Genomic DNA, 72089 nt, shown 5'->3' with positions numbered 1-72089 from the left:
ACTTGGAAATCATAAACTAAAGCATGAATTCAAAACAAGTTACTAAGTGTAAAAGCGAGTTACTAAGTGCTTGTCAATTGGTAAAAGCTAGTACTAATTGTTGAGGATTGGTAGTCGATTAACTTAGTTTTTTCTTTCTTTCTTTCCTCCCGGTCTTTATCCCTGAATCAGGTCTGTTTGGTTAGGCAAATTGATGTCTTTCTTGATTTTCTATCTTGTACCTGTTTATAGTTTGAGGTTTTCGTTCTGATAACTGGTTTGGCTGAATTGGCTGTACATGTTATACTAATCTGTTCACATATACTTTAAAATCTGTGGTAATCTACTCTACTATTTGCCAATGCGTATTATTTGCTAGTACATTCTTGGAGATAAGATTCATAAAAATTAATGTATATATGCATACATGTCTATGAGTGTTAATTTGCAATTTTGTCATTTGGAAGTTGATATAAAAGATAGAGTTTGTGACCTTTGCTGATTTATATTGTTGGTGCAGGTGTTTTTTTGGGCTGATCCTGCATTTCCAAGTTCAAGACTACCAAGGTCAGGTTAGAACCTCTACATTGGGAATATTTAGATATAAAACAAATCTTGAAGAGCTTTAGTTGAGTAATAATAACATCTCGGGTTCGATTCCATCTGTCCTTTTGAATGCTCAAAACCTCTTACAGTTGTGAGGTTCAATACCGAAAGAGAGCTTGCATAAATAGTTCATTGTGAAAAGGTCCTGTTTTTTTGAGTTTGACATAGATGCTGGTATGCTGCTGGTGGAATAAATATAGACATCACCATAGTTGGTCCTGCTTCAAATTGCGAATTTCATTTGGTAGTTGAGGCATAACTTGTATCTTAATCTTTTTTATATTGCAGTCCCTTAGGGATTTGTAATGTCTTGGGCCATAGATTGAAATTCTTGGGCCATTTCAGTTCTAGTGAGTAAACTTTCATTTTCAAAACTAGAATGGATGCATTACCAGATTTGAAAACTTAACAGAGCATAGTTTAGGAACTTTATCCTGTCAAGTCTTGGCAAAATCATTTAACTTTTTGGTTAGAACTTGAACATGTATATATATTGAAGTATTCTTCTTTAATTGATTCAGGTTCGGTAAGCTAGTTGCTTCATTAATTTAAGCCAAGTAATGCAATTTGGATAGGCTGGGTTGTACTGTCGACTCCTTCCTTGTCCTTCCACTATTAATTTTGCTTCCTATGAAGGAAAGGTAATTTTCTCCGATCCTTGCTTTCTCCTTTCTATTTATATGCGTTTGACTTTGAGATGAGCTCAATGCTGGAATTAGGGATTTGGAATGGGTAATTTTGTCTAATAGGTATTTAATTCAATCAGATGAAAGGGATAAAACATGATTCATACCCCTTTTAGGAGTGTCATTTTATCTTCAGAACCACCAATTTCAATGTAAACCTTTCCTTTGGATGAATAAATGTTAGATTAAATAGTAATTGGTTTGCAGCTAGATTCTGAAGCTGGGTTTGAGATAGAAAGGAAGGTCCTTGAGAGAACAGGTGAACCAATGAAGAGTTTAGTTGCAGTAGAAGCAGAGGCACTGATCACCGTAGGGCTATTTGCTATATTATAGAGCTCCATTCAATCCAAATTATTATTTTTTTATTTTTTTAAATGACATTTGCATCGGCCGTTTAAAAGGGCCGATGCAAATGAGACTGCATTTGCATCGGCCCTTTAAAAAATGTGATGCAAATACTACATCATTTGCATCGGCCCTTTTAAAGGGCCGACGCAAATGCTACAACCATTTGCATCGGCCAACGGCCTATGCAAATGTGATGCAAACACATTTGTATCGAGGGCTTTTACATCGGCCACTGACCAATGCAAATGGCCCTAAATGGCCGATGCAAATGGCCATTTTTCCACTAGTGTTGGAGAAGTTGAGGGGATTTGGAAGTGGAATTGTGTTAAAGAGAATATTGGTAGGAGAAAATTTGGTAAGAGAAAGTATGGATGGGGATGAGGGAAATTTGCAAAGAGAAGCAGCGAATAGGAATGAAGATAATCAAGATGCTGAAGGAGGCAATAGGAAGGAATGTGGAGAAGCTTCTTCTAGTGGACAAGCATAAATTTTTGTACGTTATTACAACTTTGCCTTTGTTTTTAAATTTTAGAACATTCTTATTAAATTTTAGAATATGCTTATTAAATTTTAGAACATGTTTACTATTATTTATAACTTGCCCTGTTTTTTATTATGGATTTGTATATGCAGGAATTTCTTACTAAGTTCCAATCATTAGCTAAAGAACTGAGTTCTAAAGTTAATGAAATGTACTGTATGTTGAGAGAAGCTAATGTTGTTTTTGGTGAAGATGGTACAAGCGTTGAGATGGGTAATGTGATCAAGAGTTTGTGGAGTAAATATACTCGAGGCAATGAAGATCCAGTTACTCAAAGTGAAGGAGGGAAAGAAGAAGTTGTTAATGAGAACAAAGCTGAAAGTAAAAAAGATACAGGAATGACTGGAGATTTTGAATGTGATTTGTCTAGTCAAGATAGTCATCCTTATCTTAATTCTGAATTTTTTGATGAGATAGATGCTTTAGTTGAAAGAATAAAAAGAGAGAAGAAAGATCAGAGAGAAAGTGAAACTCCAATGAAGAAATCTGAAGAAAAATATTCTTGCGCAAATTTTAATTTGTTGAGTCAAGAGCTGCATGATTTTGTTGGAGCTGAAGGTGGATCTACACAAGAAAAATTTTTGTTGAGAAAGTGGATGTTGCAGATGTGAAGAATAATTCTGATCCTGAAGTAATGTATGTGATAAGAATTATTTTATATTTTGTTTATGTTTTTTAATGTTTGTTATATTTTAGAACATATGCCTTATTGTTTAGGACATAGGTTTTATGTTTCTGATTATCTTATTTCTTTTTTATGTTTTAAGGTGGTTTGTTTTGTCAACAGGTTTGTTGTTGATGATGAAGTTGATAATGTGGAGATAAAAGATGCGGTGGATGTAGATTTGCAAGCTTTGCCTATAAATATTCCAGATAAGTTACAGAGTCTGTGCAAATGGGCTAATTCGGAGTTGATGAAAGGCAATTTTGTTAGCTATGTTGTTGGTGAAGAATTGTTTGGACATGCTGCTAAAGCATTATTGTTGAGGCAAGATATATATTCTATGGTTCATATGGAAGAGATAACTTGCAACGTTATAATTTTCTATATGAGGTATTTTGTTTTTGAAATATTATAGTTTTATTTATATTAGTTGTAGTTGATTCTTAATATGTACTTTTGTGTTTTTATGTAGCTACTTGTTTAATTTGTTGAAGAAAAGAGGAATGGACAAATTGTTTTATTTTGTTGATCCTCATTACACTTATTCAATTGGAAGTTCTAAAACAGTAAGCCATCGGTCATATGAGTTGATGAATCGATTGAAGATGTCCACGATGGATAAGTCTATCTTTTTGTGTCCATATAATACAGGGTATGAATATTTTAGTTATTTTATTTAATATTTTTGTAAGTAATTTTCTTTATTTTGAAATAATAATAGTATTATTTTCAGTGGACACTGGACGTTTTCAGTTATCGATTTGATAAATTTTAGAGCTTATTGGTTGGATCCGTTGAGAAGGCGTTTACCAAAGGCAGATGTATGGATGGATGTTGTGAACAACGCTATTCTATTATACTCTAAGAATGATCAAATTAAAGTAAAATGGACTGCACTTTTGGTAACTCTTAACTTGTATATTGGTTTTGTACATGTGTGAAATTGTTTAGAACGTAAAGTTTAGATTGATGTACATGATTTAATGTTGTGCTTGTTGTGTTGTAGGGTGTGTCAGAGCAGAAAGATCATAAAACATGTGGTTTTTTTGTAATGCGGTACATGAGAGATACTGTGATGGACAATGATTTGAAGTTTGCTGAAAAGGTATAGTGCACTTATAATAAAGGTTTTGTTGCATTATTTTGAAATTATAGTTTGTTTTATGGTTTTAATTTTTTTATATTTTGTAGTGGAAAAGTAAGTGTGGTATGCAATATACTCAATTTGATTTGGATGAAGTTCGGAAAGAGTTTGTGGAAGAAGTGATAAGAGTAGGAGTTACTGGACTTGATGACTGCTTTGCTGATGATGTTTCTGATAGTAATGCAATGTAAGTGATATTTAAGAATTTTTGTAATTTAGATCATGTGTATGTGTTTTTGGAACATATGGTTTATATTTTAGAACATGAGAATAGAATTTAAGAGTATGTGGTTTCTGTTTTGGAACATGGTTAATTTTTTCCCCTTTTGTTATTTTTTTTATGTTGTTAATAGGAGAGTAGACAAAGATGTAGTTGAGAAAGCGCAAGAAGGTGGTGTTGGAAATCGTGGAAAAAGGATTTGAAAGTTGCCTGTATATCTACAGTCTCCATTTTTGGTTGAGTCTGAGCATTTACTAAAGAATATGCTTGGTTCGAGGAGAATGTTGGTGGAATATGCTTTCTGTACTGGAGACCCACAGTAAGATCTTAATTGAATGTTGTTTGTGTTAATTTGAATTTTCTTTAAGATATACTTATTGTTTTTATTTTATTCTGTTTGCTTTTTTTTGAAGTGAGTTGTTGTATAATGATTGTTTGTCCACAATCAATAGAGAGGAGATTATGACATTGTCAGGAAAGAATCAGTTGGTTTGTAATGTTGTTGATGCGTGGTCTCGAATATTGAATTGTGAAAGGAAGAGCAGGGGTCAAACTGTGCATAGATTCTTCTTCTCTACTGTACCATTTGTATGTGTGTTTTACTTTTTGATTTTTTTTGTTAAAAAGAAATTGGATTATATTAATATGAATGTTGTATTTTTGTATAGGCGTTACTATGTACTGATAATGGAGTTCCTGGAACTACTAAGTACAGTGAAAGACACAATGCTTTTTTTGAGAGGATTAATTATGAACTTCGTGAGGCTAAAGTAGATAGTTTACAGAGTTATCAGTTGGTGATTATATTAAAAGTAAATTGTGTTTTACTGTAATTTTTGTTTGAAATTATTATGATTGCTAATGGTTTATCTTTTTAGGTGTTCTTTCTGGTTGTTTATGCTGCACATTTCTATCTTTTTGTTATCAACCATTTTACTGGAAAGATAGACGTTATTGATAACAAGGCTCTTGAGAAAGGTGTACAACCTTCTAGTAAATATAAGGGGTTTCCAAAGGCTTTGGTAATATTACTCAGCTGTTTTTTAGTTTTGTTATTGTGTTCTATATATTTATTGTCATGTTCGCAAAAACTAACTGTATGTTCTGAATAGTTGATGATATGTTTTAATATTGATAAGATGTTGTTTTATGTTTTCCAGGTGAAAGCATATTCACTTTATATTAAAAGAGAAAACCCTGAGTGTTTGAATGATATCAATGCTTATAGTGCAAGACATTTGAAGTTGAAGTGGAAAGACACAACCAACAATGATGATTGTGGTGTTTTCCTTATGAAGCATATGGAATCATATTTTGGACAAGATGATAATAAATGAGATATTGGAGTTGGAGATAACATTGTGAGTTTTTTTTAAATCTTTTTTATGATAGGCTGATGTTATTATTTTGAGAATGTTAGTAATATTGATTTTGTAATATTGCAGGTTGATCAGTTGAAGAATTTTAGAGTTGAGTACTGTTGGAGGATTTTGTCAGATTCTGGAAACAAAGAAATTGCTGATGTTAATGAGAAGGCATTAAAATGGAAGAATGAACAAATAAAATAATTTTATATTATGTAATTGCTGTAAATATTTCTAGCCTTGTATTTTGGAATTTTAGAATATTTTTTGTACAAGTATTATTAGTTCAATTAGTTATAATTTGTAATTTATATGAGATAGTTATTGTAATTTTTGTAAAATATATTGTAGAAGTTTCTGTTGACAAAGTTTGTGTTTTATTTTTTAGCATGTTATATATGTTAGAACATAAGACATATTATTTGGAACATAAAACATATTTTTTGGAACATACACGATTTTGATAACAGCAATGAAGTGTAGATTGGATATATTTGTTTAGGGTGGAAATGTGTGCAACTTAGAGGATTGTTTAACAAAATGTGTAATCATATGGAAATTCATCAGAATAGCATGAGAAGCTTGAAGTTAAATTTTACTGCTATACATGTTTATATCCACTATAAACATGTTAGATTCATTTTGTCATCAAGATTTATGATACATGTCATAATGATCATATTTATAATACTTAAAATATGATAATTATGGCACACGTCATAAATTGGATGGAATATAGCTAAAAAGATAGAGGAACATCACTTTCTTAAGATTTGGGCTCAACTGTCTTGAGCATATTCAAGAGCTCTTTTATAGAGGTCTTTAAGTTATTCATTTTACAGTTCATGATGAACTTATGAATAAATCTCCAAGAGGGATCGAGAACTAAGTCGACACTTAATTCATTATCCATTACAAAGCTAATACTAGAAAGCTTTGGTGATGTAGTCAATCATCTTGACACAAAGTGTCATAACTGCAAGTATGATATATCCTGTACGTTCGTTATTTGATTGGTGCTTCTGGTAAACATCAATCTTCTTGACAGGAGCATTATCAACAAGGACATTGGGTATCGGCGTATCTTAATACATACCCAATCTTTTCGAACTTCAAAACAATTTTGACGATGGGTATCAGTGTATTTTAATACATACCCAATCATTTCGAAACCTCAAAACAATTTTGAGTTTGCCAAATAGATGGTGGATTTTGAACTATTCAATTTGTTATCGGTTAAATATTACGTAGATCCATTTTAGATATGATGATTCAGAGTATTTACTTGAGAGTGAGATAGAGTGACGGATGTTATTCATTTGCTTAATTTATTTACAATTTAAATACGTTGGACTTTTATGTTTTTAAACCGCTCCCACTATTTTACCAAATTAATAACCCTCTATATTAATTCGAAGGATATTCACAATTCCTTTAGTGAGCTAGAATCCTAACTCCTGAAATTTCATCTTGAGTTTACTCAACAAGCTAGTTTCATTCATTAGGTAGATTCATGTAATCAATCACATCAAAACATGTGATTTCTAGGTTGTTGGGTTACTAACCACATTAGTAACTGATATGTGTCGTCTATCAATCCCAATCATATTGCCCATTAGGTTAGAACAACATGAGTTTACTCATCCAATTATTCTATCCTAATTTAAGCATTACCCCATATTCGTGAAAACGATTTTTCGATAATTCAGGTGTTACCATAAGACCCCGAGCTTGAGTTTACTCAACAATCCAAAGGCCCCCAGTACTGTCTGCTGAATTATAATATTAGGGAGGGGCAACCGATTTTAATAACTTACTTATTTACTTAACTTTTAATTAGCGAGAGATTTTTATTTTAAGTCTCATAATCTAACCTAGTCTTGATTTGTTTTAGCATACATCAGACAAATACAATTTACATTGGTAGTTATGGACATATTATCTAAATTATTCCGTTGAGCCAGAAACGGAATAAAAGGTCAAACCTAGGGAAATACTAACTATTACATATTTCTCATTGGGTCCTCCGTCTTTTCCTTGGCGCCTTGAAATTACATCAACATCAATTTCTATACTACTAAAGAATACTTCAACTAATTTGAAGGGACTTAGATGAGAAGAGAAATTACAATAGAGAGTAGATAAGGCAGGACACACATGTCCTATTTTCCAAAAATACCAAAAAGACTAATAACTATTATAGAGGGTCCAAATATGTCCATAACTCTAAACATGCAAAGACTCAATTAAATAAATTTAATTGGTTGATTACATAAACCCTTTATGTAATATTTAAGTTAATCAAATTAGTCCTTTAGATTAATTACATTTTCAATTTAGTCCTTTAATTAACTTTACTATCTAATTAACCTTTAATTAATTTTGTATCATCTATATTTTATCTTAATTAAAGTATATCAAATATAAACTTAATTTGACAATTCAAAATACAACTATACAAAATATTAATTATTTGTGTTCAATTATTTTACCGAGATTATTTAACGTGTTTAATTCAACCGTATCACATACAAATAATTAAACTTTGTAAAATCAATTCCAGAACACAAAACTTTTAAGATGAGAGATTATACAATCATTTTACCAAAACCATTTAACGTGATTAACTAATATAGCAAGTATATTTATTAAGTACAAACGGTTCGCAAAAAGACATACTATTACCATATCCTTTTATTAACAATTAATAAGTTCATATGGACTGATTCGTTGTTTCTAAATTTTAAAATAGACAACGATCAAAATCAAATGGATTAATTAATTTTATATATATTAATTTCAGTTTTCTGAAAAACCATAATATTTAAAAATTCGAAAATCAAAATAAACGTGATGGGGACGAAAACCGGGTTCATCCCCATCGCGGATCGCATCCGCGACACTAGGGGGTATTGCTGCCAAAAAGCAGCATTACCGCCCAGCGCAAGAGTTGGAATTCTGTCCAACTAGATAGATGTCAACTAATAATAAACTAATTTATATTTATATATATAACCTATTCCAAATATATATCGATAATTAATCGATTCTAACCGTTTCGTTTAAATCGTTAACAAAATCAAAATTTTCAAAGATTAATCGAATTAACTCTTTTAATGATTCAAACGGTTAAACCCTTAATCCACAAAACACGTATATCTTAATCTCATCTTAACTATTTATCTTTAGATTAATTAAAGAAATCAAATTTATTAATTAACATAATAATAAATCTATTCAATCCGATTGGAAAACCCTTTTATTTACATATATGAAATAACATATTAACATAGGCTCTGATACCAATGAAGGAAAATAGACAAGCCTAGGCATAGCGGAATAATAAAATTTTATCTATTTCCTTTTTCCAAAATCTGTTAATTGTTATTTCATATAAAATAAGGGATAGTATGAAATACCTTTTCTGAAGAAGTATCTACAGTTGCAAACGAAGTGCCCACAACTCTTATTCCGTGTATCACGAACAACAAAAGAAACAACACACAAAAGATAGACGATTAGTAATCAACCTTAATAAATAGCAATCGCAATGATTGCCTCTAACAGAAATCGATACGAGATCAAAGAGGGAGTAAGAAATAATGTAGATTAGCCGAGACGACGACGGAACAATTCCTTCCTCTTCTGAATAGGGTTGGCCGAAATCTGGGGTTAGGGAGTCTATTTATAGACTTCTCAAAACCCTAATCCCAATTGTGTTATGAATTTAATTAATTGGAATCTTATTCTGAATAGGATTCCTAATTAGATAATTAAATAAACACTTTAATATTATCTAAACAATAACTAATTATATTTAGATAATTATTATTAATCAAATTAATAATTAATTAATGTTAGGGATAATTAGTTAGAGTTTTAATTGCATAAAACATCCAATTAATATCATCGGATAATTCTTTAGTTTAATTTATAATCATAATCTAATTACAATTATTAAACTAAATTAATATCCCTAACTAATATATAAATTTCGGCCCATGTGTGTATGTCCCGCTAATTACGTCTTCGTCCTCCGATTCCAAGTCCCATATGCGACCCATTAGGTTCTTTATTGCCACTAGTCGTATATATCCTTTGAAATTATTCATCACGATTAATTCCAACATGTATATAACGGAATACCGTCGCGAGCTGTTACTGGCAGAACCTATGATATTCCCCCAGAGCAAGTAAGAAGTCAGGTTGATAACTGACGTTAACCTTTCTGTATTAGGTACAGTATAATACGATCCTTCATCAACTATATCCTGTCGGTCAATTCCTTATAACCATGGAACGTGCCAAGGTTACATATAACGAAGAGTCCGGTTTTACTTGTACAGGTTGAATTCACTCTGAAAAGATAAGTTAAGTGAAATGTTCATTTCTACTCTTAACTGTATCACCTTGTAAGGATTTCAGTCAATTCACCACAAGCGGCCCTTTGGATATATCTCCCATTTATCGGGAGTGACAGATGCTCAATCTGACATTAATTATTATGTAACTACTTCGCATGATACCCAACCCTGCTCTCACACACCCTAGGCTCTCACCTATTGGATCGTGCTCTCACAGAATCAAAGTATCAGACTCCGCAATCCAGAATTACTAATTAATGAATGTTTGAGTATGAGGATTAGTTATACCTACTAATACCGATGAGATGAACAGTTGACACATTAGATAAATCATTCCATTCTGTTATCTCAAGTCGGGTCCCAATCCTAATGAACTCATTCATAAGATCCATGTAACTGTCTAGATATCAGAATATCTAAAGCTTGTGAGATCAGCTTTTTGTCTCGACAGAAAACACTGTTACATGCAAGTCTCAACAGTAATATGCCAATCCCTATAACATAATATTGACTTGGGTTTACTTTAAGTCTATCAGTCTATTATAAAGTATTGTCTCACTTCATGCTTGTATGAACACTTTATAACTACTTAAATAAACTTAGGATTACTTCCTTTGCGAAAGATTTGTGCCTTTATATATAGTTATATATTAATGCTATATATCTGATTAAACAAATGACTAAATAAACAATTTATTCATTAATATTTATATCCTAAAACAATTGTCTATAGGACATAAACCCCAATAGGATCTAGGTTCATTAACATGCGTGATAGAAATATACATATGAGTGGACAATATATGTATATAAAAGGTTATTTATAATCTCAAATTTCAATCAGAGTTGCTTGAATGGAAACTTCAGTCTAAGATAGCCGAAGGTAGTGCTATAATGAGATAAACTAAAGTTAGATGGTATGGCACATCAAAATTGAAACCTTCGTATGGTGTTTTTTTGAGCATAGACATGCGCTTTCTTCAGATGGAAGGATTAGAACATCATATCACATGCTTTTCATACCATGTGTGCTTTGTGACCAAGAGATGGAAAAAGGACAATCTCACTTTTTCCTAGCATGGGACTCTCTACGTGGAAAACAAGTTTTTTCTCGAAACGTTATCCTTGATACCCTTAACTAGTTCAAGAAGTGTAATTCATTTTGGCTACTTTGGAAGGATGCCCTTAAGATCTAGGTACTAATTCAACTCGGATAGGGGCCAACTGGGCAAGTAAAATGAATTATTATGGAAGGAACATAGTAAAAGGGAAAGACTTTATCAAGTTCACATCTAGTAGTCCTATATTTTGCAAATCTGGATAGTTGTGTGTATGTGCATGCTTGTGAATATAGATGAACTATTGAGATAATGATAACTACAGTGGATGTGCTATAAAGTCTAGGATAAAGAACACCATTTTTTAATTACACACGTAATTCGAGAGCTTGTATATCTCCAACGATATACAACATTTGAGTTCTCGATTGTATGTCGGTTGCACGAACTATTTACGAGTATGAACTAGACAAAGTGATGGAATATGTTTCCGTTACGTGCGAGTGGGAGATGTAGGGATAAATGGAATAAACGGGCTTTGGCCCATTTATGGTTCGTCCGTAACCTAGTTTGATTAGGATTAGGGTTTGGGTCAGGTTTTAACCTATCTATAAATAGATAGCTAGGAAGGCTAAAACCCAAAAATACAATTAAGACAACATAATAGAAAAGAGACTCTCTCTTTATCTTTTTACTATATGCCCCCTCTCTCTCCTTTGTCTTTGAGTTTCGTTCTTAGTTTGTGAATCAAGAGTGATTACTCATTTGGTGTGGGAACATCCTAGATCGGTGATATGGAGTCAATGTCAATTACTTTCACTACTATTCAACGGATCTGCGTTACAAGAGGTAAGCTTAAATCTGTTGATTTACTTATTGATTAGATCCGAGTTCATTACCCATCCCTTAGAGGTTAGAGAAATCCATTAGGCTTCTCCATTGAAGGCTTGAGAAACTTTTAATTCCTTTATTTTTCCCTAGTATTAAACCAATTAAAACAATAGATATTGACATATATGATATTTTAATTTTCACTTGATTTTCACTATGCCATTTTTCCTTTCACATGACACAATATACATGACAGAGATTTGTTTTCGTGTCGTCTGATTATTTTTCATGACAATATATTAAAATTTTGTCATCTTAAAGTGTAAGTTTAAATCAACTCAATTTCGTTATGGCCTTCCGATGACACAAGTCTGTCATCTATAAAAAGCGCGCGTTTAAATCAAAATTTACTTAATCATTAGATGACAGTCGTTATAAATAACTGTCATTGTTTGCAGAAAACAAAAAAAAATGCGGCAATGAAATTTTCACTTACGCGGCCAACAAAAACTTATCGCGCTCAATGTGTTTGACTGAAATTTCAGCTCATATATAAACCCCTCTCTCATTCCAAATCCCTAACTAGGTTTCACGTAGCTCGTCTTCATCTCTCCCACCCCTCTCCTTAGCTATCTCCGGCCGGTTTCTTTCTCACTAGGTCGAAACAAGGTAATGGTAAACCATAATTACTTCGTTCCTGGATGTATTAGAGTTTCATTGTTCCTTACAATTCCTATTCCTCGTCCGATTTACTCATGTGTATGTTGATTTCAGCAGTTGGAAACGATATCTATTATATCGTTGAAAAGGTTAGATCTCTGGTCTTTATCTTTTTTAACCTAGGGCAATATATACTTCGTGATGTTGACATAGGTAAATATTGCTCTTTTTATTTGTAGGGATAGTACGCAAGAGTGCTGAAGTATATAGGACGGTTGATGGAAGCGATGGTTTCGTGCCTACAACATATGAGAAGATTTCTTTAACTTGTTGAGTACATATAATGTTATGTTGGTTGTATGTATGATGTGGTTGTATGCCTTAGTTAGACATGAGTATGTGATAAAGGGTTGTGTATAGGAATTTCCATGTACTGAATTCGTTTGTATATACAATAGTCAGACATGAGTATGTGATAAACTATAGTTGTGTATGTGTATTGCTATGAAGCTTATGGTTGATGTTCTATTTAGGGAGCTAAAACTGACTATGAGTATGTTGTTTATGAACATGCTTAGTGCTACTTGTATATGACTTGAGTACAGTGAAGCATAGTCATATGGTCATCTAAATCTCCATCACTATGTATCGTGTCACTTGGCTTGGTATGCTTATGGAAAAGCATTCAGCATGGTGTTGTTTATGTGTATTACTATGAAGCTTATGATTGATGTTCTGTTTAAGGAGCTATAGAACTGCCTCTGAGTATGTTTAGTGCTACTTGTATATAACTTAATCAGTGAAGTATGGTGATATAGTCAACTGTTGCTATCTGTGTCACTTGAATATACATATACAACATGTTTTGTGTCAATTAAGTATTGTGCTTGGCATAGTCATATGGTTAACTAAATCTCCATACTATGTATCTTGTCAATTGGCTTGGTATGCTTAGAAAAGCATTCAACATCGTTGTTTATGTGTATTTCTATGAAGCTTATGGTTGATGTTCTATTTAGGGAGCTATAGAACTGACTCTGAGTATGTGTATGAACATGCTTAGTGCTAGTTGTATGTAACTTAATCAGTGAAGTATGGTGATATAGTCAACTATTGCTATCTATGTCACTTGAATATACATATACATCATGTTTTGTGTCAATTGAGTACAGTGAAGCATAGTCATATGATCATACTCTAATGCTATGAATGTTCATGCCTACAACCTATGGGTTGTGTATAGGAATTGCCATGTACTGAATTCGTTTATATATACAATAGTCAGACATGAGTATGCGATAAAATATGGTTGTGTATGTGTATTGCTATGAAACTTATGGTTGATGTTCTGTTTAAGGAGCTATAGAACTGACTCTGAGTATGTGTGTGAACATGCTTAGTGCTACTTGTATATAACTTAGTCAGACATGAGTATGTGATAAACTATGGTTGTGTATGTGTATTGTTATGAAGCTTGCATGTATGAAGCATAGTCACCAAGTGAAGCATAGTCATATGGTCAACTAAATCTCCATCACTATGTATCGTGTCACTTGGCTTGGTATGCTTATGGAAAAGTACTTAACATGGTGATGAAGTTGTATGATTCTAACAACACAAGTTTATGACTAAGCTTATGGTGACAGTATCATACACTTCATCACCGTGCTCACTTCATCATGAACTGTACAATCCAAGTGGAAGGTATATAGTAAGGAGCTTTCAAGTATCATATAGCATGTTCTGTGTCCTTTGTATATATTGTGCTTGGCCATACTCTTATGATATGAATGTTCATTGAGTGAAATAATGAAGTATATGGGACGACTGATGGAAGAGATGGTTTCATCCCTACAACATATGGGAATACTTTTATGCTATGAATGTTCATGCCTACAACATATGCTTGTGTGTATAGGAATTGCCATGTACTGAATTCGTTTGTATATACAATAGTCAGACATGAGTATGTGATAAACAATGGTTGTGTATGTGTATTGCTATGAAGTATGTGTATGAACCTATTGCTATCCGTGTCACTTGAATATACATATAGCATGTTATGTGTTAGTGAAGTATATTGATGGATTTATGATGCTATCAACACAAGTTTTATATCAATTTAGGAATAGACATCACGCCTACACGAATAAGTTATCTACTTGTTATATAGCATGTTTTGTGTCACTTGAATATACATATGTCTACTTGAATAAGTTGTCTACTTTGTATTACAAAAAACGGATAGCGTGCAAGGGGGGGCATGATGGTGTGACGTACAAATAGCGTACAAGGGGGGCGTGATGCGCGAATAGCAACAAAGGAGATTTGGATGCTAAACAAACACTAGAGCTGGATGGATGGAGTGGAATACTGGAGGGGCAAGGAGCCAACATTGAAGATCAGATTGATTACCAAGTAGATTTGTAATCAGTAATCATTCTGTTTTTTAAGATTGGCTCTATGCCCATCCAATAGTCCACACCATCCAGCTCAGTGTTTGTTTAGCATTCAAATCTCCTTTCTATTCACACATCACGCCCCCCTTGTACGCTATTCGCATGTCACATCATCATGCCCCATTTGTTTGCTATTCGCACATCATTATTCCCCTGCATGCTCTTTAGTCCATCTCCTGGCAGTTGCTTCATAACCTGCCCTATTGCTGAGGTATCACTCAGCAATTCGCTCTCGGCCAGGAAATGGCCCCTCAATGAAGGGCTCTATCAGCATTCCATAAATATGTCACAGGAGCTAGAAAATGCATTTATAAATTAGACCCCAAACATATGAATAGATCAATTAGAACCCAAACATAGGCAAATGCATAGATTTATAACATCATCTTACCGTGGCAATACGATGGGAAGGGCGATCAAGTAGTTGGAGCATAGATACATGCCCTAAAGGACCGATATTAGGATGATAAATTTTGGTCCTGAACATGAGCTGCGAATAATAGTAATGTCATGAGTGTATATGCATATATATGAACTACTTACTATGTGTTAATAAGTTCATGTTCGTACAACTGGGGGTGTGGAGGGGAAATTGACAGAGAAGTCCATATGGACTATGAATACACCTCCTTCATAAGGGGTGTTTGGAGGGCCCTTTATCATGAAAGTCCATTGCCGACGGTCAGGACCTGCATAACTATTAAGAATCCACCTGGATGCCTCATGCCGGAGTAGGGAAATCTGCGCCTCAACACAAGTATGGAGGTCCCTTATACGTCTATCCATGATCGATATAACTAGAGTAAGTATAGTGTTGGGTTGTGGACTCTTGAGAATTGGTAAAAGCTTCATATTTATACTGTGGGTAAGTGAAAGGTCTAGGAAGGGGAAAGGGTAAATAAGAGTTATTAGGTCTCTCTGTATACGGTACGTAATTAATGAGCATCAGTTGGTTTTGCAGATATCAAGACTTGGGGATTCTAGGCTAATAATGACTTATAGATATATGCAGATCAAGTTAGATTTTTCTTCCAACACCACGCCTTTGAAAGATTGACAGATTTGTGTATTAATTGCTTATTGTTTTTACCTTTACATACATTCAGAAATTTGTCTAGTTCAAATGTAAACAGATTATGAGCATTAGTCTAGTTCAAATGTACAGATTGACAAATTTAAAATAATTGATATACATAAATTCTTGTTCATTTGATTATGTTTCAATAACCAGATTCATTCGAAGAAGAAGGCAAAGAGTGACATTTACGTTTAAAAAAATATCATCTAAACAACAATACAAAGACATTAAAATAAACGAATTTGTCATCTGAAAATAAATCCATTGACATGATTGATCAAGACCTATGTCATCTGAAACAAGCTACAACGACATAAATTATTATAATAAAAACTGTCATCGCGAATACCAATATGCCAATTTCCCATATATATCTAATTGTCATTTTTAATTATTAGTATGTCATGTGATGACATTAAAGGTGACGTTAATAATAAAAAAAACTGCATCGTAACAAGATTAATATGACAGTACGAAACTAGGCTTATATCATGCATCGTATCTTCACATGGCAAAACCTAACCGTCGTCTGAAGGTGCAACAGACGGCAGCGAGCTCTGTGACAGATTTATATCGTGCGGAACGACGGTTTTTAACCTTCATCTGAAGGGGGTTTTGGTGTAGTATTTAGTCATGAATTTCAAAATAAGAACATGATGTTGAACTATTTTCAAGGGAGATAGACAATTTAGTTAAGAATAATGAGAAAGAGAGAAGAGTTTGTAGCTTTGAAAGTCCTTTCTTGTCAACTACAAACTCAAAATCATGATCTTAAGAAAGCAACGTGATAATTCAACAAAAATACATAGTCTAAATCAAAACCAAACCAGATGGACCATTAAATTCTAATCTACTTGATATATTAAACAAAAAAAGTAGCTTCATTACCATTAATATTGGTTAAGACAATAAAAAATTCCAAACACCAACCTTGTCAGTTCTGAATATAATTCCTTACGTTTAGAAAGTTTACAAATATGAAGTTAATATACAGTAATCATGTATGTAACTTGGGAAGTGTTACAATATTAATTAGATATAGTTAGTAGCTGGCATTTAAGTAAGTAGTTGGGAAGTAAGTAGTTGGGTATTAATGGTTGTTTGTATATATATATATATATACTTGTAATACCTTTAGCCTTAATAAGAAAACACTTTCAAATAACCCTAGTGTGGTTACATGGTATCAGAGCTAAGCATTTTGGCTTAGGAAGTTGTTTCTCTGAGTTTGAACGGTAAAGGTCGGTCCGGGTTGGAAGTCGTTTTTTCAAACACCTCCGTTCATCTCACCGCCCCCTCAATTGGATTCCTCTACCGCCGATCTGTCGGGTCGCTCAACTCCGGCAACCAGAAAGGCCGTGCGTAGGCCTCACACGCCGATTCTAAGTTCGACGCGCCTCCCACTCGCCGGCGCGTGGCTACTCCGTCCGCCGCCGTTTTTCTTCTCCCGGCCTCGCCTCTGTATCTCCGGCCCGTCTGTGTGGTTAGTTTCTCGGTTTGGTAACTCCGGTCAGTCTCCTTCTTTGTGGCTACCCCGGCTTGTGTTCGGTTTGTCCCATTTTTTTCTGATCTGATTTTTCTGTTCAATTGAGGCTGCTATATTTGCTCTACTTTATCTTGGTCTTGTTAGAATTATTAGTAGTGCCTTTACTATTCTTTGATTTTTGGGTGGTAGTTGTCATTTGCTTGGATTGACAATGAGTGACGAAAGGGATAAGAAAGTCATGACTGAAATTACTGTTGGTACCACTCGAATTACGGACAAAAAATTGACTGGAGTTAAAGATTACACTCAGTGAAAACGTACTATTACTCGGTACATTAATAGTGTTGATTTGGGGGATCATTTGAGTAATAATCCTCCACCTAGAGATGATCAGGGAAGTAGGAAGAAATGGATGATGGTAGACTATAAACTGTTTAATCTGATTCAGAATACTTTGGACTCTACTATTGATGACATTGTGACTATTGTGATACTGTCAAAGAAATGTGGGAATACTTAGAGTCTATGTATGCTAGTAAACAAGATTGACTCATATTCATAACTTGTTGTCTTCATATTATCGTCCTCAGAGAAAGGGTCGCACCTTCTTTCAGTATTATAATGAATGTAAGCAGATTTGTGAGGAGAAGCGGACTCGATTTCCTATGACAACCGATGTTAAGCAGATGCAAGAGGATGATGATCATGTATTTGTTCTTGGATTTCTGGAGGGTCTTGGTCCTGAATTTAAAATAGCACGCAACCAGATATTGACCAGTGGGACACTTCCCTCCTCTGCTGACCTCTGTGGTCAACTTCTTCCTGTGTGTAAGGATATTGAAAAGACGTCTGATGTGATGTCTCAAGAGACAATGGCTCTGGTGAGCAATGCGACACATGGAGTTCAAAGTGGTCCTCAGAATTCCACTACTCACTGTATCTCTCAAAGTGGTCCTCATGTATGCCATCATTGCGGTAAAGAAGGACATATTAAGAAGAACTGTTGGAAGCTACATGGTCGGCCGCAGAAAAGTAACAATCGGAAGTTTGCTCACATTGCTGCTGGTGATGGTATCCTACCGTCCCCTCAATCTTCGTCTTCTACTCCTACTATCACTATCTATGTTGATGAATATGCTCGACTTCAGCAACTGTCTCTTAATCATAGTGCCTCCCAGTCCGCTACTACTGCTTTGGCTAATACAGGTAATCGGGCTGCTTGTCTCTCCACCTCATCCCGTAGTTGGGTTATTGATTCTGGTGCTACCGATCACATGACTGGTAACACAGGTATTCTTTCTTCTTTTGATTCTAATACCAATCTGCCATCTGTTACTTTAGCTAATGGAGCCACCGCTCCTGTAAATGGTCATGGAACTGCTCATCCTACCTCCAAAATCTCTTTATCCTCTGTTTTATGTTTTTCTCAATTTCCTTTTAATCCGTTATCTGTTAGTCAACTCACCAAAGCCCTTAATTGTTGTGTTGTTTTCTTCCCAAATTATTGCCTTTTTCAGGATCTTGGGACAAAACATAATATTGGTAGAGGGAAACTGGTGAATGGTTTGTATGTTCTTGACTCCACTGAAGCGGTGCCAAGACCAATTGCCTGTACAAGCTCCTCTCTGTTGCAGCTTCATTGTCAGTTTGGTCATCCATCTCTTCCAGTCTTGCAGAAAATGTGTCCGAGTCTTCCAAGGAACTCTATTTTGGAGTGTGAAGCATGTCAGTTTGCTAAGCACCATCGAGTCCCATATTCTCCTCGAATAAATAAACGTGTTGAGTCTGTCTTTGATTTAGTTCACACTGATGCGTGGGGTCCTTGTCCTATTGTTTCTAAACTTGGTTATCGTTATTTTGTGACTTTTGTGGATGATCTTTCTCGAGTTACATGGCTTTATCATTTGAAGCACCGTTCAGATTTATTTACTGTTTTTTGTGCTTTTCATGATGAGATTAAAACTCAATTTAATAAAAATATCTGTATTTTGTGAAGTGACAATGCCAAAGAATACTTATCCAGTACTTTTCAGTCATACCTTCTACAACATGGTATTATTCATCAAACGTCATGTGTTGTTACACCACAATAGAATGGTGTAGCTGAAAGGAAGAATCGCCATTTACTTGAAGTCACTCGGTCGATCATGTTCCAAATGCAAGTCCCGAAAGTGTTTTGGGCAGATGTTGTTTCCACTGCCTGTTACCTCATCAATCATATACCATCCGCTGTTCTTCAGGGTCAGATTCCATACTCTATCTTGTTTCCTTCTCAATCTTTATTTTCTCTTGCCCCTCGTATTTTTGGGTGTACTTGTTTTGTACACGATATTCGTCCTCAAGTCTCCAAACTTGACCCCAAATCTCTCAAGTATGTCTTTTTGGGATATTCTTGAAGTAAAAAAGGGTACCGTTGTTACTCTCCATCATTGGGGCGCTATCTTGTGTCGGCCGATGTCACGTTCTTTGAGAATACTTCTTTCTTCCGTCCATCTTCCCCTTCACCCTCTTTTCCTGGTGATACATCTGATGATGATTTTTTGATCTATACTGTAAGTGAACAGGTTGTCCCTCGTCCTCCTATTCGTCACGTTTATTCTAGGCGTGTGCAGCATGCGGTTACGGCACCTGCTCCAGGACCAGTCACTAATGATACCTCATCTGTTTCGGCTCTAGATCCTACACCTTCATCTGAACCCAATCTTGATCTCCCTATTGCTCTTCGGAAAGGTACAAGGTCTTGCATTTACCCTATCTCCTCCTTTGTTTCTTATGATGCCTTATCACCCTCTTCCAAGTGTTTTGTAGCTACCTTAGATTCCATTGCAGTTCCAAAATCCATTTCAGAGGCTATGGATCATCTTGATTGGCTAGAGGCAATGAAAGAAGAACTGAAGGCACTCGAACAAAATCACACTTGGGACATTATGGACTTACCAAAAGATCGAAAGAAAATTGGTGCTCGGTGGATTTGGACTGTTAAGATGAATCCTGATGGTATCGTTGCTCGAGTGAAGGCTCGCCTGGTTGCTAAAGGCTATGCTCAGACTTATGGTCTTGATTATTTTGATACTTTCTCTCCTGTTGCTAAACTCACTTCTGTGCGCCTGTTCATTTCTTTAGCTGCCACTTACAATTGGGAGCTTCATCAACTGGACATTAAAAATGCTATCTTGCACGGTGACCTGAATGAAGAGGTTTATATGGAGCAACCTCCTGGCTTTGTTGCTCAGGGGGAGTCTGGAAAGGTGTGCAGATTAAGAAAGTCTCTATATGGTTTGAAGCAATCTCCTCATGCATGGTTTGGTAAATTCAGTGTCGCAGTAATGGAATTCAGCTTACACAGAAGTGCATATGATCCCTCTGTTTTCTACTTCATTTCTAGCTCTGGATGCATTCTTCTGGTTATGTATGTTGATGATATCATAATTACAGGAAGTGTTGTTGATCGGATTAAGGAGTTGAAGAAGTTCCTTGATACTTGCTTCCAGACAAAGGATCTTGGTCCTTTGAAATACTTCTTGGGAATAGAGGTATCTCGCAGTAGGAAAGGAATTTGTTTAAATCATAGAAAATACTGTTTAGATATGTTGAAAGATGCAGGTCTAATTGGGGGAAAGACTTGTGATGCTCCGATGGTGCCCAATGTGAAGTTGAAGTCTGATGATGGTGACTTACTCAAAGAACCTAAGAAATACAGGAGAATTGTGGGCAAACTGAATTATCTCACAATTACTCATCCTGACATTTCATTTCCTGTTAATGTGGTAAGTCAATTCATGTCCTCACCTAGGACAATGCATTGGGATGCTGTTACTCACATCCTGAGGTATCTAAAGGGAGCTCCTAGACGAGGCTTGTTATATCAAAATCATGGACATCACATCGCAGAAGACTTCACCGATGCAGACTATGCTGGAGATTTGTCAGACAGATGCTCTACTACTAGGTACTGTGTATTTGTTGGGGGAAATCTAGTTTCATGGAAGAGTAAGAAGTAAAGTGTAGTTTCTAGATCCAGTGCAGAATCTGAATACCGAGCTATGGCACAGGCTACGTGTGAACTTGTGTGGTTACGTCGTCTACTTGGAAAAATTGGGTTTGACCAGATAAAACCAATGAAGTTATATTGTGATAATAAAGCAGCTATCTATATTGCAAAGAACTATGTGTTTAATGAAAGAACAAAGCATATAGAAGTTGATTGTCATTTTACTCGAGAGAAGTTGGAGGATGGTACAATCACAACTCCACATGTCAGAACCGGAAATCAATTAGCAGATGTGTTCACCAAGGCTTTACCAGGAACTCGAGTCAATTCTATTTGTAACAAGCTGGGCATGATAAATATCTATGCTCCAGCTTGAGGGGGAGTGTTACAATATTAATTAGATATAGTTAGTAGCTGGCATTTAAGTAAGTAGTTGGGTATTAATGGTTGTTTGTATATAGAGATCCTAGTGTGGTTACAAGAAGATAATAGAGATCCACTTGGGTTCGAATCATCATAGGCAGATGATCACAAATTCTATATTAAGCTGACATAAACCATAACCGAGATCTCAATTTCCTAATCCTATTTTTTTGAGATGGGAGATAAGTGGTATTTGAAACAAAACTAATTTTAGTTAAAAACTTTTTTTTATAGTAATCCACAACCAATTGTATCAGGCAATATGAGAAATTTATGCAAATACTAAACTCTAAACATGAATCATAATATTTGCCTTGTTCACTTTCATCTCCAATCCTAGACCAAATCAGGAAAAATTACATAATACAGACCTTCAACTCCAAATCGCAGAAGAAGCAACGGGATCTATAGATTCGTTTAGATTTAGTGATACCATGAAGATGAAGGACCAAACGTTGGGAGATGAAGAATGCACTAAATAGGGGAAATCCCTCTTTTGCCAGTGTGAAAATGTGATTGCCACCTTGAAAGCTAGGATTAGGTCGAGGGAATTTGAGGGGAAAAGAAAGAGAAATGGTGAACACTAAAATCCTCTTTGGATATGTTAAAGGGATAAAGTACTAAAATAGATCTAAAGTTTTTGGGGAAATATCTATTTAGCTTTCACGTCTAAAATAACATTAATTTAGGCCTCGCGAACGAAATGTGACACGTTATCCGTTAAGTTCTGCAAACTCAGCCACGTCACAATTTTAACATGCCACGTTAGATAAGGTACCAAAATAGGTCTAAGGTTCTTAGGTGAATATCAATGTAGGTTCCACGTATAAAACAACACCAATTTAAGCTTAATGTCTACAAAATAATACTAATTTGGACTTAATGTTTACAAAATATTACCAATTTACATATTCTTGTCCTACTTAAATTAATATATGTTATCTCCCTATTTAGTTCTATCTTCTTATCTATTCTAATACAACTTTTTTGGATGAATGATCAGTTGACAATTGATATTTTGTGTGCTAACGTGGTACATTTTGGATGACTTTAAAAATTGGATCAGTTTAAGTTAGCTTGTACAATCCGATTGTCACTATTATTACGAATTTTGTTAATGATATATATTAGGGAAAATATAAAAATAAACCATGTGGTTTGGGTAATTTTCAAACATAAACTATGTGGTTTAAAAGTTTACAAATTAGTACATTGTGGTTGATTCCGTTAGCAAAAGCAGTCCAAACTGACTAACGGTGTTAAAAAGAATCAAAGTCAAATGGTAAAGAACTATTTTTATTTTTATATTTAATTATTTTATAAATTAACTCATTTATTATCTAATTATTACAAACAAACCCCAAAATAAAAACAAATATCAAATTCAGCATCTCATTCTTCTCTCACATCTCTCTTTAGTTTATTTTCAATCTCTCTCAAAACACAACTACTCTTCCCCTCTATTTTCTCTCTCTAAGTATATCTTGTAGTAAGATCAACTTCCTTTCCCTATAGATTTCTAAGCTTTCATTCCTTTGCTACTTCCAGTATCCATCTTCTCCTTCATTTGACAATGCAATTTTATTGAACAATGAAGCTCATAATAATTGAATAAGGGAAATAAAAAGAGAGAAAAAGCAGAAGCAGACACTATTATTCTTTTCTTGAGATGAGTGAAAGTAGCGAATGCAAGAGTTTTTTTTATCTAAAGTTGGGAACTTTGTGTTATGAGTACAAGAAACTTAATCTGCAATAACTCATTAAAGAAAACTAATCCAATTTCTAAAATTCCATATCCAAATTTAATAAAATTGAAAACCCACTTTTTAATAGTTGAATTTTAGAAGCAAAGAAATAAGAACAGAAAAAAGAAGTAAAAAAGAAGAAGATTATTTTTGAATGTGCTTTCATGGCCTGAAGAGCTGTACGGGCTCTAGTGTTCATTTTTTTTTTCAATTGAGTTGCAGAAGAGAGAGCGGGGAAGTGAGTGTAAAGAAAGATGTGATAGAATGAGAAGACGATGAATTTGATATTTTATGTTTGTTTTGAGATTTGTTTGTGATAATTAGATAATAAAATGGTTAATTTATAAAGTAATTAAATATAAAAATAAAAATAACTCTTTATCATTTGACTTTTGACTTTTGACTTTTTTTAACACCCGTTAGTCAGTTTGGATTGTCTTTGCTAACAGAATAAACCACAAAGTACCAGTTTGCAAACTTTTAGACCACATAGTTTATGTTTGAAAATGGCTCAAACCACAAGATTTATTTTTGTACTTTTCTCTATAGACTATATATATTAATATCATTTTAACTACAATGTTTAAAATTTTGTGAGATATTTAATTGGTTTATAGTTTGCATTTATTACTTGAGTCATGGAATCATTGATGCAAAAACAGGTCACAAAATAAAATTAAATCTGAGTAAATTGATCATCTCATGTTAAAACAATGTTAACATAAAGTCTCAATGGACAATAATACGATATGATTAATTGTATGGGAATAGACCTAAAGATAGAACTAAATAGAGAGATAACATATATAAATTTAAGTATGACAAGAATATGATCCGATTAATTGTGGCGTTTATATTTTATAAACGTGAAGCCCAAATTGATATTATTTTGTAAATGTTAAATTTATATTGGTGTTGTTTCGTAGGTGGAGCCTAAATTGATACTTCCTAAAAAAACTTTAGATCTATTTTGATACCTTATCTAACGTGGCATATTAAAATTGTGACGTGGCGCGAAGTTGGCAGAATTTAACCGAATGATGTGTCATGTTCTGTCAGCAAGACCTAAATTAATGCTATTTTGCAACATTCAAATTATATTGGTACTATTTTAGACGTGAAGATGCGTACTCAAAAACATTAAACCATGATTCCATAAAATAAAAAGTAACAATTTATTCTCCGCAATCCAAAATCTTTGGAGGAGTTTCATTTCCAACCTATGCAAATATGAGATAAGATAAGATAAGATAAGAAAAGAAAAGAGAAAAAGAAATTATTTACTATTATTTTTTGGGATAATTATAAAACTAGCACCTTTTAAGGTGTTAGTTTTCTTTTCTAACTCCTTTTGAAAAACTAACCAAAACTAACATATTTCATTAAATAAATTCCAAGTTTGCCCTCATCTCTAACCTTATTATAACATTGTCTTTCCCCCCTCTCACTCTTTTTCTCGTGCTCTCTCTCTCTCTCTGAAGAACAAATCAATTCATAGAACGACTACGAACAACACTCAATCCAACCTACAGTTTATGCTTTAAGATTTTATACAATCATGTAAGTTTTTCATTTGTTTTTAGTTCCATTGAAAATATTTAAAGTTTCGTCCATTCATCGTTAAGATCTAGCATTTTGTTTCTCTAAAATCCAATGTATATTGTTTCTGTTGCTTTTTCATGTTATTCCTGGTCGTGCGAATCCCTAAAAATAATGACATTGTTGTAGGAAGATGCATTTTGGTTTGGAACATCACTTTGAGATTTTTCCCTGACAGTGTCGATATCTGTCGCTGATGAATATCGACAGATATGAAGTTACGATATTTGTCGATATTGAATTTGATATCGACATATATCGACCTCAGTTAAATGTTGTTTTCTATTCTAAATCATAAGATTCAAGCACCAAGAACAGTATTTTTTATATTATTATAAAAAAGTACATAAAACATTAAAAACGAACAAAACTCAATCAAAAAATGCATAAACATTAGAGACACAAACACAAAACACATACAAACAAAAGTATAAACATTAAAAACAAAAATACATAAACTAAACATTGAGATACTCATGACCCAAAAGGACGTCAGCGTAGTCCCTCTTGGACTTCTCCAACTGCCTTTTGAGGCGCTTAACCATCTTCTTCAGCCTCTTGTTTTCTTCCTCAACTGACTCCAGATGGTCAGTCAAGGATTCTGCAGCGAAAGACATGGTGTTCGCCATGCCTCTCATGAAGCGGATGATTTCGTCCGTGTCCCCGTCACGGAACGAACTGCTTGATGAAGATATAAGTGCTTCGAATTCAGGCAGAGGAGGTGGTGGAGGTGGCGCTTGAGTACCAGAAGTTGATCCTCTCTCCATTTTTGGCTCTAGAGTATTTAAGTTTACTAGAATAAATAACTATGAACAGACAAATCGTATATTTATAGAAGAAAGCACCGAAATGTTCATGGGGAATCTCAACAGCCAAGACTCATCTTTAATTGATAGAGTGATATTCGAAAAAGAGTGTCAGTCAAAGTGATCATTAACTGCATTTAGTGCTCATTAACTAATCATTCGAAAAAAAAACATCTCTTGATCTTCTGTCGATTTCTGATCAATATCGACAGATATCATGAGAGTGCATCGTAGCGATATTGGTCGATATATGATGATCGTTGTCGATATCTATGTATTATCGACAGATATCGACTTAGGATTTAGTCTTATGTATCGGTATGTGCTAACATAGGCTAAAATAAGAGAGATATCGACAATTAGGTCGTCGATATCTATGTTCTATCGACAATTAGGTTGTCTATATCTATGTTTTATCGGCAATTAGGGTGTGGAAATCTATGTTCCATAGACAATTAGGCTGTCTATATTTATGTATTATCGACAATTAGGTTGTCGATAGAACATAGATATCGACACATTTTGACCAAACTGACCGATTTCCTCACACCAGATAAACCCAGATAAACCCTAACACAAGAAGAAGTAAACGAAACGAAAGATTCCTTCTCAAACCCAACAAATGTACATACAATACAAGAACCTAGCAAATGTAAATACAATACAAGAGAGAATCGCAAATGTAAAGTCAAGTTATTTACCCTCTTTTTCGTCCTTCCTTCTGAATTCGATTCGTTGTCTGAGCTTCATGTTCTCGTCATGTCCACTCGAAGTTAGAGAGATTCGCTGGATGAAATGTATAGATTTGCGAAATGAATCGCTGGTAAGTTAAAGAGAGAGATAGCGGGATGTTAGGTTAGAGAGATGGAAGATCGAAGTGTTAGAGAGCGGAGTGTTAGAGACTAGGGCAAACTTGGAATTTATTTAATGAAATATTTTAGTTTTGGTTAGTTTTTTTAAAAGGAGTTAGAAAAGAAAACTAACACCTTAAAATGTGCTAGTTTTGTAATTGTCCCTTATTTTTTTCTCAATTGAGTTGCAGAGGAGAGAGTATGGAAGTGAGTGTAAAGAAAGATGTAAGAGAATGAGGAACGATGAATTTGATATTTTGTTTTTATTTTGAATTTTGTTTGTAATAATTAGATAATAAAATGGTTAACTTATAAAATATTAAATATAAAAATAAAATAACTATTTACTATACTTTTTAACACCGTTAGTCAGTTTGGACTATTTTTACTAACAGAATGAACTATAAGGTACTAGTTTGCAAACTTTTAGTCCACGTAATTTATGTTTAAAAATGACCCAAACCATAAAGTTTATTTTTGTAATTTTCCCTATATATTAATATCATTTTAACAATGTTTGAAATTTTACGAGATATTTAATTGGTTTCTAATTTGCATTTATTACTGGAGACATGGAATCATTGATAAAAAAAACAGGTCACAAAATAAAATTAGTCTGAAGGGGTGTTTGGTTGCTTCTTTTTAGGCTCCTTTTGCCTTTTCACTTCAAAAGATAGAGTTTTACGTGTTTGGTTAGTGACATCCTGTTTGCATTTTACAATTGAAAAACAACATTAGGTGTTTGGTTAGTGATCTCCTGTTTGCCTTTTACACCCGAAGAACAGTTTTTTACAAAAGCAGAGAATCTCTGCTTTTTGGAAAATCAGTTTTTTCCAACAGCAAACAGCAACAGCAAATCGTAACAGCAAACAGCAAACTGTAACAGTAAACAACAAACAGCAACAGCAAACAATAGGTAAAACAAACGGGCCCTGAGTAAATTAGTCATCTCATGTTAAAGCAATGTTAACTCAAAGTCTCAATGGACAAGAATACGATCTGGTTAATTGTATGAGAATAGATATGAAGACAAAACTAAATAGAGAGATAACATACATTAATTTAAGTATAACAAGAATATGATCCGATTTATGTTTCGTAAACGTGAAGCCCAAATTAATATTATTTTGTAAATGTTAAGCTTATATTGGTGTTGTTTCGTAGGTGGAGTCTAAATTGATACTTCCTAAAGAAAACCTTAGATGTATTTTGGTACCTTATCTAATGTGGCATATTAAAATTGTGACGTGGCATAAAGTTTGCAAAACTTAACCGGATAACGTATCATGTTCCGTTAGTAAAACCTAAATTAATACTATTTTACAACGTTAAAACTATATTGGTGCTATTTTAAACGCGAACATCGCTACTCAAAAATCTTAAACCATGATTCCATACAATAAAAAATAACATCTATTCTCCGCAATCCAAAATCTTTGGAGGAGTTTCATTTCCAACCTAACCTATGCAAATATGAGAAAAGAAAAGAAAAAAAGAAATTATTATTATTTTTAATTATTAGTTAATGAAGCGTAGTGTGGGAAGTCAAAACAAACAAATCAATCTTTAATCTTCTTCATTCAAATTCCAATCTCATCTGCATCTTCACCATCTTAACAATCTCCGAACAAATGGAACAGATCATAGTCGCTGTGGTTCTCTCTTTTTTCGTAGCTTTTAGAGCTTATAGGAGAAAATCTCTCGACTTCTCTGGCGCTGTTGCCGGCTTTCTTGTTATGACTACTCATTTCGCTGTCAGTTACAGGTCTCTTGCAAAATACTACTAATAATAACCCATAAAAATTTCCACCTATTTGTGAAGTTGAAGTGCCTTTAATTCCATTCATCTGCTTTGATTACAGATTTGGTGCTATACTGATTGCTTTCTTTCTTACTTCATCCAAACTTACAAAGATTGGGGAGGACAAGAAGAAACGCATTGACGCTGATTTTAAGGAGGGCGGCCAAAGAAATTGGTATTCTTCCTTCTTCTTTCCCTGTTGTGTTTCTATGCTTTATAATCACTTTGGGTTTTGTGACTTCGAGCTAAGAAATTTCTTCTTCCCCCTGCCTTTTGCTTATAAATCAATTAAAATGGGAAACAAGAATGTGCTATTAGCTTGCATTGTATAAATGGAAGATGACTTGCAGGTGTCAATCCCTAAACAAGGGATAAGTTTGTATTGAGCTGTTTTTTTTTTCTTCTTTTTGTTTTTTGAAAGAAAGTTTGTATTGAGCTCAAGTCGCTATTCTGGCAATTCGTACGACACAAATCAGCCATTGATGTGCCAATTACGACAAATTGAAATTAAATCTCATCTACATTTGCGCTAGGGATATGAAACTCTATTTCCCCGTTGTTTAATCCTAATTAATCCTTTTAACAGTTTACATCAATTTTGTTCTTATCAGGATACAAGTTCTATTTAACAGTGGAATAGCTACTGTCTTGGCTGTGGCTTATTCGAAACTGAGTGGATTAGAAGACAAATGCTTAGACACCAAAGAATCGGTTACTATCACATTTCTTATTGGTGGTATTATTGGTCATTATTCTTGCTGCAATGGAGACACTTGGTCTTCAGAGCTTGGAGTTCTTAGTGATGCACAACCTCGATTGATCACAACTTTTAAGGTTGATGTTCTTTTCCTTTCGCTATGATCAGTATCCTTTTATCTTTTCTGCATTCCAGAGGTCTCATTTTTCCATAATTGGTGACTTGACTCCTAGTTAATGCCTTGCCTTTGTCTATAAGGAGATTGATGTAATCATGTTAAAATCTACCCCATGATTCACATATTGAGTTACTTTTTTGACTTTAGTTGAATAATATTTTAGCAGAGCTTCTTCAGTCCGTAGAATTCTTAATTACCATCAAGTTTTGCATTCCTTATTCTTTCAAGGGTTGCCTAAAGTGTTACATGATCTTTTGGCCTTCCTTTGCTGGATGGATAAATTTGTAGGCTATTTGCTCTAAATCCAATGCTTCTCTGGTTTGTGGCTTGAAGCTAGTCTAGTAATGTTGAAGCTTTGAAGCCTCTGAATGCGACAGTTTTTAAGATTCGTTTATTTATAGTAAAATTATCTTCTCTCAATCTTGAAGTTTGTGCTATTTGGTTTCCAAACAGTTGTTGTGGTTGTTGTAACAATATTGGCTGTAAGCTAACAATTATGGTTGCGATACCTTATGTCCTCAATTGTTATGCAAATGGAAACTTTTTCTTTTTAGTCTTGGTAATTTGGATCCTGATATATTTCCTATGTGATAAATTGACTATCAGCCTGTTCGAAAGGGTACAAATGGCGGTGTGACACTAGCAGGATTTTTAGCTGCTGCTGCAGCAGGAAGTGTCATTGGAATTACATTTGTTCTCTTTGGATTTTTCACAACAAGATGTGAATACAATATAGCTCTGAAGCAGCTCTTGGCTATTCCCCTAGCTACCATGGCGGGATTATGCGGGAGTCTTATAGATTCTCTATTGGGAGCTACATTGCAATTCAGTGGGTTCTGCACGGTTCGCAATAAAGTAAGACTTTTTTTTAGTGTATGCGTATGTTGAAAGATATACCATTAGATATCATAAATGTGCGCAGTTATGGCTTATTTGGATGCATGATTGACTTTGCAGGTAGTAGGAAAACCGGGACCAACAGTAAAAAGAATTTGTGGGCTTAGCATTCTTGACAACAATGGTGTGAATCTTGTTTCAGTACTATTGACTTCATTGCTGACTTCCATTTTCTGTGTGTATATTTTCTAAACTGATTTTGTATTGCAATTGAGATACGATGTCTAAAAATTGCATGTTGTTTGTAACCGAATAAGGAATCGGAGCATTCAAATGATAGCCATTTCTAGAATAATTTTGATCTTCTAAATTTTGTGGCTTAACACATAAAATTGTCCCTGTACATATGCAGATGCAGAAATGCCCAATGGCCTATTATACTAATCTTTGAATATGAGCTAGGAATTTTCGTATATGTCAATGGGTGTTTTGCAGCATATGGCCAGGAAATGTGTGATGCGGCCTAACAGATGAAAAATAAACACAATCCTATGGATTAGGCAATGTTTCTGGTGTTCCTGTTTAGTAGAAATTGTAAGTATGCCATCTTTCTCCTTGTTTGAATATTATGCTTACGGTTAAGGGTCATTTCTTCAGAAAAAGGAAGGGATCTTAAATTTGTAGTTGAGGCAGGTTAAACAGCAGTAATGATTAGAATGGAACCTTCAAATATATGACAATCTTGGATTATTGTACAGCATTTGAGGGTCTTGGATTAAAATAAAGGAAAGTGAAAGAAAAATTGCCAAAGGATGCTGAAATTGATAAGCAGCTTGTTAGAAAGAATGAAAAGTTGATTGAAATCGTTGTACAAACAATAGAATAGTGATATTTTATGGAAAATTCCCGTAACCTAGAAAATGGAACTGGAAAAATCTTCAAAGAAATGTATAGGAAGGATGTGCATCTCAACATACGAATTCTCTTGATAAAGTGGTAGATCCGTTTTCCTGTATTCTGTAATTGGCAGTAACTAGAATCTTGGAAATTAGAAGACAACAAATATGAGGAGACAAGCAACAACTGAATGCTGAACAAAAAAGAAGACTAAATGACACAGAGGAGAGCCTTACATATGGAGAGGCTTAACACAACAGGTTTTGATTATTCCACTGGCATTCTAAAAGTTAGTCTTTTGAATTTGTTTGCGATCATTTATTGGCTTTCTAAGTTTGCTTAAGATGACTTATTGTCCATCTTAGCTTGTTCAAATCTCTTGTTATGTTGTAATGTGTGAGAGGCTAATATGATATTTTAAGCAAGTTTATGAAATTAATGAACAACAACAAAGTTTTAGTGCCGAAATGATTCGGGGTCAGCTAACGTGAATTCATGTCCTTAAGATGTGACCAAGAATTTACGCTGGCTGCCGCAACCCTCCTCTTTTATACGAGTTTGGGACCGAATACTAATTGGATAATCAGTATAGTAATTCCTTTTACCCATCAAACAGCTAGGTTCTTCTGTTTTATAGGACTCTTCCAGGAACCCAACTCTTGAAGATTTGATACCTTGCCCTTATAACAAGTCATTTCTTCCATCATGGTTGATAAGTTACAGTTAATTTCAATTCTTGCGATAAGTTATAATTTTGATTATAAAATGATGTTAAATCTTAGAGGAATTTTTGCGCTCCATTCATGATTATTATTATTATATTATCTCAATTATTGTTGTTATATTTCTTGAGGATTGTGAATGATTCAGTACTTTGTGGGGTTTGGTAAGACAAATAATTAATGTTGAGGACCAGAATGCTGTCCCAAATGCAGTGCTGCATTCAATTAACATCTTGCTTGCTTCTTGAAGGATTCCGGAAGAAAACCTATCTTCTCCATTTCTCTGTTTTGTTTTTTTTGTAGTATTCAATTTCTTAGACATGATTATTTTACTTTAATCAAAATTAAAAGAATTAAAACAGAATAATTATGCCAGCGTGTCAAGAATTGATGAAAAATCAAAGTTAAAAGGATTAAAATAGAAATTGATGAAAAACAAATAAAAGGACAATAAAATGAAAAAATCTAAATTTTACCTCTAACAAATATGTCTAAATTTTATGTGATTTAACTTGTAACATTATAATTTCAAGATCAAAACCTTTGATTTTATTCTTTTTACACCTTAAACTTGTATATTAATTTTACACATTGAACCTGAAATATTTATAAATCTACACTTTGCGTTTTTCTTCTATTAAGATTTCTATCAAAACCTCAACTTCGTAAACTCTCAACGTGTAAAGATAATGATAAAAAATAATAAGAGATTAACAGCTCAACATATAAAAGGGATGAACTTCAAAATTCCCCAGCAATTTTGCCTATGAAATTGTAAAATTTATTTACTCTTTCGATTTTTAAGCAATATCAATTTTATCCTTATCTAATACAAAATTTGAACATATTGATTTACCGTTATTATTTAACTATTATGTCAAATCGCCTAAAATATTTAACATACTATTAATAGAGTTATAAGCAACCTATCAAAATACACAAAACGACTTCAATTTATTGACAAATAACGATCAAACCAGTTTGTTCAAATTTTCACATAAGTACGAGTATAACTGATCTCACTTAAAAATGTTAGGGATATACAACAGGAGCAAATATGCACTTCCCCAAAAACAGAGAAGCAAAATATATAATAAAGCCACATACATAACAAGAGAACATGAAGAGAAGAAATAGAAGCAAGGATTGAGTAAGATGATATTTGATTCAAGCAATTTGAACAAGTTTTTCCAACTCCAGAGCCGAGCCAATACAGAAGTGGGAATAAAAGAAATGGAATCAGCTATACAAGTTTTGGTGTGACAGAAGAACAAACAGCTTGAATGAATATCCCTTTCCCTTGCCCTGATTGTACTAGGATAGGATAGCAGATCTCCATTTTCAAAGCAAGGAGACAAATTACAACTCTTAAATGAATAAAAATATGAGCAAAAAAACAAAAAACAAAAACAAACAGCTCCTGGTCTTGGGTGATATACGCATAATGAGGGAGGGAGGCTCTTCTCTTCCATGGAGTCATAAACATTCCCCAATCCGCCAAACAAAACTTCACGGCAGTCGCATCATTACTACTTTAACACAATTATAATACAAATGGTGTTTGCTTGTGCTATTTAGCAGGCAACAGAACACGTGGCTATTGGAGCCAAAATGTTATCAGCAACAGCAACAGGTTGGAAACTAGCAGCCTTTTCAAGGCGTTCCCAGGTCATTCTCCGCTTCTCAGCCTTTATACCTAGCATTGAATCTTCCTCTTCAAACTTACGTTGGCATGTTACTACTAACTCTTCATCCATTTCTGAGAACATTTTCCTGATGTTCTGCGTGAGGTTCAGCACTGCCTGGTTCCAGTGATTCTGAGTGTTCCTCTCAAGAGCTGAGAACACAAGGGGCACAACCGCTTGCCTGTTATGTGCAATAAGATTTAAAATCCTTTCGTTGTTCCACAACAAATGAGCTCGTTCGGCTACCTGAGAAAGGGTATTTATTTTATGAAGTCGTGTAATAACTTTTATGCTACAAACAACATGATTTGATTTGGATCACATAGATATCACTAACAACTTGATATTTATGAAGGCACATTTGTGTTTTATAAGCTTCTTTAGCTTTACGAATGGAATTATGCAATGAAAGTAGAAAGCAAAACAACTCTAATGCTCTAAACATAAATAGCACAAATCCAAATTTTATCAAAGCCGCGCATGGCATGAAAATGTTGATAAATGAAATTAACTTGTATGGAATAGCGAACAAGTTTTAAGGCTGCCATGTGACATATTCTTATGATATGAATGTTATCAGGAAAAGTGGTATTTACCTGGTAATGGGAGCTATTGAGGCAATATCCTATACGTCGAAATAGTGGAATCATGACTTTTTGAAACTCATCCATGGTTGTCATTTCCAGAATCTCTTCTAACTCGCTTATAAACATCAACTCTTTCTGGCTATTTGTCACAGGCCAGTACTTCAAGAGCCCCTTAATCACAGTACTAGCCAACTTCGGATCCTTATCTACAAACTGTACAACACAATATGTTAACTGTTGATGATAGATACCCACCGATTTTGGCTTATGCAGCGGAATCAAAGCCCTCCATAGGAACATCTTGTGTTCCTCTTTCAATGGCAACGCAAACCCACTAATAACACTTCCAAAAATCTCCAACAGCTCAGCAATTCCATTATGACGTTCAGTTTCAAAAACAAAGTTATAGATGATATTGCTAACAGCTTTCCTGATAAAAGGCCGGTGCACCATGAACTTCCCATAAACTCTGTGAAGGATAGTTTTTAAACAGTCTCTTTCTCGTGGATCCTCGGAATCGAAGAGGTCAAGTAATCTCGTGATGAAAGAATGATCTACAAATTTCTTTGCTGCCTTTGCATCAACAGAACTGATAAACCTGAGTAATAGATCATATACACATTGCAAATGTGACCAATCGGGATCAAACATTGGTTCTTCATCCTCTGTTTCTCCTCCCGTGTTAGAACGATATTTTGGTGGGAAGACCCTGAAGAGGTTGTTTGCACACATTTTACACATTGCAGCCATTGATTGTTCAGTAAATTTTGCAGATCCAGAAGAGACGAAATCGACAAGCTCGATCAAAGTTTGACGTTTGATATCTTGCTGAGCAGCAATTTTATCTGGATCACTGGAACTGGAAACCTCACAGCAAAAGTTCAATTTACTGACAAAAAGACTTGGCTTCTGCAGATTTGAAACATCTTTGAAAGATAGGTGGGGTTCTACAGCCTCCACTCCAGCCATGATGCTAGAAGGAAAGACTGCTGAGGATACCCTCTTAACAACATTCAATCGACTCGAAAAAGAAGTCCCACCATTTGTGCACGGGACTCCACTGCCCCAGTTGGTAGAATTGTTTCCAGAATCAAGCCCCGCAGAATCCAATGATTCAGATTTCGAGGACTTCCTAGGGATTTTACTTAGAATTTGCTTGAGCATGGCGGCAATGCTACAATTTTCAACAGATACAGACCTATATCATATTGCAGGAACCAAGTCAACACAGTTATAGAAAAGGGAAATAACCTTTGATTCTAAATCAGCAATGTAACAGACAAAAAAAAAAAAAAACAGTAAATGATTATATAACTTGCAGAAGGCTACGAATTTTATGATATTCTTCTTATCAGGCTCATATGAAATTGCTACTTCAAGAATATGGCATTTTGGTAACCACTGAAATTGAATGGGACAAGTTGAAAAAAGACGAAGTAATGGAATCAATCACCCTGAGTTGAACTACAAAACGAGGCCGAGGACAATTATGAGAACCTCAACTACAGAGCTGCTTTGGCAATTGGCAAGAATATCAAAACAAACTGTTGTTGAAATCTTTCAACAATCACAAGAATGTGTAATCTCATCTCACTAAAAACCCAGTAAACAGAAATCCCAGATCAAGCAGAGACATAATAAAATTGGTACTGATACTGATTTATTAGATCTGATACTAAGATAGTGAATAAACAAAGATCTGCACAAACTTACATGCACAAGACAAAGCCCAGATCTTGATTACAAAAAAACTACCGACAAGCTTCACAGGAGTAAATTGCACATCGCAAACAACTTTCTTGCCAGTCCATAATGTAACTTAAACCCACAAAAATCGGAAGTTAAAAACATTCACACAGAGACAAAACAAAACAAAACAAAACAAAGAGATGGGTGAAAGAACCTGAGTGAGTGAATAAGCTTAAGAAGAGATTAGAGTAGAAAAGGAGAGTGGTTTTAGTAAATGGGTAGGAAATATTTGAGAATGAATTGATGGGCGTTGTTGATAGATCTCCATGAAAGATGAGAAAAAGAGGGAAAATCCTCGATTGAAGAGAATAAGAGGTGTGGCATTTTCTGAGAATTGCAGGCAGGTACCAGTCACCACTACCACCAAATGTTTTTATTTATTTATTTTTTTTTTTATGTTTTAACAAATGGAATGAATTTTATTCATTATTATTATTATTTGGCTCCCTTTATGTATTGTATTAAGCATATATTAACCCACAAATAAATACTACTATTTTGACAATTCACAATACTAAGGGGTAATTAATTTATTAGTTTATGTATTTTGATAAAACACATTGTTTAGTCCTTGTATTTTCAAAAATATACGGTGAAATTTCTAACATTTTTCTCGATGAACTGTTTAGTCTTTAACGTTTTTCTCGGTGAATTGTTTAGTCTCTGTCGTTAGAGTCAAAATCTATTTAAAATAAAAATGCAATACATTAACTACCATTTACCACAAAATCAAATATATAAGACCATTTGAAAAATAAGTATTTCACTCATTCTTAGCCAATGCTGAGTCGATAACCTATGTATTAAAGTAAATTCTTTGGATTTGAACTAGCCCAATGAACGAAGTTGAAGCAACTTCTTATTCCCTATTCCCACGCGTGCACGGGTGGTTGATAAACGCGTATTATTGGGATGGGGCAGCAGGCAATGGATACCGTTCTCCCACCCGAGCCTGCAGTTGGTAGGCTAAATCCCCCTGTCCAAGTGATTGAGTTGAAGCTTTGGGCATAGAGCAGAGCGAGCCCGGGGAGGCTTTCTCAGTTCATTCGCTTGTTCTAACTATATAAATATATACGGCCAGGCAGAAATGCATTAAAGAGAGAGATTCCTCTTCTAGCTATGTCTCTCGTTGGTACCGATTCTAAGTCATTCTCAAAGAGTAAAAGTCCTTCTCCAAGCGGTTTCTATGCGATCACAGCTGCTCCTTTACTTGACTAGCTCACAGCTTCCTCTGCCCTGACTCGAACGGATTGAGATGAAACAGCTTCTTCTGTAGAATTCTATATTTATATTAATTCTTAATTCGAATTTATTTAATTCTATATTTTTAGGATTTCTTTTTAGGAATTTAGCAAAGGGATTAATAAAAATGGGATTCAAGATGCAAGTACAAAAAAAAGAACCCCTAAGGGGCGATTATCTTTATTGTTTCTCATCTCTTCGTTCTTCTTTTCCTTTATTTTCCTTTCCTTTAGACTCTAAAGCATCTGAAATCAACTTTGAGTGTTCTTCTTCTTAATCGTTTAGATTCGTAAACATTGGGTCTGTGTTCTTTTTCTTGTTCTCCATACAAATAGTTTCTTCTTCTAAATTGGATTTCCTCTTCTGAAATTAGAAGGTAAATTTTGAATTCAAATTTTAAATTATTGATTGTCTTCCTCTTGTTTGACTATATCATTCTTTAACTATCCTCAATTATTCCATCTTGTTTCCCTACATTCTGATCTCCTCTTGTTCATTTTGAAGTTTTAAAATTTACAAATCATTCAAATTAGGGTTTATCTGATATTGGATTTGATGCAAGCGTGAAAAGTGAAAATCAAAATGTCTATTGGAGTGGGGCTCGGCCTTCGAATCGTACGTGAGACGAGTTTCTGCCTCATACAGCTCGGGCCGAAGACCGAGGGAAGTTTAGGAGAGATGGGGAGACCCAACAGCTGTCGATCGGGGCAGGGATAAGCTTGTGAAGATAAAAGCACAATGGATGTCATGAAGTTTGCTAACAAGGATTGTGCATGTGAGAAAAGATGTGAAGTCAAAATATCAGAGAAATTGACTAACAAAATCTTCATGATAGTCTAACGATAGGGACTAAACAGTTCACCGAAAAAATGTTAGGAACCTTACCGTGTATTTTTTTTAAACATAGGAATTAAACATTACGTTTTGTCAAAATATAGGAACTAATAAATTAATTACCCTACTAATAATCATTGCCTCGACTGGGAGATGTGTTTTCTTTAGCTTTATTTGGATCTCTTATTATTGTATTTTTTTTAATATTTTCTTTCTCTAATATATGACAACTAAATCTTTATTTTTTTTGTTGGATTCTAATTCTCAACTTCAACTTTCAATTTTTGGATAATAGATACTTTCATGCTCTCTTTTCACTTATCAGGATGAAATGGGATAAAACTTTTAGTTTCAGTTGTTAAGAAACCGAACAATTGTAGTCCGATTTCATCTTAAAATTTGTTACACTATATGATGTGAGTGAAGATGAACATAATCGTGCTATAAAAAGTCATATGCTAAGCAAAAGTCTGTGCTTTCTTTTATTGTTTATAAAACTCATTGTGTATTATTGTTTTATTATTCAAGTCTGTGTCGTTTCTGATGGTGTAGTTCCTTTTTAAGCCGAAGAGATTGGAATTGGAACAAAGACTAAATATTCACGATGAAAAGATAAGATGGGGATCTTGTGCCCTTTTCATATTAGGACTGCCACATGTTTATCTTTCTATTTTATTTTAAGAGATTATTCCCAAAGTACAATGATATTTTAGTCTTTTTGAATTGCACATTTAGGGCAAGTCTGTTTTTCCTTTTCATGGCTATTTAAGGGAATGTTATCTTCCCTTTCAAATAATCTTTTTTTTCATTCTATTTCTGGAATACTGTGGCGGCTAGTTTAATTAAGCTTTCAATACAATTTCTCGTTTATCTTTCCATGGAATCAGTGAAGGATTTGTTCATTCTTACATTTCTCACGAGAGTGAGTGAATATCTGTCTTGCATGGCTTAGGGCGGAGTAAGCAGAGTTGTGGGTAATGATTTCTAAAACTTTGGGCATTTACTTTTTAATGTATTCTATAATTTGTGCTTAACTTAAGCTTTGTGCCCACATTGCTAATATGCTTATTTATTTTGCTTTGAGAAAATGAGGTTTACAGGTGAATGGTTATAGAAGGGTTTAATGAATCAGAATAGAGATATTTGATTTGTTAAGATTAGGTATAATGTCTGGCACGAAAGTGTGACTATTGTAATTCACATGTTTAACTCAGATTTGATTGTTAAATGCATACAAATATGGTTTATGTGTTAGATCTGCAATCTTATTTGCATACAGATGTGAAATGAGAACTTATCTTGAAATGTACAATTGTTTACCCAAGTTTCTGAATAGTTATTTAAATGCTTTTGCCAATCTGTAACCTTTTTCCATGCGTTTTATCATTAATTACACAATCTTGTGTTGTGTGATCCATTTGCCGAGATATTAGTCATTATTAATTTAGCTTTTCAATATTGTGTCATATTTTTTACATTTTAAAACAAAAAAAAAACTGTTGCCATACTCTTTTAATACATCAATGTGCAATCTAGATTGTTAGATCTTACGATAGTTGGTATTTACCATTTCTTTACTATTGATGATCTAGTACACTTGTTAGTGTGTGAGTTCCTAAAACCATTTATTATTTTAAAACAAGGCTGACTGGACCGTCTAGGACCCGCTGTGAGCGCATGATACTTTTCGAGAGCAGGCGCGACATCACTCACATGATTCGTTCCTAGAAAAAGAAGTGTTATTCTATCACGAGCGTGACTCGTGCGTTTCAGTGATGCTATGGTAAAATTTGACATTGAACAACTTATAGTTGAATTGTACAGAGTCACCATCCGATCCATTAGACCGAAAAATTCAGTATAGTAGATAGAGCGCTCGACTACCACACCCTTCAAAGATAGGTTCGGGACACTCACTTACTCATCTATAATGTTAAATTAATTTAAATTTTTATACTTGATTTACTTCGAATGATACTATAATTGATTAATTAATGTGAATGTGAGTATAATGGAAAACGGTAAATAAATGAATTAGTTATATATTTACACTAAATAACATAAATGAAGGATATAAAATACCAAACTGGGATATACAACATGGCAACAATCCTAGATATATATACATGTCTATTAAACCTACAAAACAAATAACAGTTATGGTTCTGAGACTTCAGGCATGTCTTCGATGCTTTTGGGATGTCAGACTCGATATATACAAAACTTAAATAAGGACTCAAGAAAGACAGAGTGGGGGTGCTACGGGAAATGTCATGAAACGTGACTAATTCCAATTCCATAACTGATTGACCGTTTGAAATATCTTCGAGATGTCATAATAAATGTCAATCAATTTATTTCAAATATTAGATATTCGAAATAGCTAATTGATATTTACTATGAGAAACTGGTGGCGTTGCCGGGGACTTTTTCGATTATAATCTATGAAAATTGAATAGGTTGAAATAATTGTTTAGATTTGTATATAAAAAAATATTCCGTTAATTTTTTTTCTTTTTTTTCTTTTGTTGTTTTCTTTTTATGCTTATTTCTTTCTTTTTTTTCTAATGGCAGGACCCTATAAGCAAAACACTCTCCAACGCTAAATATATTTCTAGGACATTCATTTGGATTTCAAAGCTTAGCATCGGACATTCGGGGTTGGATTGACAGCCACCCCTGAGGGGTTTTTTTCTATCACATTTCTTTTCTGCACTTTATGTTTTGCTTTTATGGATTTTTCTTTGAAGTAAATACATGTGTAAATGTGGGGAGAAGATAATAGGATAGAATGGATTTTGATTTTTGCCATTAATTTCTTATGTTTTTGTTTTAATTTTAGGATTTTGTTCTTTATGTTTTTGTTTGTTTTTTATTTTTCTAGGAATAAAAAGAATCCTAGGCAGTTGAATTTGATATATTTAGCTATCCCAACAATACAGTTGACAATGCGCTTAAAAATTTGCACATTCTAAATGAAATTGATGCATGCGAAATTTTTTGAACAACGTTTGAGTCTCCAAAGAGTATTGTTTGCCTAAAATTGACATGGAACGGAACGTTAGTTGAGGCTAAGATTGATACAAATAACCCTTAAATTATGAGTTAGAGCAAGAAAGATCAATATTTTTAGACTCATATTTAGGAACAATTGATCTCTTAGGTGTGGGATTACATTTATTGTCATTGTGCTCATAGGAATTGCATCCAATACTGGTTGAATGTTGTGTTTTTATTAAACTTGAAATGATTAGGCAACCTAGGTATAACCCTTTGTGATTTAGCCTATTCTTTGTTTAGCTAAAATCCCTTAACAATTCCACTAGATAAGCCCCTTTGAGCCTTTTACCCCTTTCTTTGATCAACCCTGTTACAAACCTTAGCCTTCTTAAATACCCTTTCTCACCCAAGTTAATTGACTCAATTTAGTTTTGATAAATCCTTAGACACACCTATCCTTCAAATTCCCGCTAGCAATCATTAAAAGGTTGTAATTTTAATAGAAAAAGCAACATGTGCCCAATTGAATTTCACTCTTTTTCCCCTCTATTCTAAAAAAATAATAAAAATAAATAAATAAATAAATAGAGGAAAAGGCTAAAAGACGTGTTTATGTTTTAGTTGCTTCCCGAATTCATAAAAAACAACCTTGAGCTTACATCTTCTTATACATAGCGGAAAACGTGTCCCTTTTGGATTCTAACTTGCTTGAGGACAAGCAAGATTTAAGTGTGGGGAGGTGGTCGATAGCTCCCTAAGCGAAAAATGTGTCCTTTTTGCAAAAATCTTAACTATTTGAGTCATTAACTTTTTGTCTATAAATTCCCTTTTTCCTACCCCAACCTTTAGCCCATGTTACAACCCTTTAAAGACCTATGATTTTGTTTAATTTTAATGCATTAATTTTGACCGGATGGATGATGCAATCCCAACGTGACCACTTTGTACAATTAAATGTAGAGAGCTTACAAATAAAAAAAAATTCACCCAAACACTTGATGCTCGTAAAGTATATAGCATTTAATAGGACAAGTGTATCCTATCGCAACAAGTAATATTGTGCTAAGCACGAGATCGAACCACAAAGACTATTTGTTATAATTAGTAAATCTACCTAGAGTGATCTAATTGTTTATAGGGTTGAATAATATGTTGGGTTTTGTCTAATTAACTAATTAAATGAAATAACAAGATAAACAATAAAGCGAACAATTAACAGGGTCAAAGGTGGACAATCTAGGCTGAGGAATCATTTGATTAAATCCTATGTATGAGTTTAGGGAGTTCAGATTTATGTTTTACCAGTGATTGACGGTAATTGCCCTAATAAGAAAGACAAATGTGATCAAGATCCATCTAACCTATTCATATACATTCGGGTGACGGCTTGATTAGGCATATACCCTAGGTCATGCAAAGCATTAGGTTCGTTGGCAATTAAGGCTAAAGTCGTAGCCCAACCACAAAGCCGCACTCCTAGTGGTCTCTAGTGAGGTCAGGTTTATACAGGTTCAGCATAGACAATTCCATGGTCAGGTTCTTATCTATCTATAATCCTATCTTTGTCGGTTTATAGGCATTAGGCACATTATATACATAAAGCAGGCTAGTTGATCGTCATCGAGTCTCATTCTAGCAAAAATCCTATTCCTGACAATTTCTAGGCATTAAGCATGCATAAACTGATCAATCAAAAGGCCCTAGATCCCTAATCATACATATTCATGAAATCAATTTCATCCCCATCCCAGATTGGATGGGGATCAGTTCATAGACAAACCAATCATAGCAATAGGAATAATGGAAAACATCTTCAATTTATTATAAAGGTAAAAGATAAAAGGGCAAGAGAGAAATCTAGAACCCGTTTGTCTGATCCGATTACACAATAGAAGAGAGCTTCTCCCATTAATTGTTCTTCAAAAGGAAATTAAAACTGCAAATAAACCTAATCTAGAAAGCTGGAAAAGCTAAACTAAAATCTACATTATGACGGCTCTTAATGAATCCGTCCGGAAGAACTGAGAGTAGCTCCCTATTTATAGAGATAGGGCGAAACCATAGGTCTCCCGGGGTACAATAGTCATTTCCTATACTTAAAAGGGCTTTTTAGACTTTAGGATTCGAGATTCCAGCAAGGGAGAGGCGTTTTTGCGCCTCTCCCGCCTCGTCTCGTCGAGACAAGCATTGTCTCATCGAGGCACTTATGTGTCTCGTCGAGACATGTGCCAAAAATGGGACAGAACTCCGGTTTTTGTCCGTTTTGGTCCCTAGACTTCCGAAATATGCTCTAATGGTCCCTGATGAATCCCAAAAGTGCTCCGACGGTCCCTGAATTGTCCGAAAATGCTCCAAGAGGCATGGGTATGGTTCGGAAATGCTCAAATAGTCCTGAAAACCCTGAAAATACAGAAAATGCCATAAATAAAGGAAAATACATAATTTAACTAAAAACTATCAAATTAACATCTAAATTAACTAAAGACTAAACTAAAACAATCTAAATTAATCCTAAAAACACTATATAATTGGGAGCTATGAGAAACCGATCCCTAATTTCACGATCGAATGATTATTAATGGTTGGCAATTTACCGATTATTAGAAATGTCGTCGAAATCTTATAATAAATGTCAATCAACTCATTTTGAGTATAAAATACTTGAAATGTTACGAGAAGTTGATCCCTAACATCAAATAATCAATTTATCGTTAACCCAATTAACGAATAACGATTCGAATGACGAAACTGATTGTTTATTTTCTTTACCTTTTATTCATTTGGGTAAAACATAGCTTCCTTTTACCTTGGGAAAACATTTTTCTTACAATTTTATGTTTTGAAAGTCTTGTGCTTTTTACGATGCATTTTCATATCCTTCATTAGTCATATGAATCTGAGAACGCTTCTAGCTTGTATGGGAATACACATGTTGATCTCAGATTCGAATAATTATTTAATAAACGAGACGATTGGGAAAAGAATAAGAGCCAATGGATGAAAAGTTGAAATTCTAAGGCGATGGCCAATCGCCTATAGCGCACATGCGATCATTCATCGTCTTAGAAATGAGATTTGTCCGCTTTTTAAAGCTCCTTACCTATATACGCCCTTGTTTCAGCATTACCTCAAGTCAGAAACATGCATATGGTTCCCTTTATACATTTGTGTTACTTCTTCCAACACGAATTATGTTTTTAATGCGTTAAACGAGCTTGGAAGCGACCTTTGAAAACACGATAACCTTAAAGAAAGCTATTTGTCCCAACTTTTAACCCAAAATGCCATTGGTGACCACATTCGAACCCTTATTAACTGTTGGCCCAATGTGACTATATAAATGCTAGAGGGGCGTGAATAATATTTATTACCCTTTTAAAAATTATATCTTTTACTTATTAAAATTATGCTCAATAATATTAATTTGCTCTTTTGAAATATTTGCGGAATTAAATGGATGTGCAAATTAATTACTTTTTAGTAAAAGATATTAAGTATTGCTTTTGAAGAACCTTTTAAGCAAATATAATTTAAATAATCATGATGTAATATTTGCATAAACAATATAAAGACAATAATTAAAAGAGTAAGGGTAGATAAGTTAAACCATGCGATTTATACAGGTTCGACAACTACGGCCTATGTCTTATCCCTAAGAGCACCTCTCGAGATTTTCCACTTTCATTCTTTTAACGGGCAAGAATTAAGTTCGTAGAGCTTTTACAACCTAAAAGCTACCCAAGTAAACATCTCCCTAATATTTACTTCCCTCAAACTTCTCGAGTGTTTGAGAAACTCACCCCTCAATTTTTTACAAGCTTAATTGATAAACTTACAACATTAAGCTATTCTGGATATGAAGGCTCCCCAAAATGTAAGTGAAGTACAACGCCTTAACGGGCGAATCATTTGCACTAGGAAAATCTCATGTTCCGCCCGAAGGTGCATTCCCTTTTATGAGCCGATCAAAAAGCAAAAGACATTCGAGTGGATAGAAGATTGTCAATAAGCTTTTCAGGGCATCAAGCAGTTCCTTGCGGAACCGCCCTTGATGAGTAGGCCCATCAAAGGGGAAGATCTATACATGTATATGTCTGTTACAAACAAGGCGGTATGCACAGTAATGATCAGAGAGGAAGAAGGTCAACAATATCCAATCTACTATGTTAGCAAAGTATTGAAGGATACTGAAACCCGATATTCGAGACTGGATAAAATGGCATTGGCGGTCGTCACAACATCAATCCGCCTTAGAACATATTCCCATGAGAAAAGCCTTGCAAAAACCAGAAACTTCAGGCAGACTGATAGAGTGGTACTTCGATGTTCGCTACAAAGGAAGATTCACCCTCAAAAGCCAAGTCTTGGCATATTTCGTAAATGAATTCACTAAAGAAACCATCAACCCTCTGAAAGAAAAGCCAGAGGAATGGACTATGTACACTGATGGTGCATCATCTTCCGAAGACGCTGGAGTGGGACTAGTAATCAAAGGCCCAAAGTTCATCAAAATACATTACGCAGCTAAATTGGACTTTCCAGCAACAAATAATGCAAATGAATATGATGCCTTAATTCTGGGACTTCGCTTACTGAAAGAAATTATGCCAGAATAGATGGTAATTTATAGCGATTCCAAACTAATGGTAAATCAAATGATCAAAAATTTCAGTGTGAAGGATGAAGTCCTGATCAAATATGTGAAGGAAGCCAAACAAATTGTCAACCATTTGGAAAGCAAGGAAGTGAAATGGAAGATGGTCTATGTCCTAAGGGGATCCAATACAGAAGTTGATCATCTTGCCAAGTTGGCTTCTAGTAAAGATCAATGGGCGGATCTTGATTGTCCATTTGAGATAAAAATAAAGCCAGCATTCGTCAAAGAAAGTGTGGCAGTAATAACATTCAACCCTGGGGATTGGCGTACCCCCCTATCAATCCCACATAGATGGAACCTTGCCTTAAGACAATGACAAAGCTAGGTGGATGGTGAGAAAAATAGCTCATTTTTCCATTATTAATGATCATTTGTATCGCAGGTCATTTAGCTAGCCCTAGTTGAAATGCGTTACATTGGAAGAAAGTCAAGAGATCCTAAGGGAGCTACATGAAGGCATATGTGGAGCCCATGAAGCATCTGCCACCATCTTTAAGAAATCAAGACTATCAAGATTTTACTGGCCCACTGCTGAACAAGATGCACAAAAGCTAGTAAAAGCTTGCCACAACTGTCAGGTTCATGCAAATGACAGGCATTTATCAAAAGCTTTGTAGAAGCCGATCGTTGAAGGTTGGTGGTGTGTTAAATATGGACACTAGCAAGTGTACTAGGTCATGTGCAGTATTTGGTAAGACCAAGTGTCGTATTCCACATGGATTCGACTTTAGTGAGAAGAATAAGTTACCTTAAGTGTTAGATATAGATCTTGAGTGGGTGAATAATATCAAACTTAACATAAACAAAAACTAAACAGTAATAAATGGAATGAATTCAAGATGAACAGGCACAGACCTAGCCATACGCCTACGAACAACTGTGCCTAACCTTTATCGTTTAGTGAAGTAGATCTATATTCCTGAGTTGGGTCTCTCCCTCATCGGTCACTAAGGTCCGGTGTCCCATTTCCAAAGATTCTAAGCGAGTTATATTAACCAAGTGTCCTTGTGCTAACATACAAACAAGAATTAAGCAACAGGAAGCATTCATAAAGAAACCCCAATATGTGGTAGTTTTCGTGTCCGTCCACTACAACATATGCCGATTAGCTGTTTCCATTACGTCGGAGCACCGTCGTGCCATCTTCGGTAACCATAAAATATACTTGATCTTAATCTATTCTTTAAGCATACTAATAACACTCAATCATGGATAGAAATACTTCATTAATTAATAAAAGATACTTACAGTCGCCGTTTAAATGGCTGGCTAGGCCTGCAAAAAGGATTACTCACTCATTATCATGAGTGAACAGCTTGTTCTTCCTAAAAACATTCTTCCGATGGAAAATATAAAAACAGAGAATAAAAACTGATGGTGGCGGAAAACGAGGTGCCATTACAATAATATTCCTTTCCTATTTATACCCCCCTTCCTAACATCAACCCTAATTACAAGGGTAAAAAGTCATAAAAAGTAAATACAAGGACAAGTAAACAATCCTTCTACACTTGGCGCAAGATGGAAGCTGTCTTGCTTTCCACGTTTATTTCTCTTTCTCTCTCATTTATCTTGCTCGACCCGCGCATTTATCCGTTTCCTTCCAAATGACCCGTTAATGCCGTTGTTTAAGCTGTTCTGTTCTACTGAAAGGCTGTTTGTGAGGATTCCTGCTTCGAACTGTTAAGTCTGCCTGTTTCTTCCAATTCTGGTTGAAAACTAAGACTTTGAAGCTCTTTTCCATGAATGTTCATCCTCTTTTACTTGCTCCTTTTACTCGCATCAAATTACCCCCAACTTAAGCTTTTGCTTGTCCTCAAGAAACACATCAAAATGAAAATGAAGGAACGGGTGGAAATATCACAAACAAAGAAACATTTAAGTAGATGTAGTTAAGGTTTCTCTAACAATTCTAATATTCTTATGATGAGTAATTCAAGATGATTCAACTAGCTAGTGAATCCCCTGATCAGAAGTTAATCATTCTCCTAGTACTTCTGGGATTTCGCTCATTTCTCATAGTGTTTGCTCTCAAATCATGGGGTGTTTAAGCCACTCGATAGCTATGCGTACAAAGAATAAGTTTTGACTTGCCTTCTTGTCTAACAGATACTCGAAACTTCTCTTGGCACTTTCGAAATCATCACAAAGGTGAGGGGTGGTTTGGATGGTCGATGAAATTTATGATTAGAGCAGGTGTTTTGTGGTGAAGGTGGATCGGTTTAGCTTGAAGAGCTGGTTTGTCATTGTTTCTAGGCTTTCCTGTTTCATTTTTCTTTTGAACATTTGAGAGGGAAAAGTTTTCCTTCTTTTATTTTGACAAGGATTTTTCTATATGACTGTGTCCCATTTGATAGGTTTTTGGAAACATGGCCCTTTTCTTTTAATATCCAGCTTCCAGCTATGGATGTTTGTATGGGTGTTTGGTGGTAAGTGGTTGGATGTTCATCCTCTTGTGCCAGGATTCATTTCTTTCTACTGAAAGGCAAACAAGGCAAAATCTAACCTACCTAAAATATGCAAAGCCCACTCCTCAATAATATTATTGCAACAGTGTGCAAGATTTAGGTACAAGCCTCACTGGTTGTTTGCACCTGGTCAACAATTAACATGATCAAGAACTTCACATACTAAATTGATCAACCTCAACTACTCATCATCGATTATCACATCATCAAAAAAAAAAATTGCATGGCAACTTAACTACTCAAAGTTTGATCAACTTAACCCAATATGAAGATGGATGGGTGAGTGGTGGGTGAAGCACACATGGTGCTTATGGTGTTGTGCTTTGTTTTTGTTTTTGTGAGGTGGTGCTAATGTGAAGCGAGGAGCAAACAAAAATTATAAGTGGGAATAAAATAACAGAGCAAGGCAAAATATCACAGCATAATCGAACAGTCAAACAGTTGCTAAGACGTTGTTCCCCTACCCCCAACTTAACCAACACATTGTCCTTAATGTAAGACAATTGGGTAGGAGATAGACGCCAACAGATCGCGCGAAAACAACAGCAGCAGCAAGCCGAACAAAGGATAGAGAGAAAGAGAGTGAGACATTTACACTGTTGGGGATTGGGAGGACTCTGCCTCGTCGTCAGCAGTGGGTTTTGCAACAGTTGGTGTGGGTCCTTCTTCAATTGGTTCATTGTGCTTGATGGGGCTCCTCTGTGATTCATCGGATACATGTGGCTTTGGTGCGGAGTGGATATTCCCTTCTAGAATGGCTATTCTGGCTCGTAGGATTTCCACTTCTTGCTCATAAGAGTTGATCCTTTGTTCCATTACACGCATGTTGATGAGGATGGTCTCCATGATCATCCTAGCGGCAATGCGGTAGATCTTATCATCATCACCCGGTTGGTGGTTATTCTGGGATGGTGCGTATTGGGGTGACATGAACAGGTTCTGGCATGGAATCCTCGGACCTTCGTCTTTTGGATGGACCAGGTGCGTCTTTGTCCTTTTTCTTGAGCAGCTCCGCTTCCTGCCATAGGTACCAAACTCCTTTGATATCGCAACAGATTTCAATCCTCTTCATCACCTGCAAGTTTAATGGTTCCATAACTGGACCAAGGGTTAGTGTAGTGTACTTGGGATCGAAAAATCCCAGATTCTGGATGATGGTGGTGATGAATGGTCCACAGAACAGGCCAGTGATATTCTTCTTCTGTTGCAGCGACGCAATGTACTCAACAAAGTAATACCCAACATTCAGCGGCTTTCGGTCTCGTAAACAGGCTAGAGCGAACAGGTTCGCGGATGGCACCGTGGCTTGATGGACCCTGCCAAAAAGTGAACCAGCGAGTATACGGTGTAAATATTTCAGGGAATAGTTCTCGATACCTGAGGCCTTGGATGAAATGGGGTTATAATCGGTGTGACCAGTGATTGCATGCCAAAAGGAGTTAGCGTTGAAGTCCTGGGGGATCTCTCTGTGCGCCGATAGGTAGGGTTCTTCTTCAAGTTTGGTCTGGTCGACCAAGCTAAGGAATACATTCATTTTGTTGATGGAGCAGTTCATGTGGTTCCCCATCAACCGAAATTGGTAGCGCTTGTGATGATTTGGGTCAGTGTACTTGACACCGCGTTGGAAAGTGGAAATGAACTCCATTGTGAGTTCGTGATATGTGAACTCCTCGATGGCCAGAAATTTAGCCAAATTAGCACCTTCAATCATTTGCTTGACTTCTGTGTCTAGACCTACCTCGCGCAAGTTTTCCCAGCATATTTGTCTGGTGGCGCACAGCTCCGTGTTTTGGAAAGTTTCGTAATTGGTTTGCTCAATCTCATCGAAAAAGGTTAAGAGCTGTTTTGAGAGGACAAGAGAGTTTTGGGTACTAGAGCTTACATCAGGTTTCTTCTCCTTGCCCTTGGTGGCAGTGGCGGACCTCGTGTTCTTTCGTGCTATGGTGGAGTATCAACAGCAGTTGGTGGTTTTCTAGGTTAGGAAAAGTGGTGTTTCAGTAGAAAGGTGAGACCTTTATACACGATGGAGAAGGAGAATGAACCGTTAAGGATGGTTGCAACCGTTTGGACCAATTACTTTTCTTATTCCACCGTGAGAATAGGGAATCAAATTGCCATGTTTGGAAAGAGGGGTAGCCACATCAATGCATGTGACCGTTGTGACTGAGGGCCTGCCGTCTGACAAATCTTCATTAAAGGACAAGACGGCTCGGGCGGTGGCTGTCTCGCGTGTGGTGAGGGTTGGTGAGAGGAATGATTGTTCGTACTTCCCTATGTATGTAGAAGCATGTTTATTCAAAAAGTGGACTGGAATTGAAAAGGTTAGCATAAAAAAATTAACTACGTTGCAGAATTTAAAATTAAACTATATTAAGAAATAAATTTAAATTTTATTTACCCCCAACTTTTTGATTTGTCATGGTTTGCTCAAACAATGGGTGATGCCCACTGTTCCGGGAGGTTCATGAGCCAAGTAGGGCTTCAGACTCTGTCCATTAACCTTGAATATCTATCCATCGGTGTTCTGGATTTCTATCGCCCCATGAGAGAATATGTGGTGTATAGTGAATGGGTCAGACCATCGCGAGCGGAGTTTACCGGGGAACAGGCGCATGCTTGAATTGTAAAGGAGGACTTGTTCACCTTCTTGAAAGTGTTTTGCTTGAATACGCTGATCATGCCACTTTTTTGTCTGTTCCTTATATTTGAGTGCGTTTTCATAGGCGAACAGTCTGAATTCATCCATCTCATTCAATTGAGCACACCTGTTCTGCTTAATGTCATGATCATCAAAATTTAGAAATGTTAGTGCCCAGTATGCCCTATGTTCTAACTCAACAGGGAGGTGACATGCTTTTCCGAACATGAGCCGAAAAGGGGACATCCCTATGGGTGTTTTATATGCTGTTTGGTAAGCCCACAGTGCATTATCTAGTTTTAGACACCAGTCATTTTATGAAGAATTGACTATTTTTTCTAAAATTCGCTTCAGCTCCCTATTGGATAGTTCAACCTGTCCGCTTGTTTGGGGGTGTTATGGTGTGGCTATACGATGTGTGACAACGTATTTCTGAAGGAGCTTTTCAAATAGTTGGTTGCAAAAATGAGTACCTTGATCATTTATAATGGCCTTCGGCACTCCGAATCTGGTGAACAGCTGTTTTAAAAATTTAATCACTACCTTTGCGTCATTTGAAGGGTATGCACATGCTTCCACCCATTTACTCACGTAATCCACTGCGACCAGGATATACTGATTCCCAAAGGAGATGGGGAATGGTCTCATGAAATCGATGCCCCATACATCAAAAATCTCGCAAACAACAATGTTGTTTAAAAGCATGGCGTTTCGGGCAGAGATGTTGCCTGTGCGTTGACATTCATTGCATCGTTGAACGAATTGTTGGGCATCGTTGTATATAGTGGGCTAGAAGAAACCTGCCTGGAATACCTTAGCAGCTGTTCGATTTGCCCCAAAATGTCCACCTGATTCCGCTTTGTGGCATTTGTGCAAAATCTCCGTGCCTTCTTCCTTGGTCACACACCTTCACAGGAGCTGGTTTGCATATAATTTAAATAGGTAAGGTTCCTCCCAAATGTAATATTTAAGTTCAGAATAAAACTTTCTTTTTTGATTTGTTAAATATCGAAAATGTTTTATTTTGCAAGCCAAGAAATTCACAATGTCAACAAACCAAGGAAGTGTGGAAATTGCAAACAGTTTTTCATTAGGAAAGTGGTCAAGGATCTCGGGTTGTTCGATCTCCATGGTTGCTTCTATTCTGGATAAGTGATCAGCTGCTAGATTTTCAGATCCCTTTTTGTCTTTGATCTCTAAATCGAACTATTGTAGGAGTAACAACCATCGTATTAATCATGGTTTAGCATCCTTCTTAGTGAACAGGTATTTCAATATAGAGTGGTCAGTATAAACAGTCACTCTGGACAGCACAAGACGAAATTTGTCGAATGCGTAGACCACCGTTAGCAACTCTTTTTCTATGGTTGTGTAATTCTGCTGAGATTCGTTTAGAGTTTTGCTTGCATAGTGTATCAGCTTAAACTGTTTGTTAATTCATTTTCCGAGAACAGCCCCTACACTGAGATCACTGGCATCGCACATGAGCTCGAATGGTGCATCCCAATCTGGTGAGGTGAGTATAGGTGCATGTGTCAACAGCTCCTTGATATGTTCGAATGCCTGGTTGCATTCGTCAGTGAAGATGAAGTCAGTCTCCTTGTGTAGCAGTGCGCAGAGTGGTTGTGCGATTTTCAAAAAGTCCTTGATGAACCGTTTGTAGAATCCAGCGTGCCTAAGAAACTTCGAATATCCTTGACCGTTTTGGGCGCAAGTAGTTTCTCGATTACTTCCACTTTAGCTTTGTCAACTTCCAATCTTTTGCTTGATATTTTATGTCCAAGCATAATGTCGCCTGTCACCATAAAATGGCACTTTTCCCAATTCAGGACTAGTTGTGTTTCCATGCATCTCTCCAGAACAGCTTCTAGATTTTCTAGACATACTTCGAATGATGTTCCATAGACAGAAAAATCATCCATGAATATCTCAACTGTCTTCTCAATCATATCATGAAATATGGCCATCATACATCTCTGAAATGTTGCTGGAGCATTGCACAACCCAAATGGCATGCGTTTGTACGCAAAGGTCCCATATGGATAGGTGAAAGTGGTATTTTCTTGGTCTTTTGTGCAGATATGAATCTGGTTGTACCCCGAATATCCATCTAAGAAACAATAGAATTGATAACCAGCTAGTCTCTCCAACATCTGATCAATAAAAGGTAAGGGGAAGTGATCCTTTCTTGTTGCTTCGTTGAGCTTTATGTAATCAATGCACATCCGCCGCCCTGTGATTGTCCTTATGGGGATGAGCTCATTCTTTTCATTTCTGACCACGGTGGTTCCCCCTTTCTTAGGAACAACTTGGATAGGACTGGTCCACATATTATCTAAAATTGAGTAAATGATTCATGCCTCGATGAGCTTGATCACCTCTGCCTTCACAACTTCTTTCATGTGTGGGTTTAGCCTTCTTTGCGGTTGCACAGTTGGTCGGTGATCTTCTTCCATTAAAATCTTGTGCATGCAAATTGTTGGGCTGATTCCCTTTATATCTTCTATTTTCCATACTAGAGCCTCATTGTGCCTTCTTAGGATGGTGAGCAATTGCTCCTTCTGGTCCTTTGTCAATGTTGCCGAAATAATCACTGGTCTACTGTTTGGTGGATCCAGAAATGTGTATTCTAGATGATCGGGCAACTGTTTCAGTTCAGGGCATCTTTCTTCGTCTCCCCCTTTGAGGTCTATTTCAGGAAGAATATCATGTTCTTCTTCATCGATGGTTCCTTCAGTATTACCTCCTTCTTGTTCAGAATCAAACACTTGTTCCTCCTCTTTATGTTTCTCCGTATCGAATTGTTCCTGCAAGAAGAGATTGTCATCATGCGTATCAAGGAAATAACATGAGTCATCAGAGACTGATGCATATCGAACAACTTCATGCATCTTAAACACTACTTCTTCGTTATTTATTTTCAGAACAAGATGTCCCTTGTGTACGTCAATGACAGCTCTTCTTGTTGCTAGAAAAGGTCGTCCCAAGGTTATTGGAACTTCCAAATCTTCTGCAATATCCATTATAACAAAATCAACAGGCAATATGAAATTTCCAACCTTAACCAAAACATCCTCGATTATACCCTTGGGGTATCGAATTGACCGATCCGCTAGTTGGACCGTGACCTTAGTTGGTCTTGGTTCTGCTAGACTTAATTGCATATAAATTGAATATGGCATAAGGTTAATACTGGCTCCTAGATCACATAAAGCATTTTGAATAGTGAGTGGTCCTATTGAACAAGGTATAGAAAAACTCCCTGGATCCTTGAGCTTCTTTGGAAGTTGTTGTTTGGCCTGTAAGATCGGTGAGCTATCCCTGTTTAGTTGCACCATAGCTACACTTTCCAATTTCTTCTTGTTGGTGCGCAGATCCTTCAGAAATTTGACATACATAGGCATTTCAGACAGGGCTTCGATGAACGGTATATTGATGTGCAATTTTGTCAATTGTTCCAGAAAGCTCTTGTGTCTCTTCTCATAATTATGCTGCTTCAGTCGTTCTGGGTATGGAACTCTTGGTTTATAATGAAGTGCGACTGGTTCATCTTCAATCACCTGTTTATCCTTTCTTTGTTGGGGCGCAGGTGTTTGATCACTAGACTTTGCTCCTTCTGCTTTACCTGCAGCAGATTTCACACCAATGTCAGATACCTCCTTGTCTCCCCATAGTATGATAGCATTGACTTCTTCTTTCGGATTGGTCACAGTGTTGCTTGGAAGGGCGCCTTTTTCCTTTGAGGATATGGTTGTGGCAAATTCTTTCATTTGAGTCTCAAGATTCTTTATGGATGATTGTGTCTGCTTCATGAACTGCATCATCATGGACTCTAAATCAGGCTTTCCTTCTTGTTGAGCATTTGATTGGTGTTGATATTGTTGGTTAGATGAGCTGCCTTGTTGTGGTGGATATGATGTTCGTGGGTTTTCTTGTATGTAAGGCTGTTGCATGGCTGGTTGCCTCTGATTATCCTGCCAAGAAAAATTCGGATGACTTCTCCACCCTGAGTTATATGTATTCGAATAAGGATTCGATGGTTGGCGAGTGATGAAATCACACTGTTCTTGCATTGATGCACCTGGTTTGGTTCCTGGACAATCTATGGGTCGATGGGGTCCACTGTAAAAATCACAACCATCGGGTGATAATATCTCCATAGGGGCAGAGAGCTGCGTGTTGACTGCTGAGACATTAATCTTTCCCATTGTTTTGACCAGTTGTTCCATTTGCGAGGATAGTTTGGTTATTGCCTCACTGTTTGTGTTATTCGTGACTCTCTTCCATCACCTCTCACCGAGTGCCAATTATAGCTGGTATTGACCACTCTTTCAATTAGCTCGTACAATGCTTGAGGTTCCAGTTCCTCCGGATTTCCATTGGCAACAGATTCAATTTGTATCTTGTATGCGTTGGTCACTCCATTATAGAAGTTCTGAACTTGCATCCACATAGGTATGCCATGATTCGGTACTCTTCTCAACAATTCTTTATATCTCTCCCATGCTTCAGATAAGGATTCATCCTCTTCTTGAAAAAAATGTGAGACTTCATTCCTCAACTTGATTGCTTGTCTGGGAGGAAAATATTTCATTATGAACAGGGTAGCCATTTCCTCCCAGTTCGTGATAGATCCTGGTTGTAGGTTCTTCAACCAATTCTTTGCCTTATCCTTCAAGGAAAAGGGAAACAGTTTAAGCTGGATAACCTCATCACTATCATTTCTATGAGTGCGGAATGTGTTGCACATTGTGACGAAATCTTGGATGTGAGCATTTGGATCTTTGTTTGGGTATCCCCCAAACTGCACAACTGTTTGTAACATCTGAATCATTGAAGCTTTTACTTCAAACATGCGATTTCCTTCGTTTGGTATGACGATGCATGACGAATGGCCTCCAGTGGATGGTCTGGAGTAATCCTTCATCTGCAACCTCTGGTTACCATTATTATTATTGTTGTTTTCACCATGACCTTCCTCATGGTTCTCACCCTGTCCCTGAATTGGTATTTCGATTTCGCGATCCATTCTGATGCGTCTAGCTTGTCTGAGTAGTCTTCTCCTTCTTCTGCATGTTCTCTCTATCTCAATGTCTATAAGAAGGATAGGAATACATGCTCTTCGCATACAAAACTAGCAATCGAAATACAAAAACTGGGCAAATAGGTGGTTATCAGGTAACGAAATAAGCATACAAATTCTTCAAAACTTCAGTTTAAACAATCCCCGGCAACGGCGCAAAAACTTGGTTTGTTAAATATGGACGCTAGCAAGTGTACTAGGTCATGTGCAGTATTTGGTAAGACCAAGTGTCGTATTCCATAGGGATTGGACTTTAGTGAGAAGAATAAGTTACCTTAAGTGTTAGATATAGATCTTGAGTGGGTGAATAATATCAAACTTAACATAAACAAAAACTAAACAGTAATAAATGGAATGAATTCAAGATGAACAGGCACAGACCTAGCCATACGCCTATGAACAACTGTGCCTAACCTTTATCGTTTAATGAAGTAGATCTATATTCCTGAGTTGGGTCTCTCCCTCATCGGTCACTAAGGTCCGGTGTCCCATTTCCAAAGATTCTAAGTGAGTGATATTAACCAAGTGTCCTTGTGCTAACATACAAACAAGCATTAAGCAACAGGAAGCATTCATAAAGAAACCCAATATGTGGTAGTTTTCGTGTCCGTCCACTACAACATATGCTGATTAGCTGTTTCCGTTACGTCGGAGCACCGTCATGCCATCTTCGGTAACCATAAAATAGACTTGATCCTAATCTATTCTTTAAGCATACTAATAACACTCAATCATGGATAGAAATACTTCATTAATTAATAAAAGATACTTACAGTCACCATTTAAATGGCTGGCTAGACCTGCAAAAAGGATTACTCACTCATTATCATGAGTGAACAGCTTGTTCTTCCCAAAAACATTCTTCCGACAGAAAATATAAAAACAGAGAATAAAAACTGATGGTGGCGGAAAACGAGGTGCCATTACAATAAGATTTCTTTCCTATTTATACCCCCCTTTCTAACATCAACCCTAACATCAACACTAAGACTTTGAAGCTCTTTTCCATGAATGTTCATCCTCTTTTACTTGCTCCTTTTACTCGCATCACTTGGCCATTCTCCACATGGGGCATTGACATAGTTGGTCCTTTCCCCTAACCAAGAAACAAAGGAAGTTTATAGTGGTTGCAGTGGACCATTTCACAAAATAGGTGGAAGCTGAAGCCATCTCAACAATTACCGTCGAACAAATGGTTGATTTTTTCAGAGATAATATTATTGGAAGATTTGGAATTCCCCACACCATCATCACTAACAATGGGACACGGTTCAATTGCGAGGAATTCAAGTTCTTTTGCAAAGATTGGGGAATCAAGAACAGTTTCTGTTGGAACTGGAATATAAAAATAGCAGGAGGCCGAACAAAAATTAAATGGGCAGAGTCGCGGACAATGTCGCTTTCTTTAAGACGTTCGCGGAACTGCCGGAAAATTACAAGCAGTATGAACTCTGGTCGCCTCCAGGATAAAACAGCCATCTATAATACGAACTTGAATTGCAACCGTACAATTTCGTTTCTGTCTACACTCTCAGTTTGCTCAATTTCGTAAGAATTGAATGATAAAATTAATGTATATAAACCAATCTCTCTCACACCTATTTATACTAAGAAAAAGAGCTGTTGAGCTCTGATTCAGTGGAGAAGAAGGTGGGAGGAAAATCAGGAAGGTGGAGGAGACTGGGTTTGTGAGAGAGACACGTTCAGAAAAAGAGACGTTAAAAAACGTTCAGAAAAGACTAATTCAGGGTATTTAATTAAATAAAAATTAAATACGAAATTAATAAAAAATATTATTAGTTTTTTCAATAAAAAATTATAGATTTTACATCACACCACACCACACCAACCTAACCCGGTTCGGTTCGGACGGACGGACGGACGGCGCGCGTGTGGTGGTCAACCAAGGAGGTAGGTCCTCACCCTTTCACAAAAGTGGGTACCCCTTGGGGCACACCCCAAGCATGTGAGGACCTCCTTAATAAATATCTCCACCAAGTGCTTTGAAAGCAATGTGAGATACTTTCCATCTTAAAATTCAAATGTATGGGCTCTTTTCACAAATTAAAATTGGGCCAAGCCCAACAATCCCCCACTAGAATTTTTGAAAAACGTTTTACCGAGCAGTTACATAAGGTCAGACATAAACAGAGGTATCTTTCGATTTGAACCTTTGCATAGTGAGTATAGTTCAGATTTTACTAGAGTGACTCGTAGTCTTGAACTCTATCTCTGACATTATATCACGCCATAACCTTTTCAGAGTGTAGTTCTAGTAGCCCGTGCCTTTATGGCCATGCACGTCTATCCCGGTATAATGAATGCTCTAGAGTTTTGCCCTAAACTCATAGGAAGTGGCCTCACTTCCACATTCATATAGGTGAGTCTATCAAAAGTACTCCTGTAGCTATGTACTTCACTCCAAATGGAGTATAAACTTCATTAAGAGTTTCTATTATCTCAACCTCACATCGCTTCAGGATATTCATGCTTCAAATTGCATGATCTGACACATATTACACCACAACTTGTTAGTACTCATTGAACATATTTCTTGGGATCTCTAGTCTATAGGTTGGGTTACCATTATGTGTAACTCATCACTGTAGGGGCATAAGTCCCATATGTTGGAGTTTAGTGTCCTAAAGACAATTGTTTTAGGATATTAATATTAATGAATAAATTGTTTATTTGATCATTTGTTTAATCAGATATATAGCATTAAAATATAACTATATATAAAGGCACAAATCTTTCATAAAGAAAGTAATCCTAAGTTTATTTAAGTAGTTATAAAGTGTTCATACAAGCATGAAGTGAGACTATACTTTATAATAAGATTAATAAACTTAAAATCAACCCAAGTCAATTAATATGTTATAGGGGTTGGCATATCACTGTTGAGACTTGCATGTAACAATGTTTTCTGTCGAGACAGAAAGCTAATCTCACAAGCTTTAGATATTCAGATATCTAGACAGTTACATGGATCCGGTGAAGGAGTTCATTAGGATTGGGACCCACTTGAGATAATAGAATGGATTGATTTATCTAATGTGTCAACTGTTCATCTCATTGGTATTAGTAGGTATAACTAATCCTCAGACTCAGACATTCGTTAATTAGTGATTCTGGATTATGGAGTCTGATACTTTGATTATGTGCGAGCACGATCCAACAGGTGAGGGCCTGGGGTGTGTGAGAGCAGGGTTGGGTATCACACAAAGTAATTGCAGAATAGTTAATGTCAGATTGAGCATTCGTCACTCCCGATAAGTGGGAGATATATCCAAATGGCCGCTTGTGGTGAATTAACTGCAATCCTTGCAAGGTGATAGAGTTAAGAGTAGAAATGGATATTTCACTTAACTTATCTTTCAGAGTGAATTCAACCTGTACAAGTAAAACCGGACTCTTCGTTATATTTAACCTTGACACGTTCCATGGTTATAAGGAATTGATCGACGGGATATAGTTGATGAAGGATCGTATTATATTGTACCTAATGCAGAAAGGTTAACGTCAGTTATCAATCTGACTTCTTAATTGCTCTGGGGGAATATTATAGGTTCTGCTAGCAACAGCTCACGATGGTATTCCATTATATATATATTGGAATTAATCGTGATGAATAATTTCAAAGGATATATACGGCTAGTGGCAATAAAGAACCTAATGGGTCGCATATGGGACTTGGAATCGGAGGACGAAAATGTAATTAGTGAGACATGTATATATGGGCCGAAATTTGTATATTAATTAGGGGATAAATTAATTTGATTAATAATTATAATTTCATTATGGTTATGAATTAAATTAAAGGATTATCTGATAATATTAATTAGAAGTTTTTATGTGATTGAAACTCTAATTAATTATCCCTAACATTAATTAATTATTAATTTGATTAATAATAATTATCTAGATATAATTAGTTATTATTTAGATAATAGTAAAGTGATTATTTAATTATCTAATTAGGAATCCTATTCGGAATAAGATCCTAATTAATTAATTACCTAACACAACTAGGACTAGAGTTTTGAGAAAATTCGGTAAACACAAAGAATAAGAGCAGGAATCGTTCCGTCGTCTCGGCTAATTTACTTTATTTCTTACTCCCTCTTTGATCTCGTATCGATTTCTGTTAGAGGCAATCATTGCGATTGCTATACTTTAAAGGTTGATTACTGATTGGTTTTGTTTTTTTGTGTTGAACAAAATGTTCGTTGCTCACGAGTTAATAATAAGAAGTTGCGGGCACTTGGTTTGCAACGGTAGATAGTTCTTCACTAAAGGTATTACTTTCTATCCTTCTTTATATGAAATAACAATTAACAGATCTTAGAAAAAGGAAATAGATAAAATAGATAAAATTTTATTATTCCGCTACGCCTAGGCTTGTCTATTTTCCTACACCATACTCTTTGCCGTATTCTGGACTTTCTCTCTAGCTAATCCTTTCGTCAAAGGATCGACTAAATTCTCTTCTAAGCGTATGTGATCTACTCTAACAGCTCCTTTAGTGAGTAGCTCTCTCATAGTGATGTGCTTACGACGTATCTGTCGTTTCTTATCGTTGTAATAACGATTCTGAATCTTAGCAATAGCCGCGGTACTATCGCAGTGGATCAATACAGCTGGAATCGGTTTTTCCCATAGGGGAATCTCAGCTAACAGACTTCTCAACCAACTTGCTTCTTCACTAGCCACAGCTAGTGCAATCAGTTCTGATTCCATAGTTGATTGAGCTAGAATAGTCTGTTTCTTAGACTTCCATGAAACAGCACAACCAGCTATATTGAAAATATAGCCACTAGTAGCCTTGGAATCATCTGATAAGGTATTCCAGTCAGCATCACTATATCCTTCAAGGACTACTGTTAAGCCCAAAATATACCTAAAATATCATCAATAATTACATCAATATTGCTACGAATTTATGCTATTTATAACTGTTTAGAAAGCTTTTACTCCCGAATATGTTTCTTTCATGCAAGGTACATAAATATTTGGTAAAATCCAAATAGGAGTAAAAAGAGCTCAAAAATAGAAGAAAAGCCCTACAAAAGGAGTCGAAGACGACGAAAATTAATAACGCCAAGTCGAGGACACGAACGAGAGCGAAGAAGTGAAAAATGCTCCGTGCCGCGACCGCGGCCCCCAAATTCACGGTCGCGACACGCGTCCCTCAGCCTCTCATTCCCTTCGTCTGAAGTACAATTGATGCTCCCCCATTCTCGGTAGAGAATTTAATATTCTCGGTACAAGCAGGAGATTTTAGAAGCCTAGTTACACACTTTCGTTTTCGATGAAACGCGTTCGTTCAAGTGGATAAAGACGTCCTTTCGCAGCGGACACGATCCTTCACAACGGACACGACACTTCAATCAAGACTCTTCAACATCTATAAATAAAGAGTTGATGGAGAGTTGGATATAATGATATATAATGTTATATGTGTAGAAGAAAGAGATTAGTGTAGAATTTATGCAGAAATTCCGAATCAAGTGATTCAGAAGTTAGATTTCGATTCTGTTCAAAAGCAATATGATGTACACACATTGTTTACAAAATAATAACAAATTCAGTAGCGTTTAGACATTGTTCCAGTTTAGTTTACATTTTGGTAGTGGACCGACCCAGTCTCTATTACGAAGATTCAGCGAGAAGATTGAGTAGAGGATTCGCCCCTGAGCCTGACAAACTCTAAGGAAACCCAAGGAAATGATTGACAACCCGTTCACTTACACACCGTCGAAGAATTCAATGCTCCATGTTCTCTGTAAAATTGTATCAATTTATATTTCATCTAATAAAGTCCGTTCTATTCGATAGATTTTTATGCAGCACTTATGGTAACCAATCCACTAAAGTGACTGCTGGTGTTTTCATTAAAACGTAGTTTAATTCAAAATCTTTACAAGGAAACTTTGTTGAACACTTAGGCAAATTATTATCTCGGTAGAGTTTTAATTTGGTTAAGGGCAATTATCCCGGATAAGGGTTTTGTCACGTTCAAAGCCAATTAATTAGAGGTTCCGTCATTTATTTCATCTTTATAATTCGTACAAAGTTTAAAGTTGTTTTCTTTGCTTAATGCAAACAAATATACTTGTTTACTTTCTTAAAGTACTAAAATGTTCCTGTTTTACAAATTCATTTTTAATCAGATACTTTCTAACATCTTCATATTCTAATCTAATTCTCATTCTAGCAATTTCAAAACCAAAACCGATTAAACGATTTTTCCATATTATAAACCTAAAAGTAAATTTAACCGATTATAAATAAGTTTTGTTAAAAAACGTTCCCTATGGGATCGATATCTTTTATTACTACAAGCGTATACCGTGCACTTGCGGAAATCGCTCAACAAGTTTTTGGCGCCGTTGCCGGGGAATGCCAAAATTTTTGACAAAATTTTAAATTTTTCGTGTTTTATTACGAATCTAGGTTTATTCATACTTATTCAAACTTTTACATTTTATTTATTTTCAATTACTAACATATTTATTTTTCAAGTTCTGTTTTGTAGGTAGTTTCGGTTCGTGCGAAATTTCAAGTTCATGCGCAGTTCTCGAAGTTCGGGCACGTCACCAGATCCTATTGACCCAGAAATTGAAAGAATTCTTAAAAAGAACAAGAAAGAAAAGAAAAAGAAAAACAAAACCCCAATAAAAACTAAAATTACCGAGCCAGAAGTTATGGCCACACTTATGGATTACGCTAGGCCAGGAGTGGCCGGTGTAACAAACAGTATAGTTAGACCCCAAATTAATGCAAATCAATTTGAAATTAAGCATGCGTTGCTTATTATGTTGCAAAATAATGTAACGTTTTATGGGTTACCTAACGAAAATCCTAATACCCATTTGACAAATTTCTTAGAAATTTGTGACACTTTTAAAATACCAAATGTGACTGCAGAAGCAATCAATCTTCGCCTTTTTCCTTTTACTTTGAAGGATCGAGCCAAAGAAATGGTTAACTTCTATGCCAGCCGCAACATTTGAGACTTGGGAGCAATTAGCCCAAGCATTTTTATCAAAAAAAATTCCTTTAGCAAAAACCGCAAGAGTCATTAAAGAGTTAACATCTTTTTCTCAAAATGATAATGAAACTCTTTATGAGGCTTGGGAACGTTTTAAAGAACTTCAACGTTTATGCCCACACCACCAATTGCCCGCTGAACTTTTAATGCAAACATTTTACAATGGACTAAATCCTACAACTAGAGGTTCATTGGATGCTATGTCTGGAGGGTTATTCATGAAGAAAACATCTGCCCAAGCAAGAGAACTTTTGGAGGAAATGGCAATCAACAGCTGTATGTGGCCCGCGGAACGTGGACACATACCATCAGCGAAACCATCATCCTCAACAACATCATCAGTTAAAGGTATAGTGAACCTTGATCCAGTAGCGATGTTGCAAGCCCAATTTTCTGCCTTATCGCACAAAATTGATAGGTTTATGGCACCGTGTGATTCTAATGGTAAGCCAATCCAAACAGATGTGGATTACGAAGGTATGAGTGAAATTGAACAGGTAAATTTTGTCCAAGGACAAAACCAAAATAATAACCCTTATTCCAATACATATAATCCTGGATGGAGAAATCATCCTAACTTTAACTGGAGAGATAATAATAATGCTAATGCTAATCAAAATCGTACTATTAATTATCAAAATCAATCAAGAGATTCGATTAGCACTTTATCTTCTAAAATCGACAAATTCATTGATGCGATGAGCGGAAAAATAAGTAATCACGACGATGGTTTTAAACAGATCGAGAATAAATTCGATCAGCTTATTAAAAACCAATCATCCAGCATCCATAATTTGGAGATTCAAATTGGACAACTCGCTAAATCAATTCCATCCCGCAAAGAGGGAAGTCTTCCAAGCCATACGGAAGAAAATCCGAAAGAGCATGTTAAGGCTATCACTCTTCGTTCAGGGAAAAACTACTTAGGCCCGGAAATGCCCGGAAATTCGACTTTACCTAGAACTGATTTACCGAAGCCGAAAGAGGATACATTAAAACAAAAAGATGCACCAATTGACTCTAGTACAAAAACTTTTGTACCCAAACCACCTTTTCCACACAAAGTCCGCAACAAGGACTATGACAAACAACTTTTAACATTTTTAGATAAACTTAAGAATTTGCATATTAATTTAACATTTATGGATGCGATTACACAAATTCCCAATTATGGTAAATTCCTCAAAGATTTAATTTCGAAGAAAATCAGTTGGGAAGGAATTTCATCCATTTCGCTAACTGAAGATTGCAGTTCGATTGTGTCAAGCAATTTGCCCACTAAACTCAAGGATCCCGGATGTTTTACCATTCCGTGTAAATTGGGAGATATTGAATTTCCCAGTTGTCTCTGTGATTTAGGAGCAAGTATTAACTTGATGCCATTGTCTATTTTTAATAAGTTAGGCTTAGAAGAAGACATCAAACGTACCAATATGGTTTTACAATTAGCGGATCAAACCACTAAAAGACCATACGGTATAATTGAGGATGTTTTAGTTAAAGTTGACAAATTTATTTTTCCTACCGATTTCGTTATTTTAGATTTTGCTTATGATGTAAATTGTCCGCTAATCTTTGGTAGACCGTTCATGAACACGGGACGTGCTCTAGTTGATGTGTCGGAAAGGGAAAGTAGTTTTACGAATAGGAGATGATAAGATTGAGTTTGATATGAACCAAGCGATGAAATATCCTATGGAAGATTTCGCTTGTATGAAACTTGATTTAATTGAAGAATGTGTAAATGACATTGTTCAAAAAGAAGAAATAATAGAACCTATAATGAGTGAGGAACTAGAAGATAAGGACCCAGAACCTTTGATTCGGGAAGATGGACCAGTTCCGCCTTCAATTGTAGTTCCACCTAAATTAGAACTTAAAGAATTACCAAGTCATTTGAGGTACGCTTTCTTAGGCGAAGGCGATTCTCTACCTATTATTATCTCTAACAAATTAACACAAGTCCAAGAAGAAAAATTGAAAGAAGTTGTTAGAAATAGGATAGGAAGTATGGGTTGGCAAATTTCAGACTTAAAAGGTATTAATCCAAGTATTGTAATGCACAGAATTCACTTAGAAGAAGATAAGCCACCTAAAGCGGATAGGCAAAGACGCCTAAATCCGAACATGAAAGAAGTAGTAAAAAATGAAATTACTAAACTTCTGGACAATGGAATCATCTACCCTATCTCGGATAGTGAATGGGTTAGTCCAATCCATTGTGTACCTAAAAAGGAAGGCATAACAGTTGTAAGGAATGAAGAAGGTGAATTAATACCTACACGAACCACCACTAGTTGGAGGGTTTGTATAGATTATAGAAATCTAAATAAAGCAACTAGGAAAGATCATTTTCCTCTTCCTTTCATTGATCAAATGATCGAAAGGATAGATGGTCATGCTTTCTACTGTTTTCTTGATGGTTACTCCGGATTCTTTCAAATATACATTTACCCGGATGACCAAGATAAAACAACATTCACATGTCCTTACGGAACATTTGCATATAGAAGAATGCCCTTTGGTCTATGTAACACACCTGCAACATTTCAACGTTGTATGACTGCGATTTTTAATGATTTCATTGAAGATATCATGGAAGTTTTTATGGACGATTTTTCAGTTTATGGAGATTCTTTTGATTCGTGCCTAAAAAACTTGGATAAAGTTTTGTCTAGGTGTGAAGAAACAAATTTGGTATTAAACTGGAAAAAATGTCATTTCATGGTTGACGAATGAATTGTTTTAGGTCACAAAATATCTGAAAAAGGATTAGAAGTAGATAGAGCAAAAACCTCAGTAATAGAGAAATTACCCCCTCCAACTACTGTTAAGGGAGTAAGATCATTCTTAGGACATGCTGGTTTTTACAGAAGATGTATTAAAAAAAATTCTGTAATTTCCAAACCACTTACTAATTTACTCATGAAAGATTCAACCTTTGATTTTAATGAAGAGTGCGTTAAAGCGTTCGAAACATTGAAAACAGCTTTAGTCAGTGCACATGTTATTGCTAAACCCGATTGGGATTCACCATTTGAAATTATGTGTGATGCAAGTGATTTAGCTGTCGGATGTGTTTTAGGTCAAAGGAAAGATAAGAAACTTCATGTCATTTATTATGCAAGTCACACGCTGTCTGGTGCACAATTAAATTACACCACAACAGAAAAAGAAATGTTAGCCGTAGTTTTTGCATGTGACAAGTTTAGGTCATATTTATTAGGTTCAAAAGTTATTATTTATACTGATCATGCTGCATTAAGATATCTATTTGCTAAAAAGGATGCAAAACCACGTCTAATTAGATGGGTTTTATTGTTACAAGAATTTGATATAGAAATAAAAGACAAAAAAGGGAGTTGAAAACCTTGTCGCCGATCATCTATCGAGACTTGAAGATGAAAACGGTCCTATAGGTGAAGCTACCGGTATACGAGATGATTTCCCTGATGAACACCTCTATCAAATAAAAAGTGTCATGTCACCATGGTATGCAGATATTGCTAATTATCTTGCAGCCAATATTGTTCCGGAAGGATTAGATTTCCAACAAAAGAAGAAATTTTTCTTCGATATTAAACAATATTTTTGGAAAGATCCCTTTTTGTTCAAGACTTGTGGTGACGGGATAATTAGGAGATGCGTTGGTGAAAATGAATACGAATCCATAATGTCGGAATGCCATTCTAGCTCTTACGGAGGACATAATGGAGTTAACAAGACAGCTGCTAGAATATTTGAAAGCGGTTTCTTTTGGCCTACGATGTTTAAAGATGTCCGTTCATTTATTACTCGATGTGATAAGTGCCAAAGAACAGGAAATCTAGGAAGGAAAGATGAGATGCCTCTCACAACCATATTAGAAGTTGAAGTCTTCGATATGTGGGGAATAGATTTCATGGGACCTTTTCCCCCTTCCAATGGTAAAACTTACATATTAATCGCCGTTGATTATATTTCAAAGTGGGTTGAAGTAATTGCAACCCCGACGAACGATTCTAAAGTTGTCGTTAATTTTCTTGAGGATATATTCTGTAGATTTGGTTGTCCAAGAGTTATCGTTAGTGATGGCGGTACTCATTTTATAAACAAGAGTTTTGAAATGCTTATGAAAAAATATGGAGTACGCCACCGCGTATCAATGCCGTACCATCCTCAGTCAAATGGTCAGGCGGAGATATCAAATAGAGAACTCAAATGGATTCTCGAGAAAACAGTTTCATCTTCTAGAAAGGATTGGTCTTCTAAACTCAATAATGCATTATAGGCATACCGTACTGCATTTAAAACGCCAATAAGAATGACTCCGTACCGTTTAGTGTATGGGAAGGCATGTCATTTGCCAGTCGAATTAGAACATAAAGCCTATTGGGCTATTAGAGAACTTAACTTTGATTTACAACAAGCAGGTAAGAAACGTTTGCTCAATTTGAATGAGTTAGATGAGTTACGTCATCTATCTTACGAAAATGCAAAGATTTATAAAGAAAAAGTGAAAAAATGGCACGATGCCAAAATTAAAGTTAAACACTTTAATGTTGGGGATAAAGTGCTGTTATTTAATTCACGACTTCGTTTATTTCCAGGAAAACTTAAGTCCAGATGGATAGGACCATATTTAGTCGTCAAAACATTCGATTATGGTTCTTTAGAACTGGAAGGTCCTACCGGAGTTCGATTCAAAGTTAATGGTAATCGATGTAAAATCTATTACGAAAATATTTCCCAACTAGGAATTGAGTTCGTAACAAGATTGTCTGACTTATAAATTACTCAGTTTTTCTTACACAGATTATTTTGTTTTATTGTTTTTATATTTTTGTTCATTTATTTTATTTTATTTTGTTATATTTTATTTTATTTTATTTTATTTTTTCCAAAATGTCATTTTTATGATTAGATGACTTTATGTTATGATTTAAATAAATAAAATATTTTTATTTCATGATTTTAGATTTAATTTGTAGGAAATTAAGATGAATTTGAAGTTTCAGGCAATTCTCTGCCGAGAATTTAGAATTCTCTGCCGAGAATCCTTTTTTTAGAACAGTCCAATAGGTTAGGATTTCTCTGTTCATACCGAGAATTTTAAATTCTCTACCGTGAATTGGGAGGTAGCTTAGACGCCTGATTTCCGCAAGGAAATCAGCGTGTCGCGACCGCGACTTTGCCATTCGCGGTCGCGACACACATGTTTCCTGCATTATCAGGTCTGAAACACTCTAACCCTTTCGACAAAGCTCTTGGCAAACGAAACATTAAGTTTCTTCATTCTCGAAAGGTGTAATTTTATACCTTTTCATAATTGAAACGATACCTCTTTTCATCTTAAACTCTTATAAATTAATCCTAGAGGATTCAAGTTCTGTTACAATTCTTTTCATCTTTGTCAGAACTCTGATTTTCTTCGCAAACACCGTTCTTGCTAAAGTAACACAAACTTTTCACCATGCCTACCAAGAACAAACCATCTAGGCACAATGCTGCCTCAATCAACAAACGCCCAGACTTATCCAAGCGATATGAGGCGCCTTTTCCTATCTTCAGTCACGATGAAGGTAGGCGTTATTGGAATCACTGTTACAAATTCTTCATCGGAATATTGTATATGGATGAATTACTTAATAGCCAATTAGGCATTTCTGATGACATGAGCCGCTATATGGAGCGCCTAGGGTGGACAAAATTCGCCCAAATGCGATTTCCAATAATAGGCGACTGGATACTCGAATTCTTCTGTACCGTACGTTTCACTAATAAACGTCGAGTACGTCTCAGTTTTCGTCGAGAAGGCGAAATCTTCACTTTCGGCTATCCTGAGTTGCATGCTTGGTTTGGTTTTCCCCCGAGGGATACAATCAAACGTCATCCTGGACGAGACATGACATCCTCGGATATTTGGAGAATGCTCACTGGATTCTGGCGATTCAATTCAAAACTCGCCTATAATCACTCTTTTCGCTCCAATTCCATGTTGTATTTACACAAATTCCTGTGTCACAGTTTATTCGGACGCACATTCAGTAGTGTGGTCCGTGACACAGATTTGTATGTTCTTGGAGATATATTCCAGGGCAATGCAGTGGATTCTTCCAAAATTCTAATGGAAGGTCTTGTCGCCGCTTCTCGATCCAAAGATAAGAAGATTGGGTTCGGTAATATAATCTGTGGAATAATTCTCGGTTCAAAGGGTACCATTGATGTTCCCTGGAGTGATGATGAATTCTTCCCGATAATTGACTATGAATTTCTCGAGCACGAAGGACTTGTGAAACGTGTCTTTCGAGCAGGGCCTCAATTTCTGTCTGCACCGGAACGTGAAACTTTCGTGCAGTTTAAAATTGATCGTATTAAGGCTAGAAATATCCCGTTAGATATGGATGAATATGTAGAATAGTTTATGTTTTTCATTTTATTTTATTTTTGTATATATTTTGCTTTGTATTAATTATTAGTTTGTTTTCATTACTTATACATATGTTAAAATAATAAAGATCTTATTTCATTCAATTCTTAATTTTTATCCATTTGATCCATTATCTATACTTAGCATATTTCATATGGGTAATTTCTAATTTTTCTTACTCAAAATTAAGATAAAAAGGATTCACTTGAACTACTATGGTTTTCTATTTTTCCACACGTATATCTACATTTTATTTATAACTCAATTTATTTTTAATGCATTAGGTTTTTCATTTAATCAATTCAATTCATGTATTAAATATGTATTACCATGCACTTATTATGCATTTAATATGGTTCTCTTAACTTATATGCATAAATGAACATTTAAGTTTCATTAATTCTTCATAATCAATTTTATTATACTTTAATTCAATTTATTAAGTTTCAACCTTTGGTTTTCTTTGGAATTAATGACATTTATTTAAGTTTTAAGTGCAGGAACACTTAATATTAAGTTCAGGAACCATTTCCTCAACAAAATTGCACAAACCATGTCAAAAGGCGCCAAAATAGGCCATTTTTACCAATTCTCTACCGAGAATTCATTAATTCTCGGTATGAGCAGCAACTTTGGCAAAATTTCAGGGCGAAAATTGCCTGAAATTCGCGTGCCGCGGCCGCGTCTTTGCCATTCGCGGTCGCGACACGCGTATAATTTTCCATTTTCAATCCGCTTTTGCCACCAAATTTTGTCTATTCCTATTCCTATTCTACCTATTCACCTACCTATACAACCCTATATAAACCTACCTCTTACACAAACCTCACATCACTTGTATTTTTACCCAATCCCTTACTCCAAACTCTTCCCCAAAAATCTACTTTTACTCTTCCCAATTTATTTCCTTCAATATCTATCCTCTTTTCTATTCAATCAATTCCATATTCCAAACCCCAAACTCATCTTCAAGCTTTACTTTCTCTCTCAATTTCTTTTTCTTCTTCTTCTTCTTCTCACACCCTAAACACACAAAACACCATCACCATGGTTAGAACTAAGAGTGTTGGTAACAAGCCCGCCGTTACGGAAGCTAATCGCCTTCCGGTTCAATGTGGCGCTTATTTTGACATCTATTCGGAGGAAGAAGCCGCTCGTTTCAAACATTTTTCACAAGCCGACCGCCAATTTGTTGATATGCACTTCTTAGACTTCCATTCGGTAAGAGCATTAAATTTCTCTACTCGAATTGATGCCTTTCTTGAAGCTTTGGGTTGGCAATCATTCGTTAATATGCGTTTCCCGCGTATTAATGAATATGTAGTGGAATTTTTGGTCACTTTGACCATGAACAAGAAGAAAACTTCAATCTCTTTTAGGAACAATGGTATCCCTTACACCATTGCCTATGAAGCAATGGGAAATATGTTTGGTTTCCCTACTTCTGATTTTTATGATAAGCCTAAGGATTTTGATAATGATGCGGTTTGGCAAACTCTTTCGGACCAAGATTATTTTAATTCCAAGAACACTTCAAGCAAGTTGATTAAGGACAATTGTGTGTTCTTCTTTCATAAGTATTTGAGTTTCTCCTTGTTTAGTCGTGTTGAGAGTTCCAAGATTCAGGTTCGGGATTTGTATGTTTTGGATAGTTTGCTTAAAGGTTTGAGGATTGATAGCATTGGTATCATGTTCGATAATTTGTTCCGTGCTTCGAGGGCTAGTACCATTCAAATCCCTCTTTGTAATTTTATCACCGCTCTTATGTTGGGAGCACGGGGGGAATTGGCCGATTATGACATGACCACCTACCGTGGGTATGTTCCGCTTTTGGACATCTCGGCTCTTAAGCGAGCTCATTTATTGCTTCCACAAGGACCTCCCGTCTTTATTTCCTATGCTAGCCGTATTGCTCACCTTCGTGGCACTATGGGTGGTGGCGCTTCAAGTTCTCAATTTGTAGGTACCGAAGGCGGAGGAGAGGCGAAAGGCGAGGAAGATGAACCACCGGCTCAAGCACAACCCCAAGCACCTCAAGCGGCGGATGATCCGGTGGATTTGCGGAGAATTTTGGACCAAATCAATTCCAACAATCGTCAAATGAATTTGAGAATTGATGATTTGGTTGAAAACAATATGGTGATGAATGACAACCTCAACCTTTTGAGGCGTGAACATCGTTCGACTTGGCATCGGATGCTTTCCTTTTTCCGACGCCGTAATGTGGAGACGTCACCTACACCTCCCGATTCCCCACCTCAAGCTTAGGTTGTTTTCTTTAATTTTATTATCTTGTTATAATTTGGTACAATTTTCATTTTCATATGTTTGGTACAATTTTCAATTTTTAATTTTATGTTGAATGTTTCATTTGCACCATTCCTATCTTTATTTCGTATGCTTAATTTTTGTGCTTATTATTCTTGATATCTCGCTTTTGCACCAATGAGGACATGGTCCAATTTAAGTGTGGGAGGAGATGTACATCATTTTCATTATTTTTTTAGCACAAATAACAAATGCAACGAATCATTTATAACAAATGCAACGTATTTTGCAACATAAACTTGTTTAAAAAGCTATTTTTATTAACTTTACATTTTCATATATTTTTAAAATTAATCATAAGTTAATATGATTATTTTTAG

At 35.7% G+C, this 72089-nt stretch overlaps 2 protein-coding genes and 2 non-coding genes across 6 annotated transcripts; 2 read left to right on the top strand and 2 right to left on the bottom strand.

The window, feature by feature from the left end:
• Window positions 1–28438: 28438 nt before the first annotated feature.
• LOC136202025 (protein PGR) lies at window positions 28439–30771 on the top strand. The gene is made up of 5 exons (XM_065992473.1): window positions 28439–28668; window positions 28766–28879; window positions 29316–29538; window positions 30186–30434; window positions 30537–30771. The coding sequence occupies exons 1-5, from the start codon at window positions 28535–28537 to the stop codon at window positions 30666–30668; spliced, it is 852 nt and encodes a 283-aa protein (XP_065848545.1). The 5' UTR covers window positions 28439–28534; the 3' UTR covers window positions 30669–30771.
• Window positions 30772–33181: 2410 nt separating this feature from the next.
• On the bottom strand, window positions 33182–36426 carry LOC136202441 (serine/threonine protein phosphatase 2A 57 kDa regulatory subunit B' kappa isoform-like). 3 transcript variants are annotated; one of them, XM_065993058.1, is made up of 4 exons: window positions 36211–36426; window positions 36021–36125; window positions 34317–35505; window positions 33182–33966 (listed from the first exon to the last, which is right to left on the bottom strand). In XM_065993058.1, coding segments are annotated over exons 2-4 (1548 nt in total). In that variant the 5' UTR covers window positions 36023–36125; window positions 36211–36426; the 3' UTR covers window positions 33182–33609. The 3 variants fall into 3 exon arrangements, with proteins under 3 accessions (XP_065849130.1, XP_065849129.1, XP_065849131.1); XM_065993057.1 differs by having other exon boundaries at window positions 36021–36426; XM_065993059.1 differs by lacking the exon at window positions 36021–36125 and having other exon boundaries at window positions 36211–36425.
• Window positions 36427–55352: 18926 nt separating this feature from the next.
• On the top strand, window positions 55353–55459 carry LOC136204288 (small nucleolar RNA R71). Its single transcript, XR_010675134.1, has one exon. It is a non-coding gene; the product is annotated as a small nucleolar RNA R71 (small nucleolar RNA).
• Window positions 55460–63055: 7596 nt separating this feature from the next.
• On the bottom strand, window positions 63056–63162 carry LOC136205010 (small nucleolar RNA R71). The gene has a single exon (XR_010675818.1). It is a non-coding gene; the product is annotated as a small nucleolar RNA R71 (small nucleolar RNA).
• Between the last annotated feature and the right edge of the window lie 8927 nt (window positions 63163–72089).

The sequence above is a fragment of the Euphorbia lathyris genome, chromosome 8 (assembly GCF_963576675.1).
Source record: "Euphorbia lathyris chromosome 8, ddEupLath1.1, whole genome shotgun sequence".
NCBI lineage: Eukaryota > Viridiplantae > Streptophyta > Magnoliopsida > Malpighiales > Euphorbiaceae > Euphorbia > Euphorbia lathyris.
The sequence above is the reverse complement of the archived record's forward strand: the minus strand, read 5'-3'. Positions and strand labels throughout refer to the sequence as shown.

Coding starts and splice junctions, on each gene's coding strand:
- LOC136202025 (XM_065992473.1), top strand. CDS start 28,535: ATGGAACAGATCATAGTCGCTGTGGTTCTCTCTTTTTTCGTAGCTTTT. Junction 28,669..28,765: donor CATTTCGCTGTCAGTTACAG/GTCTCTTGCAAA, acceptor CTTTGATTACAG/ATTTGGTGCTATACTGATTG. Junction 28,880..29,315: donor GAGGGCGGCCAAAGAAATTG/GTATTCTTCCTT, acceptor TGTTCTTATCAG/GATACAAGTTCTATTTAACA.
- LOC136202441 (XM_065993057.1), bottom strand. Junction 33,967..34,316: donor TCAATAGCTCCCATTACCAG/GTAAATACCACT, acceptor ACCCTTTCTCAG/GTAGCCGAACGAGCTCATTT.